The sequence below is a fragment of the Polistes fuscatus genome, unplaced genomic scaffold, assembly GCF_010416935.1.
Source record: "Polistes fuscatus isolate 324 unplaced genomic scaffold, CU_Pfus_HIC Scaffold10, whole genome shotgun sequence".
Lineage (NCBI taxonomy): Eukaryota > Metazoa > Arthropoda > Insecta > Hymenoptera > Vespidae > Polistes > Polistes fuscatus.
In genome coordinates this window covers 5,866,278-5,938,366 of record NW_025112998.1, presented here as the reverse complement: position 1 = coordinate 5,938,366, position 72,089 = coordinate 5,866,278, and positions in this window count along the sequence as shown.

Genomic DNA, 72,089 nt, shown 5'->3' with positions numbered 1-72,089 from the left:
GTGTATCTAGCTATATATGTAAATGTAATATACAAAATTATTATTATTATTATTAATAATAATATTATAATTATTATTATTATTAATAATATATATTTTAATATTATATATATATTAATAATATATATTTTAATATTATGTATATATTATTTATATATATTATATAATAATATTATATATATATATATAATAATATTTATTAATAATAATAATAATAATAATAATAATAATAATAATAATAATAATGAATAATGAATAATGAATAATGAATAATCTTAATGAACTTTTAGATTCGGGTTAAAAGCATTACGGTTATGATTTAAAAATGTCTCTTTATTACCACCAGAAGAAGATAGAGAATATTTATTGTTATTACAATGCCTCAAGTATTTAATAATATATATGGTAGGAATATGAACGTACTCTCTAGACCTCAGAGCAATAGAAAATATCCGAGGACAGAAAAATGTGTATAAATTTTCTAACGGAGAGAAAGAGAGAGAATCGTCCGTCTCTCTCTCTCTCTCTCTCTCTTGCTCTCTCTCGATTTAGCGTAAAATAAAAATGCTGAGTGGTGCAAACTTCGTCATATTTTTATAATGGAAGAGAACAAAAAAAAAGAAGAAAGAGAGAGAGAGAGAGAGAGAGAAATATGCATACATAAAAACGTATGAGAACGTGCTAAGAGACGTTCCAGAATATCTTCCGTATGCATTTAGATGGCACACGTGTGTAAATAACTGCGTATACTACAGAAGATCCAAATTACATTTACTTTTTCACGATCTCATGAAATTTGTACGACGATTATTAAATTTTACTTTAATAATTGTGTAATTCAAAATTATTAAAAGAACTATATCGTTGTATTGTTGACGATTAATTAATCATCCGAACGGAAGTAAAAAAAAAATAAAAAAAGGAAGGAAAAATCTTGACGAACGAACATATCATAGCGGTTTTCATGGCGGAAAGAAGAAAGAAGGCCATTTAAATAGAACGGAAAAAGGATTATCAAGATTTACGTAGAGTTTGGGTATCCGTGGAAAACCGCTAAAGAAGAAGAAAAAAAAAGAAAAAATCCCTCCCCTCTCGTCCCCCTGGTGATTGGAAGCACTCTGTTTCTAGCACGTCAACTAAATCCCACTCGGTCGGCAGTGTTATCGTCGTACGTTCGTCTTCCTGAAAGGAAGAATCCCTTTTTCCCTTACCCTAAAACTCACTCTCTCTCTCTCTCTCTCATTCGCTAGTTACGTCCTCGCACACACTCTCTTCTTCCTCGTGTAAAAGAAGGAAAGCTTGGTTTTCGGTTAAAAAGGATTTCGAGGCCGTTCATTGCCAACGAGACAGGATGAAATAGATTAAATCGAAAAGTAAATCCATATATATATATATCATACTATATTATATTATATACTATTATAATATATATTATATTATATAAATATATATACTTTACCCTATACGATAATCCCATATTCTTCGATATTCAACGAGATTCCAGTTTTATATCTCACTCGATGATATCGTGAAAACTTAAGTTAGTCAATTTCTCATTTACTTGATAGCACATTATTGTTTTTCCGTATTAAAGGAAAAGAAACAAAAAAAAGGACAACAAAAAATCACGAGATTATATCAACGACAACGACGACTATCGTGACGTGCTTTTGCTGGGGTGGCTGGAGGACGAGAGGGGGGGGAGGAAGAGGAAAGAAAAAAAAGGAAAGAAAGAAAAATAGATAGATGGATGGATGGATGGATGGATAGATGGATAGATGGGATAGATAGGAATAGATTCGAAATAATCGATCTTACTTTCTGGAGGAAAAACGATGGCCTATCAAATTTCTTTCGCTTCTATCTTATTTAAACCGAAGGCAGGATGAGAAAGAAGAGAGAAAGAGACTAGAAACTGGAGCGGTGACTATCGTCACGCAACGTGCTTCGAAAATAAGGGAGAGAGAGAGAAAGAGAGAGAGAGAGAGAAAAAGGAAAAGGGAAAAAGACCCGAGGGGGGGAAAGAGAGATAAAACGATCGTTTTTCGGTTCGTCGAGTGGAGAGAAGCTCCGATCTTCTGCGGTAGACACTGGAGGGTGCTTTCGATTAAGCGGGTAATTAGCCACGGGAGATGGATGGATATCTCACTCACCCCTTCTTCTTCTTCTTCTTCTCCCATCCCCTCAAAACCAGCATCCCTGAATCGACCAAGATGCCGACCAGATTTCTCTTTAAACGCAAAACCCACGCGTTTCCTGTCATAATTTATAAATATATTTCTTTTTCCAACTTCCCCCTCCCCCAGCCCCTCCACTTTCCCTGTCTATCTTTCTTTTTTTCTCTCTCTTTTTTTCTCTCTCGGCTTCCTCTTAATCTACTGTGTAAAATTCGTTCGTAACTCCGTTACGAAATTTTTTCTAACAAAAACAAAAAAGACATTAACAGTGGAACCTACCATTTACGATTAAATGATCGTATCCTGTAATTTGTAAAACAAATTGTTGTAAGAATATTTTTAATATTTATATATAATTTTATTTATTAGAATTTAATATATTCATATAAAAAAGAATAACAGATCTAACAAATTAATGCAAGTCTATGATTTAGACAAAATTATCAAAACTATCTAATTACCGCGTCCAGTAATTTGTAATAATATATATTTAATAATAATTTAATTTATTTTTTATTATATTTTAATAAGTAATTTGTAAGAAAATGCGATTAATTTATTTCTAAATAAAAGAAAATATTTGGTTTACTATCCAATAAGCTAAAATCTCTTTCTGTGTTAAGATATATATGTTTTTGAAGTTATATTTCTTTTAGCGCATTTAGTAAAGGGTATAATTGAGAGCTGCGCGCGCACACTATTACGGAAATGCAACATGATGAAGTTAGCCAAAGATAAATAAGGTGTAAATTTATTTGACTAAGTTCACTCGTAGAAGACTCAGAGACTGTGAACGTGGAAGGGGTATACTCAACGCGCATGCGCAAATCAATCAGCTGTATACAAACGCAAAGTACTCGGCATAATATGTTTTTATATTTTATTAATTGTCAATAATTATTTATGTACAAAGAGATATATATTATTGATTAATTTTTCTCCTATTATGCAGTAAACAAATTTATCAGTGACTAAACTTGTGTAAAATAATTTCAAAAACTCTAAAAGTCTTTTTAAATATTTGAGGTTAATTTTGTGTAAGTATTATTTTAAGGTATACATATTTTTATTAATTCAATAAAACTTGTTAAATCTAATAATATTGTATAAATCTCTTCATTTTATATTATTGATCATTTTTCATTATTTAAATTAGAAGGTGAATTTATTGTTTTATTACAATATTTGTGAATATTTTGATTTTGTTAATTAAATTTAACCAATATTAACATGGATTAATTAATTTTCAATATATTCGACTTGTGTATATAGCAATAAAAATATTTATCTTTTTTTTTTAGTTATGTAAAAATAATTTAATTACGTATAAACAAATATCATTTTGATTTGATTATTTTATTTAATTATATTTAATATTTAATATTCTTTCTCTTCACACACACACACATACACACAATTATTTTACCGTCTTTTTTACTTATACAGATTTACGAGGGATAAAATTTTGTTTGTATCGTCATACCAAAAAAGTTTCTAACGCGATTTTTTTTTCAAATAATAAATTAATAGAAGTAAGTATACAAGAAATCTCGATTGGTTATTTTGTTTATTTTTTTTTGAACGTAGATTACAAAAATCTCACAGTTTGATCAATTACATTTCAGACACCTCGTAGATATTTTTCATATTTCGCGCAGAAAAGGTGTATCGAATGAATTTATTTGGACTTGGACGTTTGTTGTTTTAACGTATGTATAAAACGCGTATCCGTGTAAATACGTTCGATAAATAATCGTTAAGGGGGAAAATTCGATGATTAACGTTGCTACGAGAACCCACGCACGCGTTAATACCTTAAACGCCCTAGCTTTAATTTACAAAGGGCCGATGATTACGCTCGTTATACTCTCGTTGTAATTCGTTGATTCAACACAAACCGTTTCTAATTAACGATTATCAAACGAAATCTCGGATTGTTTTCTTATTTCCTGAGAACAAAAAAAAAACAAAAAAGGAGGAGGAGGAGGAGGAAGAAAAAAGGAAGGAAGGAAAATGAATGATTATATGGACCGTTTATTTTGAAAGTGGTGTAAGTCCATTTAAAAAAAAAATCAGATTTCACGTAATTTATTAATATAGTGTAAACTTTTTCTTTATAACTTGTTAGTATTTAATTTCTTAAAAAATGCGAATACTTTGTCTAATTTAAAATTTGCCGGTAAAAGAAATTGCGTAAACATTGATTATGAAAGTGGTGTAAGTCCAATTTTCATGGAAAAGAAAGAAGAAAAAAGAATTTCCTGTATACACCACAGGATTATTAGGATATTATAAAACAATGTACTCAACATAATAAATTCATTTTACATGAAATTTCGTTTCAACAAAGAACCTACAGAACGCCATCAAAAAACAGGTAACAAGAAACACCAATAAAGAAAAGATAAATTGGTTGCAAATATGTTGGATTAGGTTTTGCAAAAGTGCATCATATATTATTTTATATAAAATATGTATAGAAGATACATAATTTAAAACTTTAAATTTATTACCTACATATCATCAACTGTGCATCATGAATATTTCATAACACTACCACATTTAGAACATAAATAAATACTACTAATATCTTATGTTAAATTCAACAATATAATTAACGTTCAAAATAAAAAATACTATTTCAATTTTATTTCCTGTTATCATTTGTAAACAAAAATTGGATTAATGTGAAATATATTTGAAAGGGATATTTGATTTTTCAAAATTGAAATTAAACCATTTGAACAATTGACTAATTTTGAAAATGGTGTAAATCCATTTGCAACTCGTAAATATAAATTATTTTCGTTAAATTAGTCTAAAAGAAATGTATATAATCAAATTACATATCGATTAATTAATAGAAACATTGCCAGATTTGACATAATTAATAAATATTTTTCAATCGACCAATATGCAAACCTTTTATTTTCTCGAATTTTCAAGAAAATGTACTCGAACCACTTTCAAAATAAACGGTCCATATTTTTTGTCCTACCTTTTCGGTAAACTTGGTTGAAAGAAAAAGGATAGCTAGGATTAAGGATGAAAGGTAAAGACTAAGATGAATATGTGTCGATCGAACGAAACGAGTTTTGTCTCCTAAAACGTAATCTTAAACTTCGCATCGTTATTCGTCGAAATAAACGATTCTTACGACATCCATTTCAAACCGAGCTGCTCTTCTCCATTTCTTCCATCTCTCTCTCTCTCTCTCTCTATCTATCTTTCTCTCTCTATCTATCTTTCTCTCTCTTTCTCTCTTTATCTTTATCTTATGGGATTTTCCATTGTGAAAACGTCAATGGCAAGACCAGCACGCAATAATTTATGCTTACGATCGTAACGATCGTAAAAGTATTTGCTTTCCCTATTGAAAACCTACGATCGAGAAAATGTGTCGAATAAAAAAAAAAAAGAGAGAGAGAGAGAGAGAAATAAAAAGAAGAGAAAAAAAAGAAAAAGACACGGTTCGCCATTTGATGGAATGATAAAACATTTATTTCCTTTTTCTTTTTTTAAAAAAAAGGTATATTACAATTATCTAGATTATTCTTCCTCGGTACTAATAGTTTTTAACGATCTCTAGTATTCTTCTATTCGGAATAAAAGGCGTTCAAATTTGTCTTTCGTGCTGTTAGAGACAAACGAGGGATATAACAAAGGATAAAGATTATTATAAGTCACTTTAACGAGATCGAGATCGAGTTTCGATATTAAACTCTATTTTTCCCTCTCTCTCTCTCTCTCCTTCTCTCTTTCTCTCTTTATATACGATGAAAGATAAACTGAGGAGAAAAGGGTGCTTCTTCACAAGTATCTATCCCCACGTTCCTTGTCTTTGTCTTTTATACCCGCGAAAAGACATTATATATTTTATTTTTTAAGGTCAACGAGCTTCAAGAGTCGTTCGTTAAGAATCCAAATCTACGAAAGCTTCAAGTACTACGAAATTCAAATAATAATAATAATAATAATAATAATAATAAAAATGACAACGGAATGGTGCATAACGATTTATATTTAACAACTCAATATGCACTAACAAGTTTTCGATTAGATTCGTCGTCGAATGATAATCGTTGAATTTTTGTATTTTAGAAAATCAAATGAAACGAAAGATCAATGAATAATTAATCTTTGTCAATATATACTAATATTAAAAATACAAAAAATTACAAATTAAAGACAAAAATTAATGAAATAAAAAAAATATAAATATATTTATAATATATATTTTTTTATTATAATATTTTTATTTTAATAATATAATATATATATCAATATGCACTAACAAGTTTTCGATTAGATTCGTCGTCGAATGATAATCGTTGAATTTTTGTATTTTAGAAAATCAAATGAAACGAAAGATCAATGAATAATTAATCTTTGTCAATATATATATGTATTAATATTAAAAATACAAAAATTACAAATTAAAAACAAAAGTAATGAAATTAAAACAAATAAATATATTTATAATATATATTTCTTTATTATAATATTTTTATTTGAATAATATAATATATATATTTGTAATTGCTTGATAAATAAAATTTTTAACCAGCATCAGCGATATAGATGAGAAATTTTTTTTTTTATTCAAAATAAAATACTCACCAAATTTCACATAACATATATATATGAGTCGGTAGCAACTTAAGGGTTAAAAATTTCGTAGAAAAATGACAAAAAAATAAAATTTCAAATCAGTCCCTCGAACCCTTATCTATCTTTTATCTTGTACCTTTTCTTTTTTGTTTATTTTTTTGTAAACACAATTAAAACCTTGGATACGTTTTTAGACGTAGATGATAAATTTTTTCATCATAACTTTAATTGAGTCATTTTCACGATAACTGTACAGTTTTTCTTTTCATTTTTCGTTTATTAACTACGTTCCTTTCCTTTCCTTTCCCTTTCTTTTCTTTTCTTTCCGTTTTGAAGCTGGCTCAACCACGTCTTTCAAAGATCTTCCCTTTTATCCTTATAAAGCTTTGACGATGTTCGATTAAACAACTAAAGAGAGATAAAGATAAAGATAGAGAAAGAGAGAGAGAGAATGAGAGAAGATGGCGTTAAAACCAAAGTTTCGAACCATGGGATTAGAAAGTAATGCTTTACGAGCGATCAACCGTTTCTAACCTAACTTTTTTTTTCTATTTCTCTACCTATCTCTCTCTTTATCGCGAATAAAACTTTAAATTTGACTAACGATCTTCATAACGTAAAGTAGAAGGATTTACGAAAAGATTGAAATGAACGTTACGTTATTTTAAATATACTTTCTTTTTCTTCATAATACTATTTCATTTAGATTCTTATCGAACAACGTTTTCACGATCCAATCATTGTTTAATATACAAATCTCGTTTGAAAACAAAAAATAAAAAAGAGAAATAAAAGATTAACCCTTTGAGTGTTATTATGACGTATACGTGTTTGTCAATATAAATGCAAATAATGTGAGATCATTGCTTTTTTTTGTATATTGATTATTATAATTATTTTTTATTATCTTTTATTTTATTTTATTTTATTTTACGGGATAAACTATTAGCACGAAATTTACAAAGAGAGGTCAGGTAAAAAACAAAAAGAAAAATATAAAGATAGTTACAGAAAAAATAATAATAAATATTAATGATAATAATCATTAATTCATTAATCATAATTAATTCAATTATTAATCATTATATCATTATACAATATAATAACAGTTATTGGTAGTTTTAAACCGAATATGTAATAATTTCTTTTTGTTTTATTAAATAAATTAGTTCATTAGAGAACCAAGATTATGTATATCATATTAACAAAAACTTTAATTATTAACAGAAAGTTAATAACGGAACAGTCAAGTGTGACCCACCGGTGGGTCACCCCGGCGTGAACGTGTTAAACGTGATTAGTAAAGTCAATTAACGATAATAATAAATTATTCCATCTTTACTAAACACTTCAACTGATAATATTCACCACTCGAAGGATTAACGAAAAAAAAAAACAAAAAACATAACAATGAAACATTTATCGACATTACAGTACTATTATAGGTGTGTACACGTTCACTCCATTATATCTTTAACAGTTCGTTTGAAAGATCGGTACGATAAATATAAAACACGTACACGTTCCATATTTTCTCTCTTGTTCGAATCGTTAAACGTTCTAATAGAGAAAGTACACTAGGAGTCGGTTGAAACATTAACAATCGCATAGTGGCTTGTTTGTTGGAACACGCGAAGAAGATGGGTATCGGTTAGTTTGTGAAATCGTGAAAATATTTCTTACTCACTCTCTCTCTCTCTCACACTCTTTCTCTTTCTTTCTTTCTCATTCCGTTAGGGAATCTCACTCTAATATTTTTCTGAGCTAAGCTTACAAAAATATATATATATATATAATGGACCATTCACGGAATGTTCTCGTACTCAACATCGTAAGGGGGATCTTTTCTAGATGGTTTTCTCTCTCTATCTCTCTCTTTCTCACGATGAAGATGCAAAAGGGCGCTATAATCGTTAACAACGCGTCCTGAATACAAGGAGGAGTATTTAAAAGCTTCCGACGACGCAGACGACGACAACGACGACGACGACGACGTCGCCCTTACCGTTATAATTCCGTGCACGGTAGACAATTCCCTAATGAAAATCTGCATACAATTGCGGCGATTTGGAAACGCGCTTGAAAATTATGAAAATTGTCATTAAGAATGGTGATTTCTCTACATGAATAGCAGAAAAGGACTACTACTATTACTACTACTACTACTATTACTATTACTAACCACAATTATGCTAATACTAACACAGAACGGACTATACTTTCGAATGTATTAACGAACTGCCTTTAGACGACCCCTTGCTTTTCCACCCCACCCCCTCCTTTCCATTCTCCACTCCTTTTCTCTTCTCTTCTCTTCTCTTCTCTCTCTCTCTCTTTCTGTTTTTCTATTCCCCCCCTCTACCTCGTCTCAACTCCACCCCCACCACCGTTCTTCTCTCTCTCAGGAAAATAAAATATTTTCCATTTCTCGGTACCGTACCGTACTTGAATGCGCCTATGCAAATTATTTTCATCCCTTTTTGCAAGGAACGACTCTAAAAGAGTACGCGACTAAGGGAAAACGGACTGGAAGAGAAAGAGAAAGAAGATCGAGAAGTCCGCAATTTCTTTGTCCTTTTTTGCAAAAAAAAAAAGAAAAGAGTAAGAGAAAACTATAGAAAGGAGAGAAGAGAAGAGAGAAGAAGAAGAAGAAGAAAAAAAAAGGAAAAATAAAATAGCATAGGCACGGTTGGATGCTTTAACAGCAAGTAATTCCCACGCGTACTCGTACAAACGTGTTTTTGTGATAAGAAGGACGGGTAAGGGGGTAAGGGAGGGATGCAAACGTTAAGAAGAAGAATTCTTATTTCTTTTATTATACATTTACGAAAATTCAATTTTTTGGGTAAAGATGATATATCAAATATTCAAATAGAAATTATCATTAATATTAAATTTACGGACTGAACAAATTTGACTCACTAAAAATTTGATTACTATATATATATATTTATATTTTTTTTTTTTTTTTTTTTTTTTTATATATATATATAAAATTTAAATATTATTTTGGAGTTATACTTCTTTTAGCGCGTTTGGGAAAATGTAATGGGAGTGATTTTTTTCCGAGCGTCTGTAAAAACGACACCATGAAGTTTGTCGGCATTTATGACGCGCGGCAAAACGATTTCAAGTTTACGGCATGAAGTTGTCTTCTCTTCTTCTTTCCATTTTTTCTCAAGCGGATCACCCATCCAAGTACTAAGCGTACTCAGCGCTGCTTTACTTAAATGATCGAGCGGGAACCAATGCTATCACAGCGCCATGGCCGTTGACGCATAAATAATTCGATATATCTCCCTTATATTTAGTAGTAACTGATATCTATATTTTGATATTTTTGTTTTTTTTTTGTTTTGTATTCTTTCTTATATATGTAATATATCGATCGATTGAAAATATGTTTCCTTTATTTTTTTTTTTCAAAGTTATTTTTGAGGTTATTGAGGTTATATTTGTTTTGGTACACAAAAGAAGTCTAACTTCTTAAGTGCGTACATAAGTGTGTACACAAGTACACACACCAGTTTTTTTTTTAAATAAATGTTGATTTTTAATGATTTTTAATAAAAAAATATATACGTAAATATTAAATAATTCTTCCCTCTAACAACTTGTTCATTCAAACAATATTTGAAAGTAATTCAAAAATTGCGAACGAAATATCCGTAAATCTAGTGTTAAAGAATAATTATTTTTTATTGAAATACACGGTCAAAGGTGTATGAAATTTGTTAACGAAAACGTAGACAATTTAAATTATTTATTAATTTTAATATTAAATTATTTATTTATTAGAAAAAAAAGAATTCCCGTGAGATTAATTTCGTTTATAATTTATAATTAATCATAAAGAATTATGAATTAGAGAAACGAATAGAAATATAAATAGAGAATTTTAGGAAAAAAGATCTTTAATCGTGGTGGTACTTAGATGATATTTGTAAAGTAAGACATCATCATTTTCCATCTACTCTAAAGATTTCCTCCTTTTCTTGCATAGAAATGTAAAACGCGAGTTATGCTAGTCCTTGGGTACTAATTGCTCTCAGCTGCCGAGGTATTTCTCTGGTAGCACCTACACACACACACTCACATACTCACATACTTACATACACGTATAGACACGCATACAACATTCGTCAATCCAATACTGTCGTCTGTGTAGTATACGTTGAAGTACAACATTATAGGTATAATTTTGTAGCAAGATCGCACACATACACACAAACACACACACGCACAAACACACACACACACACACACACATACAGAGATAGAGAGACTCTAAAGTCATCCTCTTCTGCTTATCCACGTTCAAAGGGGTGGTTCTAGTATGAGTTAGTATTCGCTTTTGCCACGAGTATTAATTCCCTTTATGGGCTGAACGCACAACGTCGCCTATTCGGCCTAAGAGATAGATATTATCAAAAGCCCTTCACCCCCTCTCTTTATCTCACTCTAAGTCTTTGATAATGTACTTACAAATATAATTGGATTTTTTGATACTTCTTATGATTATCAAGGATATCATTAAGAAAATGTTTGATCTAGGAATGAAAAAGTGGAAACGTTTGAAATTTATTTTCTATATAAATCCCATGAATTATAGAATTGAAAAAATATTATAATTCATAAAAATTTATATTGAGTCGGGTAAAAGAAGATTTATGTTTTTCCTTTTCAGTAAATGATTTTTAAAAATGCACAACTCTGGTAATATTAGTCGTATTTATTATAATTGGGTACTAGAGAAAAGGAAATAAAAGAAACTTTTTGTTCAAACCTGATTGAAATACGTTATATATTATGTTAATTATTTAATCCACGCAACAGTAACTTCTAAGACATCCATGATTTATAGAATTGAAAAAATATTATAATTCATAAAAATTTATATTGCATTGGGTAAAAGAAGATTTATTTTTTTCCTTTTCAGTAAATGATTTTTAAAAATGCACAACTCTGGTAATATTAATCGTATTTATTATAATTGGGTACTAGAGAAAAGGAAATAAAAGAAACTTTTTGTTCAAACTCGATTGAAATACTTTATATATATATGAGCCGTTAATTTTGAAAGTGGCCTAACTCCATTTTTCATTTTTTTCCGGTTACCCACGGTAACATGTACAGCTTCAAATTATCTATCAATAAAGCATTTAAGATTTTTTATATTCCGAGTAAATACGGTAGTTCTGGACACATAAGTTTTCAGAGTTAGTTGAATCACTGAACCGTTTATTTTGAAAGTGGCCTAACTCCATTAGGAGTAGAAATTTTGGTGTGGTAGAAATGGCATTAAAAAAAAATAATTTACTGTTTGTCCTCCGAGATTATTACAATATTATCAAAAAGTGTCGGAAAGGTAATAACTTTATTGTACATGAAATGAGACAAGAAGATTTTGTATGAACAAAATTATTAGAAGACGCAATTTTTGAAAGGGTAAAGAATTCTAACGGAGAACCAATAAACTGGTTAAAAATATGTTGGATGCGTTTTGTCAAAAATGAATAAGATTTTCTATAAGACATCAATGAATGAGAACGAAAATTTGAAAGTCCTGAATTTAATACCACGTCAGAGTAGACCAAGAAAGTTCGAAAATATTGTATTGACACCATGTATAAAATATAAGACAAATTACAACCGCAAAATTCAAGGACATAATTGACTTATTACGATATATACCACCGAAACATCATGATTTCTTTAAATCCCTTTCACATACACAAAATGTTGATAAGTAGAAAATTGTTTTGTAATTTATGTTTGTAAAAAATATTTTGAATCGCATAATTTATGTTTTTAAAGTGTTATAAAGATATGTAAATGAAATAAGTATTGTTTTTTGCAATTTGAAGCACCTTAAATTATGTTGAATGGACTTCGATTCCTTCAAATTTTATAACGAATCTGGTTGTTAATTTTGAAAGTGGCCTAACTCCATTCTTGGTAAGAAAACGCATATTATTCACTTAATAATTGCCATTATTTTAATAGGAACTGTAAATTGAACACCTTTAGATACACTTAAGCAACATAACTCATTGTTATTTTTTACGTATATTTTAATTGCATTGAAACGCAAACCTTTAAATATTTCAATTTAAGATTATATGGAGTTAGGCCACTTTCAAAATAAACGGCTCATATAATTAATTCTTATATGTTATGTTAATTATTAAATCCACGCAACAGTAACTTCTTAAACATCCTATGATTTATAGAATTGAAAAAATATTATAATTCATAATAAAATTTATATTGAATTGGGTAAAAGAAGATTTATTTTTCTCCTTTTCAGTAAATGATTTTTAAAAATGCACAACTCTGGTAATAATAACCGTATTTATTATAATAGGGTACTAGAGAAAAGAAAATAAAAGAAACTTTTTGTTCAAACCCGATTGAAATACTATATATATATATATATATATATATATAATTAATTCTCATATGTTATGTTAATTATTTAAATCCACGCAACAGTAACTTCTTAAACATCCCATGATTGATAGAATTGAAAAAATATTATAATTCATAATAAAATTTATATTGAATCGGGTAAAAGAAGATTTATTTTTCTCCTTTTCAGTAAATGATTTTTAAAAATGTACAACTCTGGTAATATTAACCGTATTTATTACAATTGGGTACTAGAGAAAAGGAAATAAAAGAAACTTTTTGTTCAAACCCGATTGAAATACTTTATATATATATATATATATTCATCCTATATATGCTAATTATTTAATCCACGCAACAGTAAGTTTTGTCAAAGTCGAGTTAAAAGTATTCCCGTAGAGTAAAGAAGAAGAAGAAGAAATAGTTTTGTTCCCCTCTCTTTCGCCTTAAGTTACTTTGGAAAAAGTTTAAACTGAAAAACGAATGTTGAAGATGCCAATCGTGGAAAGAAATGCGACATTTTGTTACAAAATCACGATCTTAACTCAGAAAATTTAATTAAGAAGTTTTTCGCTTTTCTGCGAACTGGATACAGTACTAGCGTTAGTCACTCTTTATGAGAAATGTTTCGATAGACCTTCGAGCTTCAAGAAAAAGAGAGAAAGAGAAAAAGGGAAAGAGAGAGAGAGAGAGAAAGAGAGTGAGAGAGAAGAAATGAAGAAAAAAGTGAACGAATCGAATCGAAACGAATCGAAATACGTAAAGATGAGTTTCCCTAATTTTCTTCTCCCCTTTTTCGTCGTGCTAAGATTTCTCGTGCAAAAGAATAAAAATAAAATAAAATAAAATAAAAAAGGAAAAAAAAAACATACACACACGCACAGAAAATGAAAAACAGACGAAACACGATTCTTCTATTCGTTTAGGGTAAAGGGAGGAGGAAGGGAGGGGGTAAGGGAGAAAAAAAAAAGTTGTCCTTTGGAAAGAATTCGTCAATTTTGTTCGCTAGATCGGCATCGTAGAAACTACTTAAAGGATAGTTCAAAGAAACTTCTCGAGTCTACCGATTTCCGATTGGCAGAAACGTAAGATTTCGTTCGAACTCGACAAGCTGCTACTGCTGCTTCTACTTCTGCTCGATTTCTTACGATGAAGAAATAAAAATGAAGAAAAAGAAGAAAGAAAAGGAATGAAGAAACCAAATAGAAATAAAAAGTATAAAGTAAAGGGGAAAGAAAGAGATCACAGAGGAATATTAAATGAAATGATTAAAGTTCTACTATCCTACGAAATCAATTGCGTGTAAAACAAGGAAATATCATTAATTCTATTTAAAATTAAATAAAAAATATATTATATAATAATAATTAAAAAAAAAAAAAGAATAAAAATAAAGTTTTTATATTAAAATAAGTTTTAATGCAACTTCGTCGAAAGAGTTTGTATCGTTGATAAAAATGTGAATAATAATAATAATAATAATAATAATAATATTAATTAAAATAAGGATATTAAATCCGAGATGTAAGTTAAAGTTAAAAGAAAAAAAAAAGAAAAAAATTTGAAAATGTGAAGAGTGGTACATAGATATAATAATAATTAAAAAACAAAAAAATAAAAACAAATTTTAATAAACCGTCGAAAGAGTATATGTCGTTGATAAAAATGATAATAATAATAATAATAATAATAATTCGATGCTTAAAAGAATATTAAATCTAGGATGAAAATTAAAGTTAAAAGGAAAAGAAAAAGAAAAAAATTTGGAAATGTGAAGATTGGTACATAGATATAATAATAATTAAAAAACAAAAATTAAACAAGTTTTAATATAACTTCGTCGAAAGAGTATATGTCGTTGATAAAAATGTTAATAATAATAATAATAATAATAACAATAATAATAATAATAATAATAATAATAATAATAAAAATAATTCGACGCGCGTATAATAATATTAAATCCAAGATGTAAGTTACAGTTTAAAAAAAAAAAATAAAAAAAAAGTAAAAGAAAAATAGGTAGGCGGGGGGTGGAATACGTAGTACGATTTGTAAAAGCTCGTTACATTGACGCGAACGTTCACTTCGAAAACTTAATGTTCCGTTGACACGAGAAATCGCATTAAACGTCACAAGCTTATAACGAGATAACTAATTATACGAACATTTATCACGGTTTAACGGAGAGAACATTTTCGTTCGTTTTTTTCATTTCCTTTTCTTTTATCTTTTTTTTTTTAATGCTCTTATCGTAACGCGTATTGTTATCAATTACACACACACACACACACAAACTATGGACTCGAAAGTTATCAATCGTTAAATAAATTTCGAAAAAAAAAAAAGAAAATAAACAGAGGAATATTAATATAATCAGACTAATAACTAAATTCTTGCTATTTTTGTTTTTATTTTAACATTCCGCGCATGTTAAATGTTTTAAATCATTTGAAAGAGGATGTTTTCTTCTATCGGAATATCTATATTTTTTTTTTGTTCGAGTTAATTTACAATATCGATTATATTAGTTGTTAATTTTGTATTGAAAAATAAACTTTTAAAAAATTTCAAAAAAAAAAAAAAAATATAAAAAATAACAAGAACTTAGTTGCCAACTCTAATATTTTACGATAGATTGTTTCAAAATGAATCTATTATATTAGAATTGAATATAAATCAGCGAGTAAATCGAAACTATTTGCTGACAGGGTAATAATAAATGTATCCAAATATCGTTTAATTTAATTTTTTTTTTTTATTTTTGAATTAATTTTTTTAAGCAACGTTTAATTGGCGTTTTTTTTTAATTTTTCATTCATAATGTAAATTAAACCAACGTTGACACCGATGATGAAGACGATTCGTCAATATTTAATAATTTACAAATACAAATTGTTATTCGTAAATTTTACTTCAAATATTTGGACCCATCTCTCTCTCTCTCTCTCTCTCTCTCTTTTTCTATTCCATCCACTATATTTACGTTTCGATAATAAAATAAATAAAATGTTATTTAAAAAAAGAAAAAACAAAGAAATCTATGCACTCCTATCGACGAGCTATCAGTATATCAACGAAAACAAACAAATTCGTCTATTATTCGTAAATGTTTTTCGAAATAACAAGTTTTACTAGAAACGAATACGATACAAACAATAAAAATTGAGATACCTGTCGAGATGTAAAACGATTCGACGATGCAACGAATTTTGCAACATTTCTTCGAGATTTTATATTCCTTTTGCAAACTGACTATGAATCTATGCACACACACACACACACACACACACACACACACACACAGACACAAAAGAAAGTAAAAAGGTTGCAGAAAAAGAATTTTGAGAAGAAAACTTTGTCGATATCGTTGCAAATTTATTAACAATCGACGCATTATATTTCGATAGAAGGGTGAACTAGGAATTGGATAAAAAAAAGTCAAAAAAAAAAGAAAAAAAAAACAAAAAAGGTGGTCAAAGGGGTGTGTATTGTTCTTCAATCGATTGATAAACTCTCCCGTTATCGTTTTATCGTTCTACCTTTCGTATATGAAACACTGAACTCAAAACAATTTGTTTCCCGCACTCCCACCACCCCTCACCCTCCTCCCAGTCCCCACACCAATTCGTAGAAACATTCGTCGCGAAACGTTTTCTTCTTCGATACACTGCACTTTAATAGTTTTACTTGAATCGATTCGATCGCATTCGATTCGAGAAAGAATCGAAATAAACTCGAGTTTCTCGGATCCTGGACAAGTCGTCTCTAACGGTAAATCGGATACGATTTATATCTTCCTTGCGTTACCAATACGTTCTTCTTGCGTTACCAATACGTTTTCTCTTTGCTAAACTTTATTTTTCTGTCATCCCCGAAAAAGTGGACACAGAAAAATTCTCGTTCGTACTGGAGAGAGTGAGTGTTTACAGAGTGTTTTGTATTTTTGTTCTTTCTTTCTTTCTTTTTTTTCTTTTTTTCTTTTTTTTTTCGTTATTTTACCCTCCTTCTACTTCTCATACGAACGATGAAAAATAATTGTGTAAATAAAAAAAAAAAATAATAGCGATAATAAATGATGAAACAATCATTGTTGTTTTAACGTTACCAGATGATCGGGGAATGTGTTCTTTGAAAATACGCACGCAGATGTTAACGTAACGTTTCCGTGTTGTTTTTTCTTATGCTTCTTACCTGAAACAATAAAATGAAATCTTAATTAATAACTTGTCTCGTTATATCGCATTTAAAGATTATTTTGAAAAAAAAAATACAAAAGAATCTCCTTTTTTTGGGAATAGAAAATAAAATATTGATTATTATGAAATAAGTAGTAACACGTATAAATGTAAAAATGAATTTTATATACTCGATTCATGTTGAAGGATTGTTTGAAAGGAATGTTTGGAGAAGGTATGTCAAAATGTTTGGAAGCGAATGAAAATTTGGGATAATGCTTTTTATTTAACGTTTATATCTAAAGTAAAAATTTGTAATAGAATCGTTTAAAGGTTATTGCTATTTAAAATAAATTCTTATTTTAGATTTGATCTTATGACGATTTTGTCACGTTAAAAATTAAACACATAAATAATATAAGATCAAATGTGTATCAAATGTTTTAAATTTTTATTTATATTGAACTTGAATTCATTTAAACCGATTTTGCAACAGTTTTATTGACATTCACTAAATAGTTATTGAGAAGAAAAACATGATAAAATACTAATATTTAAGAATTATTAATATTTCTCGATCTTCAGAATATCTAAAACCGTCGTTTATGGTCATCTTGACAATTCGTAATCCGAATAAAACTTATTTTAACGTCTAGAATATATTACGTGCCTTAAAAATATACATTTAATAATATAATCAAGAGATAATTTACAGATTAAAAGTAAAATCTTCTTGCAGATTATAATTTGCATTCGTTTACACTAATCAGTGCATAGATGCCGACTATAGTCGGCACTCGTAACGAAAGGAACTTATTATGATGTCCAAGTACATTACGTATCTTAAAAATATATTTAATAAATAATAGATTAGTATATATATTAATATATTATTAGGTATAGATTAATCCAATAAGCGTTAATATAATCAAGAAATAATTCTTGCAAATTATAGTTTGCACTCGTATATACAAGTCATTGCATAGATGCCGACTATAGTCGGCACTCGTAACGAAAGGATATAAAAAAGAAAAGAAAAGACAAAAAAAACAAACGTAACAAACAAACATGAAAGCTCATATAAACGCAGCACACATTCCTTATCGGAACGTTACCGAAAACCATCCCCGTATTGTCGTCCTGACCATTCGTAATCCGAATAAAACTTATTTTAACGTCTATAATATTACGTGTTTAAAAAATATTTCATACATTTAATAATAATAATCAAGAGATAATCTACAGATTAAAAGTAAAATCTTCTTGCAAATTATAATTTGCATTCGTTTACACTAATCAGTGCATAGATGCCGACTATAGCCGGCACCTGTAACGAAATGATGTCCAAAGTATATTACGTATCTTAAAAATATACATTTAATAAATAATATATTAATATATATTATTAGGTAATAGATTAATCCAATAAGCGTTAATGTAATAAGGAAATTACAAGTAAAAAGTATTATTGAAAATTATTAATATTTCGATCTTCAGAATACCGAAAACCGTCGTAATAAAAAAATATAAAAAATAAAAGAAAAGACAAAAAAAACAAACAAACATGAAAGCTCATATAAACGCAGTACACATTCCTTATCGGAACGTTACTGAAAACTATCCCAGTATGATCGTCCTAACCATTAGTAATCCGAATAAAACTTATTTTAACGTCTATAATATATTACGTGACTTAAAAATATACATTTAATAATATAATCAAGAGATAATCTACAGATTAAAAGTAAAATCTTCTTGCAAATTATAGTTTGCACATGTATATACAAATCATTGCAGAGATGCCGACTATAGCCGGCACTCGTAACGAAAGGATATAAAAAAGAAAAGAAAAGACAAAAAAACAAACGAAACAAACAAACAAACATGAAAGCTCATATAAACGCAGTACACATTCCTTATCGGAACGTTACCGAAAACCATCCCCGTATTGTCGTCCTGACCATTCGTAATCCGAATAAATGACGTTAATGGCGTCTGTCGGACATTAGCGAGACGAGGCTTGATATCAGCGTGGTGATCCATCGATTTATCGGTAAACAGAAATAGGAAGACAGAGAAGGAAATGGTGCATAAGGGAGGAGTAGGGGAAAGAGAAAGAGAGATTTTAGAGGGAATGAGAAGAGAAGAGTAGAGGAGTGGAAGGGGGTAGTTTGGGGTAGTTTGGGGGTAGTGTAGAAATGGATGGAGAGATGCCGATCATGTGGCGAACGCGAATGCATGCGGAACGTACTGCTTGGTGACATTCATGAGAAGGATTACGACAACGGCTGGCCGCATATTGGATTATTCTCAGTGAACTATACGCAAACAGGATTGTACACTCGATAACAAGGATCAGCGTACGTGTGTAACGGATGATTAAGGGAACGTTGAATTCTAATGCGTAGATGGTTACTGAGTTTCTCTATCTCTATCTCTCACTCTCTTATGCACGTGTTACCATATACAACGATATCTGATTGTTCCTTGTTACATATCTATATGCAACTTTAGTGTATCCTTCGGGAACGGTCAAAGGACGTACCCTCCTCCTCTTCCTGTTCCTCCTCTCTTCTCATCCCTTAGGATGCTCTCTCACAGGAGTATAGCTTTAGGATAAATTCGTAATCGTGTGTTATTACGTTTCGCTTAAAATGTTTCGTACATCGTTCGTTTAAATGCCTCGTTATCTTTTATTCTCATTTCTTATCCTTCAAAGATATTTTTTTTATTTTTCAGTTAAATTTTACGTCCCAAGGCTGTTTTCTTTTACCTACTACGTTCAATATTTTTCTCGCCGATGACTTATATCAAGTAAACCGATAGAATTTTATTGAGATATATGATAGAAAAATTATATGATAGAATTAATCGCTTATTAAATCTAGCGATTTTAGTTATTCGCTCTATTGCTAATAATTAAAAATTATTTATTTGGTTTTATTTATCTTGTCCAAAAAATAAAACTATTAAAATAGATGTCTTAGGAAATTTGGACGGGTTAGAAATTCTTTTTGAACGTTATTTTGATCTTTTTTGTACGTTTCGTCCCTTTTCATTGGGACTTCATCAGCAACTGAAATTTTTATTATGACTTATTGATATACATTATATAAACAAAAAATTAAAAAGAAAATTGTTTGATTAGAAAAATTATTAGAAAAATTATTTGATAATTGAATAGAAAAATAGAGATATTAAAATAAGGATTAAAAGAGAGGGGAGGAAAATTGTAAATTTTAAGCACCAAACACGTTACATCAATGTAAAATCGAAATGCCATCGTAGAGAGAAAGAAAGAGAGAGAGAGAGAGAGAGTGAGAAGGAGTAAGAGGGGGGAATTGGAAAGGAAGGGAGGGAGGGGGAAGAATGAGGTCAATCGACACGGTTTCGGAACGCTAAATTATACCGATTTCCTCTTTGGCGCAGAAAAAAATCCAACCTACGGAATTAGCGCGGAATTCGATTCGAAGTCGTTTATTTGGGTGGGGTGGGGTGGGGGTAGTTGCGAGTAGAGGGTTCAAAGATAAACAAGAGAAAACAACAAAAACTCGTTCTCGTAATCTTCCTTGCTTTTTGATGCATAAACGAGAAATAAGAGAGTGTGGAGAAAGAAAATTCAAAAAAAAGAAAAATATGTAAAATAGTGAGTTGAAAAAGAAAATTTAAAGGGGATTAGGGGGAATATAATTTGGATTTTTATAATATATCAAAACTTATCACACTTTATCTATGGCTACTTTAATTGTATTAATTAATTGTATTAATATTTTTAATAATTTAATAATTTTTAATTGTATTAATATTAATATAAAATATAATTATTAAATATTTTTAATAATTTAATAATAATTTAATTGTATTAATATTATAAAATGTCTTAAATATTAATATTTTATTTAAACAATCCTATATATGTCGTCTATCAAACATTGTCTAAATTATCTGTAATAATCTTTTATTTTTTCTTGACTTCTTTTATAAATTCTGTATTAATAGGTTTTCCATCCCGTAGAATAAAATAAAATAAAATAAAATAAAGTAAAGAATCAAAAAACTTATTGACCAATCTAATAATAAATTTTCTACAAGTAATTATAAATATCTATATCTACGATACATTAACGTTAAACCAATCACCAACAATTCATGTAAACTTGTTTTTAAAATTTCGTATTAAAACTATCGGATTTCTCTCTATTGATATAAAATAATACAATTTACTTCGTAAAAATCAGAGAAGAAGAAAAAGTGCGATTAGCAAAATTTGATTTTCTGATCGAGAGTAGAAAGAGAAGAGGGGAAACGTGTATGAATCGTTGGAGGAAAAGGAAACGTTTTTCTTTTTCTTCTTTGGTTTTTTGATATCGTTAGAATCGAATTAAAATAGGGCCCACTAGAAAAGAATGCAACGTACAAAGAAACTAACATTAGTCTCGAATGATACTGAAGAAAAATCTCTTTTGGAGATAGAATCACTAGTAATGGATAAAGTAAAAAACAAAATGAAGGAAAGAGAGAGAGAGAGAGAGGGAGAGAGGGTGGGAGGAATAAAAAAAAAACCTCCCGCGTTCCATTCCGCACAGATAGGCGAACAATGCCACGAACTGTCGCTCGTTAAAGCTTTAAAAGCACTTTTGTCTACAGTGGAACGTTAAAGAGCTTGCACGATGGCCTCAAAAATGAGTCTCCTTTTCCCGTATGTCGTCGTCATTCCGAAAGCAAAACGCTGCTTTTCCAACCCCCATCCCCTGATTTCTCTCTCTTATTTTCTCTCCCTCTCTCTCTCTCTCTTTCTTTCTTTCTTTTTCTCATCGTTTTTCACTAACTTGCCAATTTATAGGCTACGAGTGAATACGAGATATAGTTCATTCTCAACAAAAATGCTTTTGAGAACTCGACGAGGAACGAACGATAGAGAATTTTGTATGAATTTTTGTTGATACGAAAAATAAAATTTAAAAAAAGGGGGAACAAAGAGAAACAGAGAGAGAGAGAGAAAACACGAGCCAGAAACCCGTGACGTTCGTTTTTCCCTTGAATAATTACGAAAAACTAGGAACAGGGGTAGGGATGGGGGTGAAGGGGGGGTTGGGTTGGGTAGGGGCATAGGGAGGAACCTATCGACGTAAAAGCCAGTTTTCACGTAACGCGTTCGTTTTTATCCATCCGGCCCATTTTTCTCTCTCTTTCTTTCTCTCTCTTTCTCTCTCTCTCTCTCACTCTATTTTTTTTCTGTCTATCTCTTGTGTACTGACCCATTCGATTTGACTACGAGCAAAAGACCGTAACGCGAACAATTTTCACCTAGGTACAACGAACCGTGTCGTGTCGTGTCGTGTCGTTTCGTGTCGTGTCGTTTAGTGTCGCATCGAACAAATCAAATCGAATCTTATCGAATCGTATCGAATCGAATTGAAGCAAACCAGAGCATAGAATATTATCTATTAGGGTGAACCAAAAGTTCGTGAATTTTTTAAGTTAATATTTCTAAAGTAAATTTTAAAAAAACAATTTCATTATGCAATTTCAAAGTAAAGTATCAACACAATAAACACACGAACTTTTGGTTTATTCTAATATATATATGTTACTGACAATATGTATGAAATATGAGAATTATTACATACTTTTCGTAAGCATTGTATATAATACCTAGGCATTCTATAGAATGACAAATGCTATTCAGGCAAAGTATGGAAAAAGGTCCTAATAAGACTATTATATAAATGACGTGCATTCCTCAAAAATACAAATGTTATTCTGAAAAAATAAATATTAAATATATAATATATATAATAATAATAATAATAATAATAATAATAATAATAAATAAATAAATAAATAAATAAATATATATAATAATACAAATGTTATTCTGAAAAAATAATGAGATACATGATATTCGAAACGAATTGGAGATATATTTAATACTTTGTCAGTTTTTCATTCGACATTCTATAGAATGCCTAGGAAATGTGTGAAATATGAATACATTTCATACATTGATGGCTAGTTATAATGCCTAGGCATTCTATAGAATGCCGTATCTCAAACTTTGCTGGTAACATATGTATATATAACGAGAGAGAGAGAGAGAGAAAGAGAGAGGGGGGGGACCTCAAGGTAAGAGATATATACAAGGTAATCGGTTAGTAATTACTCCTACCTAGTTTCAAGATCGAGTCTATAATTGCATATCGATTATATGAACTTACTTCCCGATTTTACTATGGATTATCGGTTTCAAGGAAAGCGGGGACGGGGACGGAAAGGGGAATTGGGGACTATACGATCTTTAATTATAAATTATATTCCGTGCAAAAAGGAGAAAGTAAAATGATATTAAACGAAGGATGAATATTAAATGTAACGTTAAACCATCAGAGACGACGACAATAGAGTATGTCGTTGTAATTCTTTAATTTAAATATTATAATTACGATAAGCGTAAAGCTGAAAGAAAAAGGAATTTAAAAAAAAAATATATATATAGAATATATACATTAATGTTGTTTCGAATAAAGTTTCTTTAAAATAAAATTTTTTCTTTTTTGCATACAAAAAAGAACTTCAATTTTAATTTTTGTGAATAAAATAGTCTACTTTAATTATAAAATAGATATATATCCAACTTCCGGTAAACAGATGTTAAATAAACGAACGATTTGTTATTTTTTTGTTTTGTTTAAATTTAATCAAGACTTGCCGTATATATATACAGAATCAAATTATTTGATTTTCTTAAGAAAATTTGTCGACAAAAATTGATTGAACATTAATCGACGTTAAGAATGTTAATTAAACAAATGATTTGTTATTTTTTTTTGTTTAAATTTGATCAAGACTTGCCGTATATATACAGAATCAAATTATTTGATTTTCTTAAGAAAATTTGTTGACAAAAATTGATTGAACATTAATTAACGTTAAAAATGTTAAATAAACAAACAATTTGTTACTTTTTTTTGTTTAAATTTGATCAAGACTTGCCGTATATATATACAGAATCAAATTATTTGATTTTCTCAAAGAAAATTTATCGAAAAAAATTGATTGAATTAATTAAATCGACGTTAAAAAAAATAATATCTCGAGACCGAAAAGATATTGTCAAATTTATGTGCTAATGAAAAAGTCAAAGATAAGTAATATCATCATCGTTAAATCATTTTCTAACGAATAAAAAAAGAACAAAAGAAAAAAACCAGAAAAATAAGAGGACCAGACACAATCGGTGGCTTTTCATTGTCGTTATGTCAGTCAGTCATAAAGTAAAAGGAACACCAAGTCAAACACAGAATTTCATCTGGAGAGAGATGAAGTATATATACTTTTAAATATATATTTTTCATCGTCGTTAAATCGATTGTCACAAGTCGAGGTCAAACCGATTGATCCTTGTCGTCGATTGAAGAACAAATCCAATGAACCGAAAACGGATAACACCCTCTCGTAATTGGAAACTTTTTCTCGCTGATCGTTCCGACTTTCCCCGTTCAACGTTCTCGAACTAACTGTATCTAATACCAAAAGGTTACCTTACGTTTAACGCGTGTTTCATCTATTTGAAAAAAGAAACGTAGGCGAGATATTAAAAGAAGAAAAAAAGGAAGAAAGAAAAAGAAAAGAAAAAAAAACAAGAGCAGAGGATTTGTTAGAAATTTATTCAATTAGCAGTAATTAATTATTTGAAGTTAAAAAACATTTGGACTAATTAATTATCCTACCATTAACTGAATATGAAAAAGAAGAAGAAAAAAAAACAAGTACAACGTGAATGATTATTATTATACTACTACCTAATAGAAAAGAAAATTATATATAATTTTTATATATAATAATAATATATTATATATAATTATTTATATATAATAAATACTTCTTTGGCGTACCAAAACGAATATAACCTCAATAACCTCAAAAATAACTTCAAAAGAAAACTTCAAAGAAAAAAATAACTTAAAAAATTATGTATGCACGTAAGAAGTTATACTTCTTTTGTGTACCAAAACAAATATAACCTCAATAACCTCAAAAATAACTTTGAAAAAAAAAAGAAAGGAAACATATTTTCAATCTATCGATATATTACATATATAAGAAAGAATACAAAACAAAAAAAACAAAAATATCAAAATATAGATATCAGTCCATAGTTAATATAAGAGAGATATATCGAATTACTTTATGCGTCAACAGCCATGGCACGGTGGTAGTATTAGTTCCCGCTCGATCATTTAAGTAAAGCAGCGCTGAGTACGATTAGTATTTGAATGGGTGACCCGCTTGAGAAAAAAAGGGGAAGAGGAAGAGAAGACAACTTCATGCCGTATACTTGAAATCGCTTTGCCGCGCATCGTAAATACCGACAAACTTCGTGGTGTCGTTCGGAAAAAAATCACTCCCATCACATTTTTCCAAACGCGCCGAAAGAAGTATAACTTCAATAATAATAATAATAATAATCTATTAATATATATATATATATATATATATATATAATAATAATAATAATAATCTAACCCCAGAATTTTTTACTATGTCATTTGTTATTCATATTTTTAAATTTAATCCAACGCAAACCTTGCCTATCAATATTTCGAATCGAACATAAATGGACTTACGCCACTTTCAAAATAAACGGCTCACATATTAAACACGTTAGTTGAATAAATCCTTGTAGCCTTGGCAAAGAATCTGATTCAGATAAATAAGATAAAAGATAAAACGGGAAAGGAAGGTAAGTAAAGAGTTTAGTCATGCCTCGATTCAGATATCCAATCTTTCCTCCTTCTGTTTTGAGGAAAATACTCGTTTTAGGAGTGACAAACGGGAGTTCTGGGTCTACACACCGGTTGAATTAGTTTCGAAGTTGGTTTCGATTTAGATGGTGGTGGTGGTGGTCGTCGGTTGCTTGCATTCGTCATCGTCGAATGCTTAGCACGCTCGTTCTCGACTTTATTCACTTAACCGTATATATCACAGTTATCCTTATTCGTTTGGTGAAAAAGGAGGATGTGGAGGTTGAGGGAGGTGGAGAAGGAGGGAAGGGAGGTAACTCTCAAACTAGCTTGTTTCATAAACGACCGGTTAGGTCGAGTGTTCCAAGAGACTTTTACCTCCGGGGTCTTTCTTTCACGAGGAAAGAGAGAACACGCTTCTAATTCTTGAAATCGTTATGAATAACGTTTTTTTTTTTTTTTCATTAACGTTTAAAAACGAAATACGTTCATTCAAAAGTATTATCGACAACCTTGGATTCTATCGAAACGAAAAGGAATATTATTCTTTTTTTCTTTTACGATTAATTACGTTTGAATTTATCTCGAAATCTGTACTCTTAAAATTAACCGATATAATATTTTATCTTGAAAACAAATTAATAATAAGTATAATATTGAATTGACAATTTAAATTCCTGCCGGTTTTCTTTTTTTTTATGTTTTTTGATATTTTCAATAAATATTAACAACTAATTAATCAATAATGTGTTGTCTCTTGTTAACATTTAAAAAATATATATTTCGATGCTTATTCCATTAAATTTCAATTTAAAATTCTATTTAATCGATTTCATTTTAGAAATTAATTTATTCTATTTAATTTGAACACAAGAAGAACACCCCCACTCCTCTCCTTTCACTCCCCCTATGGAAGCATACCAATTATCCAAAAATGGGTAATAAGGTGACTAACGTGTTAAAAAGGTTTATAAGATTATAAATAATATAATTAATTAGAAATTATTCGTTACGTAAAGTATTATTTTAAATAACAATAATTAAACGAATATATCGAACTCAGAACAAAATACAAAAAGAAAACCGCAGTACATTCCAACCAACTAGCCATAGAAATGTACACTATTCGCATTAAAAAAATACTAAAAAGGAAACTTATATACATAACAATTGCAAAAGACAACGATAATCCTTAAGATATTAAATTACGACCCCCGCATGTTATTTAAACTGAGAAATAAAAAAAGAAATTTACATAATGTCCACGGACAAATTATAAAACAGAAAATAAATATAATAAAAATATAATATAGTAATAATAAATATAGTAATATATAATATTACTATAATATTAAAGTAGTAATAAATATAGTAACTTATATTGAACTAGATTCGTCTTTTTTTTCTCGAAGACTACTTTTTCCCCATTATAACCAAAATCCGAGTAATCCACATGTTATTTAAACTGAGAAATAAAAAAAGAAATTTACATAATGTCCACAGACAAATTATAAAACAGAAAATAAATATAATAAAAATATAATATAGTAATAATAAATATAGTAATATATAATATTACTATAATATTAAAGTAGTAATGAATATAGTAACTTATATTGAACTAGATTCGTCTTTTTTTTCTCGAAGACTACTTTTTCTCCATTATAACCAAAATCCGAGTAATCCTGTTTCTATGTTTACTACTACTACTACTACTACTACTACTACTAGTACTACGACTCGACTTTCCATAAAAAAAACCTACACTTTAGTTTCAAAATCTCGAACCTTAAATGGTGGACCCCCTCCCCCATTCCCCCACGGCCGAGTTACTTGTCGAACGACGACGACGACGACGAGAACAGAAATCACTTCTGTCTGTTTTTGCTCAGATGGGTGGTATAGTCCCGGTTCTTTTTAAAACGCAGCCAACATCGTTTCGCTTTGCTAAGTTTCCTTCTCCACTCCCTCCTCCCCACCCCTCTTTCTCTCTTCCCTTTTCTTCTTCTTCTTCTTCTTCTTCTTCTTTTTCCTGCTACTTTTCCTCCTCCTCCTCCCCCTCCTATATAAATTGGCTTACCCACTAGGACGTAACTAACGACGAAGTTTCTAAAGATTTTTCTGCTTTTAAACGTCATCGTTTCGTGCTCGTTTTCCCTATCGAATATCAAAAAGAACTTCGATTTTATCATTCTACTTTAGATTTTATTTTCTTATCATTTTTTCCAAACGTCTCTCGTAAGAAGATGAAATAACCCCATTCGTCTTTTCTTTTAACTTTAAATCTTTTTAGACAGATTTTTTTTTCTTCTTTTTTTTTTACATCGGATATATATAAAATGTAATATATAACAGTTTAGAAAATAATCGGAATAAGTTGGATGATGCAGTAATAATAGTTGGAAATTGACCTGATAAATCAGTGAACGATAACGCGACTACTAGTCGAATAGTATTTTGCAATTAAAATACATACATTGTTGTCTCTCTCTCTCTCTCTTTCTGTCTCTTTCTATCACATAGATACATACACATACATATTATAGTTTAGCTCATCACGTAAGGATGGAGTTAATAATATCTTTCGATATTGCGGTTATAATTTAACAATGCGAATTACACAAATTGTGCATTATCGTTCGTATAATTATCATAAATTGTATTCCGTTGATAATAACATTGAAAAGGTAGTTAAAGCAAAAAGATAGAGAGAGAGAGAGAGAGAGAGAACAAAAAATATTTGCATCAAAAAGAAAAGAAATGAATGAACTATTATAAACGATGAGGTGTGCCAGTATTTTTTTTTTTAATAAATCCAACCGTACGAAAAAGTTTTATCGAACAACCTTAATGTTATTTAGAACTTGTAAGATATTTTTACTAATATTAATTAATATTAAATAATAGATAATAATAATAGAAGTAAGAATAATTAGAAAAGTATTGGAAATAGAAAAAAAAAATGGATGAATTGTTATAAACGACGAGATGTGCTAGTATTTTTTTTTTTAAATAAATCCAACTGTACAAAAAACTTTTATCGAGCAACCTTAATGTTATTTAGTACTTGTAAGATATTTTTACTAATATTAATTAATATTAAATAATAGATAATAATAATAGAAGTAAAAATAATTAGAAAAGTATCAGAAATAGAAAAAAAATGGATGAATTGTTATAAACGATGAGGTGTGCCAGTATTTTTTTTTCTTTTTTTCTTTTTTTTTATAATAAATCCAACTGTACGAAAAAGTTTTATCGAACAACCTTAATGTTATTTAGTACTTGTAAGATATTCTTACTAATATTAATTAATATTAAATAATAGATAATAATAATAGAAGTAAAAATAATTAGAAAAGTATCAGAAATAGAAAAAAAATGGATGAATTGTTATAAACGATGAGGTGTGCCAGTATTTTTTTTTTCTTTTTTTCTTTTTTTTTTTAAATAAATCCAACTGTACGAAAAAGTTTTATCGAACAACCTTAATGTTATTTAGTACTTGTAAGATATTCTTACTAATATTAATTAATATTAAATAATAAATAATAATAGCAATAAGCAAGATATTATAACAGGACGAAGTCCTAAAGAAAAGAAGAAGAAGAAGAAGAAGAAGATAATAATAGAAGAAAGTATAATTAGAAAAGTATTGGGAATCCTTCAATCAAGAAAATCAGGAACGTGTTAAGACTATTTCTATCATTCTACGAACTAAATCCTTGAATAGAATTCTTTGAACAGTAGAAATAGAGAGAAAGAGAGAGAGAGGGAGAGAGTTCGTTAAGCACGAGACACTAATCGTCGATTTTATCGTTCGTACATAATTCTATTTTCAACGTTCATTAGAATTCTTCATACGCTTCATTAACCGAACTCGAATTAAAGAGAGCCTTACCGTCTGTGTCCCCCTTTTTTATTCTACTTTTTCTTATTATTTCACCCAACCAACCAACCAACCAGCCAACCAACCAACCAACCAACCAACCTTCCTTCCTTCCTTCCTGTCTTTATACTTTCAAATCGATAGACGCGCGCGCGCGAACTCAGAATTCCACCCTCCACCCCCTTAGATCGAAAGCTTGATAAGAATCCCACTGGATTACCCCTCGGCTAAAAGGGAAAGATTCAGTGATACTGAAAATCCTGGAAATAACTGTTTAATATGATCAATAATAATTATTTCAATTATTTTAAACTCGTTTGGTTATTGAATGTGACGTCGAGACAATAGCCAAAGTTCAAAGGTTTATTCTTACATTTCCTTAAAAAACATTCGTGCTTTATTCGATTAAAAATAATTTAAGACATATTCATATATAAATAGCATATAAAAATATATATTTATATTTTTTAATATTACATTTAATAATATATATAAATATATTTATATTTACTTATATGATATTTTATTTTATTTATATGATTTATATTTTATTTATATATATATATATATAAATTCATTTCCGGTTGATTACGAAAATAAAATCTTTTTAACGAGTCTAGTTTCAAAGGTTATTAATATAGGAAATTAATAAAAATGATAGATAAAAAATTTGATAACAAAACTATTACAAATAATCAACAACTATTTTGTTTCTTTTCTTATTTCTGTATATATATATATATACATCCTATCTTTTTAACAGTAAAGCTACCGACCACCACTACTACCACCACCACCACCCACCATTACCACCACCACCAGGCAAGGCCAGTAAACTAATCTTGACAGAAGCCGCAAGCAAGTCTGATCTTCCGGTAGGTTACAGTACCTACGATACGGTGCGAACCTTGCTTCACCTTAAACGAGCCCTCGAGTTAGCTATCTCGCGTTGAGCAACCACCTGAGATCTCCTCTCCACTGGCAACGAGTATCGTACTTTCAACCCCTCGACTCTCTCTATTCCCCTTTCTACCACCCCTAACCCCTAACCCCAAACCCCCAATAGTTACCCATTCTTCCTTCCTTTCTCTTGGGACTCGAAAAGGTTTAACCAAGGAAGATGCTTTCGGTTAACCGCTTCTATCCTTTATTCTTATTCTCTTGCGGATAGACACACGAAATTATCCGAAATTCTTTAAGTAACTTTTACTTACGAACTAGAACACACACTTGTGTGTTGGATTTTATTATTTATTCTTTTTTTTTTCTGCTTGTTCTTCAACTTTTAAAATACGACTAAAAAAAAAGAAATAATTAAACGCACATTCATAAGGATATATTAATTATTATTAAAATATATAACTTTTATATATTCACATCGACGAAATGAGGTTGATATTAAACGTACACTACTAATATTATACGGACAGGTTGTAAATTTTCTAATTAAAATTCTGCGTTCGATGTTACGGCTCTTTTCATAATTTAAATTTTACGATAATAAAGTATACCGGTTACGGTACAAACAAGATATACGTTAAACGAATTTCAAGTTGTAAAATGTTTAAATATATTCTTACGAGTGTAATGAGAAAAATTTGATTATAACAATTCGAGAGTCACGTTTATAATTATTATCGAATAAATAATTTTGTTCCACACCTTTGCCACTTCCGCCGTCCCCCTTCTATTTCTGGCTCATCTTTCGAGTTTCTCTTCTCGATTAATCGTATTAGAAAATTCTTAAGCATATTATTCGACGTCGGTTGAATTTACGATCGATCGATCTCGAATGGACGACCGTAAGACGCGTTAGAGTTTCCGTTTCAATAGGATAACAAATCGATGTTCGAAACAATTAGAGGAATTTCGTTGATAACGATGTATGAGCTATTTGGCCTCCCAGAAGCAAGCACGTTTGTTATGGACTCGATCTAATCAGGATGAGCTTTTGTACGATATGGTATGCACAATCTATCCTAGAGATTTCCTACTTTGACGACGAGTTTAACAATCTTCCAAGGATTAAGTGTATATAGTTACATATATATACATAGTTATATATCTATATATATATATGTTATCGTGAATATACTGAAATTGTAGAATGTCAAGATTTACATAATCGCTTGGTGTTTGTCCAAAATATTAATGTATAAGAATAAAACCAAATATTCGGTCTTTCCCCGACATATTTCGTACGCGTTGACCATGCCGAGTCATTCTATTTCGTACAACACCTTCACATACTAGATTCAAAACTTTTCAAGCCACTTTTACGTATTAAACACATAGTACATTTCTATTTTATGTAAGTATTATTTTCATTACTAACGTGTAAGTATGAACAAATCTTGAAGCAAGCTTGAAAAAATCATGACACCAATTGGCAACTCTCTGTATAATAGGCTCTGAATTTTTCAGCCCTCCACATGCTAGAATTAGGATTTTTCATCATTTCTACAGTGCATTTCTTTAATAAATAAGTAATACTTCTGTTTATTTCATATAAGTAAAAAAAATTATAGACCAACCTTTTTTAAAAATCATCGTGTGAAACTCAACCCTCATACTATTGGAATAGTTAGAAAAAATATATAATTTTCATCATATCTTTGTACTTTTAAAAGTTTCCTGACACTAAGAGGATAGTCATAAAACATCCAATGGATTAGTAACACCCAATAACGGCTTAAGAACAACGTACTACGTTTTTTGATTAGCTTTTTTTTTTATAAATTAAATCTTATCTATTTTAAAAATCAGATGCACATTAAGGAAATATAAAAAGAAACCTTCTGTATAAGATTGAAATTAATAAAATATATTAAAATTAAATTAAATTAAATAATTAGTTCAAATTATCTTTATCGTGTAAATGCAATTTCTAAACCAAAAATCCAAACATGTGAACAGAAAAAAAAATACAAAATAGTGCAACAAGAAGGTAAGTTTTCTCTTGTTACCAAACTATAAGCATAAATACATTTTTGTAAAGTACCATAACAAAAAAAGTCCAATTTCGTGCTACCTCCTATGACGTCATATTCTCCTGTTACAAAATTGAATTTTCGACAAAAGTTGGAAAATTTTCTCGAAAATAAGAATTTGTAACAGGATCACATGATCTACGAGAAAGTGATGCGCGCGATTCTTTCTTTATGTTTTTTAAATCGTACTTTCTAGTTTTTTAAATATCTTCATTTTTTGGAAAAAAAAATAAATAAATATTTATAATAGAAGAATAAGATATACCCCCTCCTATTTCGTGACCACTCTCCCTCCGTACATATGTCATGTACAAATAATACCAGGGGTGGGTGGCTAGCAACTCGTAGTCACCCTCATCATCAGAACGTCATCCTGTTTAAAAATTTATTTTCAAAACCTGCAAAAATTCTCTCTGCAAAAATTATTGAAAAAAAAAAATAATATTTATTTTCGAGACCGGGAGGAATCGATCGCACGATCCACCGTTTTCAAAGCAGCTGCTCTTTCCCTTAAGCTATCACGGATTCTTAACATGATGGTTTACGAAAATATATTTATGCTTGTAGTTTGGTAACAAGAGAAAACTTACTTTCATGTTGCACTATTCTATATTTTGTTTTCTGTTCATGTTTGGATGTTTGGTTTATAAACTGCTTTTACATAATAGAAATAATTTTTACTAATTATTTGATTTAATTGAAGTATATTGTATTAATTTCAATCTCTTAAAAAAGGTTTCTTTTTATATTTCTTTAATGTGGATCTGATTTTTAAAATAAATAAGATTTAATTTATAAAAAATAAATGAAAGAATATAATACGTTTTTCTTAAGCCGCTGTTGTGTGTTAATAATCGATTAAATGACTTATGATTAATTTCCTAGTGTCAGGAAACTTTTGAAAGTACTCAGATATTATAGAAATTGAATATTTTTCCAAGTTATTCCAATAGTATGAGGTTTAGCTGTAACATCAATATATAATATACATGGAATACATAAAAGTATTTTATATTTATAAAAGAAGAACAGTTTTCCTACCTATAAGAGGGCTGAAAAGTTCTGAATCTAGCATGTAAAAGCATTGTACGAAACAATGTGACCTGTCATGGTCAACACATACCAAATAGGACCGAATATTTGGGTTTATTCTTGTATATTAATATTTCTAACAAACACCAATTTGACCATGTGAACCTTGACATTCTCCAATTTAAATCTTCCACACTTACATATACATATATATAAACTTTTAATTCTTTAACCTGTAAACTTTTGTAGGAGTATATCAAAAAGGTATACATTAAATTGTCTAATAAAGAAACTAAACAAAATTAACTACAACTAAAAATCTTTCTTGTGATACTTTAAATCATTCAAAAAGTATATTGCGGTATTTTTCTTTTGTTTTTTTTTTAATAAATTTATCACGCACAATATTTTATATTTTCAATTATTTCATTAGATTGCACGTAACTTATTCCAGTCTATCACTTTAATTGATAATTCAGTCACATTGCATTAAATACAAAATTATTGTGCATATAAAATGGAGTAAAAAAATAATCAAAATACTTTTGGGATGATCCAATACATGCACAAATAAATGAGACAAATCTTCTACCCAAATTCGTAAACTTTCATATATAGATTTTATGGTTTCGTATTTAACCATATGTATTGATAATAAATTAGTAAAAATAAAAGATTTTCTTAATAAACAATAATCAAAACAGGTTTATGCATTTGGAAAATTTGATCGATGATGGGATAAGGATACGAATGAAATTTTCCATGAACAGTGTAGTCAACTCGATTTACTATTGAAGAAGAACTTTCTAAAGGAACTATTGATAGCGTCTTAGAATCGTAAAGAAACTTTTCAGCGGGTTCAAGTTCAAAAGTTCAACTTCCGAGAATGGAGTATCCCCACAGCTGCCGAGTACATTCATCTTGGAATTAAGCAGATCGATGAACTTCAAATACGAATTCAAACGGTTCGTTTCACTTTCGAGGAATCTACGATGTTTAAAAAGATTTCTTTTCGATAGAGAACCACCACCACCACCACCACCACCACCACCGTTCTTATTTTCTTTCTTTTACTTTTATTTGATCTACTTTTACTTGTTTAAATTCGTTCCCATTTAAAAGAAATCGTTTTCTATTCGCACGGGAAATGAAGAATAAGAGGAGAAAAAAGAAAAAGAAAAAAAAAAAAAAAGAAAATAAAACGTAAGAAAGAATCTTTTCTCGTATTCATATTTAAATCTTTATCAGTACGACGTGTTTAAAAGTTGTTTAGCGAATTAAAACAAAAATGTTGCAGATACTTGCAAAATACGTCCGTTAACGTTGTTTTCGATGACAAATCTAAATATCCGGGACGGTTTCGTAACTGGACGTGAATAAAAGAATACAAAACAAAAAATAAAAAATAAAAAATAAAGGAAAGGCTGAAAAAAAAACACATATATATACACATATATGTATAACTGGTATTACACCACCACCATCGTACGTGTAATCGTCGAATTTGCATATTCTCGAAATACAAAATTTCGGGAAGAAAAAGAATAAAAAAGATAAACAAAAAAAATAAATAAAAAGGAAGAGTTAGCAGGAAATAAAACAATAAACTCAGTTTGCGTCCGGAATATACCGTAGGAGTCGCTAAACCGTATTTCGTATTATATCAAAGCTAATTAAGCTAAACGAGACTAAATTAAGTATCGTACCGACGATTCCCAAGAGAAATTAACTTTTGAATCGTAATCCCGGGGTAGCAAAGATAGTTACGAGAAATAACTACGATTTATCAAGAATAATGGAAATCGTGATCTTTTATGTATTACAAAGTAACCCCGCCTACCTGCCCCCACTCGTGATATCATTCTTAAATCTACGTAATAGCAAATATTACAACACGCTTAACTTAATAATTAGTTAAAGGAATATTCATTTTCTTATATAAAAAAAAAAAAAAAACAAATCCGTATCATCAAATGGTTTTATTCATCAAAGGACACAGCGATTAGATGAAAACTGTGACACGAGTTATGGTCAAATTGTACGATTATTTATTCCTATAAATAATTATTTATTAATAATTAATTAAGAATATTAATTTTCTTATATAAAGAAGAGAAAAAAAAACAAAAATCTGTATTTTACATGGTTTAATTTATTAAAGAACAACGCGATTTAGATGAAAACTATGACACGAGTTATGGTCAAATTTGTACGAAGTGAAAAAAAATAATAATTTAGGAACAGGAAGAGAGATAAAAAGAAAGAAAAAAAACGATAGAACAAAATGAAGTAAAGAACCGAGAAACAGAATTGCGGAATAATCAGTTTTTAAATCCGATAATCGTCGTACATATCCCACGTGGAAAATCCTGGCAAACACATCGGTTTTGGATTTGTACTCTTAACGTATTCTAATCCAAGAAAATTAGTTCTCAGTCAAATTTAAACGCTCGTAATACGCAGCAAGGTAAATTTATTCGACGAAGTGGATTCAGCATGCCAACCACCCACCCCCCGGCCAAATGCCACAGCACGATGCACATTCGTTCAAAATTCGACAAAATGTGCACAAACTTTAAAAAAAAAAAAAACAGAAATAAAACTTTTAACTTATGGAATATGTTTAACGGACCCTGTAGCATATTTATCGATCATTTCTTATGAATAAATGATTATGCATATACTTGTAAATTAATAGTTTGAAATGCGAAGCATCGGAGAAAACGTTGCATTTGCAACGAGTTGCAGTGTCCAGAAAATTATAGTCTCTTTAAATGTCCATAGTGAAGTTAATATTTTTCTGATTTCAACATATAAATAATTGAATATTTTTGCCTGACAATAAAGACGATTGAATTGAATTGTTAAAAATTTACGTAAATAACAAATGTAATTGTTATTAGAAAGTAAATTGCAACGCGTATATCGTCGATGCGATATTAAAAATATTAAAAAAAAAAATTAATAAAAAAAAGTATATGATAAGTACCAGTAAGGGCATGCTAATTGGTTTTAAATTGTTCTATAAGCTTTTATCTAACGAAATATCGAAAAATTAATTCCCCTTTTGTTCCAGTTCGATTTTTATCCTAGATTTTGTACGGTAATGTACAACAATCGTATTTGTAATTTTATTCTTAATTTTTTAACATTAATGTTATTTTACATAATATATAATGTATATATATATATATATGATTTATCAAATACTCGTAAATATAAAAATTGTATTGTTTGAACGATTGAATTAATTTTGAATAACACAATATATAATATATTTATATGATTTATCAAATACTTGTAAATAAACGTATTGTTTCGTTTAAACGATTCAATCAATTTTTAATCAAACAATTCCTCATTTTCTGTTCGCCATTCTGTTAAAAAAAAAACAGAAATAATAATAATAATAATAATAATAATAATAATAATAATAATAATAATAATAACGATATCAAATTCAAGTACCAATTTTCACAAAAATTAAACTACAATCTTCTTACTTATCCTACGTTTTCGTGATTTCGGCCTATAATGCTCTTTTCTCTCGACAAAAAGAAGAAAACAAAGGGGACGAATAAATGGATAGAAAGGGTGGGAATATAGGAGGGGATGATAAGGAGGGTGAAGAAGGGTGAAGGAGGTGCTGGACCACACAGCAAATCGTGCTCCCCACTGACTGTCCTTAACACGATATCATTGCTTAATTAAGATGCAAACTACTTTCAAAGTTTGCCACGACCAAACTGCAGGTAATTTCGCTCCCTCGCTTTCGTATTTCCGCCCTCTTTACACCCCCGCCCCCTCTGCCCCTTACCCACACCTCTCCCCATCCCTCGTCTCGTTTTGTTTCGTCTACTTGCCCCCTTTTCTTCCTTCTAATAAAACATTCCCATGAGATTGCAGCAGAAAGCATCATAGAAAAGAAACAACCAATGGTGCTTGCTTACATGCGTCTTTTCGGTTTCTTACGAAATTCGTCGAAAATTATTTTTTTATATTTTTTTAATCGAATAACGTTTATCAACCGTTTTAGTGTTGAATACTTTTAAATGAAGTATTTATTAGAGATAGAATAGTTTATTATTAGTGTGGTTGGTTTCCGTTGATTGATTTTACTATAACCCTAGTGTAATAATTATATATTATTATATATTAATAATTAATAATATATAATAATGTATAATAATAAAATATAAATAATAATATATAATAATATATATATTATATATATTTAATAAATAAATTTTGTTGTTGTTTATATATATAATCAATACACAAAACAACAATCATACACTATTTGCATTTATATTAACAAACGCATATATGCGTCCATAGCAATCAAAGGGTTAATGTAATTGCATAATCGTAATTGCATATTTCTTTGTTTTTTTTTTCTTATTATTATCCTATTTATTTTTTTATAAATCGATATAACTAACGAAATGGTTAAGGTAAACTTAAAAATCATACTAATAATAATAATATTCAATGAAATGGAAAAGAATAGTTCGTAAAAAGTCGATCAAAGTTGAATTTTGCTTTCCTTCTTTTATCTTTCACTTCTTCTCTCTTTTTCTTCTTTTCTATTTTCTTTATTTCTTCTTTTCTTTCCTTCTTTCTTGACAAGATCGAAAGACTCGTGGAATTTTCCAGAGATCAACGTCGATGCTAGAGGAACGAGCTCGTTTAGGTTTGTTCTTCAAAGATCGCGAGGAACGTTAACGCTTCGAGAGGAACTCACTCGTGGAATTCTACAATGGTACGTGACTCGTCATTTCACCCCAGCAACTCTCGACCATCCCCCTACCCCAATAAACGAATAATACTACAGTTTGTGCGATTCTACCATGCTATGATATTTGTTCAAGCATATTTAAGATTAAAAAACTACACCGGTGAATAATTATTAAGAAAAGTGCATTTAAAACGCACTACGCAAGATTTTTCTTTACACCCCCGCCCAACCCTTCTGCAGATTTAGGATCATTTAAAAAAAAAAATTTAATCTTCAGATTTGTAATATCTTTTTTTTTTGTTTTTTTTTTTAATTAATCTTTTGACTTGTCAAATGATTTTCTTTAAAACTATTGGTTTTCTCTCTCTTTCTCTTTTTTCTCTTACCAATTCGTTTTTTTTTTCGTAAAAGAAAAATAATCTCAACAAAAACCGACATATATCTATGTATAACCGAAAATTATTGAATTTTGAGTAATTCGTATAAGAAAATTTGCTTATACGAATAGTATTGATGTATTATTTTTCAGTAATAATTATTCATTAAACTCGACTAATCAATCAAAAATTAAAAATATTATTGAGACATATGTGCCCATAATTATCAAAGTGGTCTAATGTAAGTTAAAATTAAAAAAAAAAAACTGGTGTGTGTACTTATGTACGCACGTAAGAAGTTATACTTCTTTGCCGTACCAAAACGAACATAACCTCAATAACCTCAAAAATAACTTCAAAAAATAACTTAATAAAAAAAAAATTTATTATTATTATTATTATTATTATTATTATTATTATTTAAAAAAAAAACTGGTGTGTGTACTTATGTACGCACGTAAGAAGTTATACTTCTTTGCCGTACCAAAACGAACATAACCTCAATAACCTCAAAAATAACTTCAAAAAATAACTTAACAAAAAAAAATTTATTATTATTATTATTATTATTATTATTATTATTATTATTTAAAAAAAAACTGGTGTGTGTACTTATGTACGCACGTAAGAAGTTATACTTCTTTGCCATATCAAAACGAATATAACCTCAATAACCTCAAAAATAACATAAAAAAAAAAAATAATTATTATTATATAAGTATAAGAAAGAATAAAAAAAGAAAAAGAAAATATCAATATATAGATATCAGTCCACACTAAATATAAGAGAGATATATCGAATTACTTGACGCGTCAACAGCCATGGCGCGGTTACAGCATTAGTTCTCGCTCGATCATTTAAGTAAAGCAGCGCTGAGTACGATTAGTATTTGGATGGGTGACCCGCTTGAGAAGAAAGGGGGAAGAAGAAGAGAAGACAACTTCATGCCGTATATTTGAAATCGCTTTGCCGCGCGTCGTAAATACCGACAAACTTCATGGTGTCGTTTTTTCCAGACGCTCGGAACAAAATCACTCCCCATTACATTTTCCCCAACGCGCCAAAAGAAGTATAACTTCAAAAAACATTTATTAGTTATTTCACACCATATTATTTTAAATTAATAAATTCAATGTAATTTTCATATGATATTATCAAAAATGAACCGTTAGATAGTGTTTGTTTTTTCAATAATATATAGAATTCATTTATTGTTCGAATGTAATCCTTTAAATATCTCGAAACAAGAAATATATGACTTATAAACCACTTTCATAATTATTATTATGGGCACATATATATTATATGCAGATCATTTCAAAAGAATATGACGAACGTAAACGTGTGTTTGATTACCGAATATGTATGTACGTTATTTGTAATACTCTCATGCAATGGAAACTTTAACGATGAATTTTAATTGGTTACAAATTAAACTTCGAAGAAAAATCGATGACACTTTCGTAAAGAAATTTGTGCTCTCGGTTTGTATTTAAATCGCAAATAAGACAATCTTGGAAATCGGTGAAACTGAAGCTTAAATATTTGATATTAGATATTAAAATATTCGAAGGCTTGTAAAAATTACAAAAAAAAAAAGGAATAAATAAAAAACAAACAAAAAGGAATACATCTCGGAATAATTTTTCGTAGAAATAATTTGCAAAAAGTTGTTTGAAATTATTGAAAAATTCATTTAAGCGAAAAAATTTTCGTTCGTTTTCGATATTTTCCAGAGAAAATTTTGATTACGTGTCAAAGGAACGTGGTCAAACGAATCCGACATAGGATATTTTTATTTGCAAAACATATTGTATATGCACAGTACACGACGAATCACGTATTTCCGTAAAACACGGCGATATTTGTTTGTTTTTTGTTTTTTTTTATTCAAATAACGTATACATCACGTAAGTCGAATTCAACTTCAGTTCGTTTTCATGCACGTAAACCGACGTATTATACGAGATTTTTCTTTTTCTTTTTTTTACAAATTCTTTATTTATTTAGTTATTTATTTACTTTAACCGTTTCTTTTTTTTCTTTCTTTTTCTAGTTTTCCATTCTATTTTTTTATTTTTTTCACAATTCCCAACGTGAAAGGAAGCCGAGCATAAGGTGGTACGTTAGCGTAAAGCGAATTTTATATTGCAATCGGGGTTGCAACAATAATGTACAGTGACCGTACGAAAAGCAATTATGTAAAGTACAATCTATCTGATGTACCTATTGAGAATAATTAACAGTTTTACTTTTTATATTATTTAAATAAATACTATTTAATCTCTCTAAGAATTTTCCTTACTTTCAATATTAAAAGAATAATGAATTTTGAATTTTACATAATGTTGCATTTATATTGAAAATCTTACACGTTTTTGAATCTCAATTTTAACAGTTTAACCAATAATTGATAGTTTATTTTGTTGATAATATCATATTATTTAAATTAATAATAATTATCTTTAACAATTTTCCTTACTTTCAATATTAAAAGAATAATGAATTTTGAATTTTACATAATGTTGCATTGATATTGAAAATCTTACACGTTTTTGAATCTCAATTTTAACAGTTTAGCCAATAATTGATAGTTTATTTTTTTGTTAATATCATATTTTAGATTAATACTAATTATCTCTAACAATATTCCTTACTTTCAATATTAAAACAATAACAAATTTGGAATTTTATATAATATTGCATTGATATTGAAAATCTTACACGTTTTTGAATCTCAATTTTAACAGTTTAACGAATAATTGATAGTTTATTTTTTGTTAATATCATATTATTTAGATTACTACTAATTATCTTTAACAATATTCCTTACTTTCAATATTAAAACAATAATGAATTTTGAATTTTAAATAATATTGCATTGATATTGAAAATCTGACACGTTTTTGAATCCCAATTTTAACAGTTTAACCAATAATTGATAGTTTATTTTTTTGTTAATATTATATTATTTAGATTAATACTAATTATCTTTAACAATATTCCTTATTTTCAATATTAAAACAATAATGAATTTTGGATTCTAAATAATATTGCATTGATATTGAAAATCTAACACGTTTTTGAATCTAAATTTTAACAGTTTAACCAATAATTAATAGTTTATGTTTTTATTAATATCATATTATTTAAGTTAATGCTATTCAATCTCTAACAATTTTCTTATTTCTACCTTTTATACAAATTTAATTAAAAATATAAAAACTATAATGAATTATTAATTCTAAAAAACATTGCATTGCTATTGAAAATCTCACACCATCTTAAATCCTAAATATTTGTTACTTTTCTAATTCGACTTATTTTAATTGATATAACTCGTATACTATTATATTCTATTTCGATCAAATTCAAAATAAAAACACGTATACGTGTTAATACGAACACCGAAATAATAAAAATAATATACAATAGGTAAAAATAAAAATACTTATGTATAAAATAAATCATGAAAGAAGTTTAGGAAATGTAATTTATAATCTATAAACTAGGGATAGGTAAAAGTTCACTTTTCACAAGAAACTGGATTGACATAATGGTGCCGTATAAGCTTTACGTACCATTTCCGTGTCCCAAATCTAGAAAATCTTCTATAAATAACCAGGGCGCGCGCGTTTTCAAACGAGTCGAACTTGTTACTAAAACCGGATTGGATAGATGGATAAATTGATAGATGGATGGATTGATAGATGATTGATACCAATGGTTTTCGCGTTATCAAAGTGCAATCTGAATGGCTGAGGGTTAGGTTGAAGATAAGGGCTAAGGGTGAGGGTTAGTATGAGGGCTTATGGAGGAAAACATTAAGATTTGCGAGATAACACGTACGTTATATATATAAATTCGAAATAGATTTCAATTTAACTACGTTATCCATGATAATAATCTCGGATCGATCTATAAATCAACGAATTAATGAAAATTATTAACCCTTATCCGTCGTTAACTTTTTATAAGTGATTCTTAATAGATTGTAACCGATTTACAATGAAATATACGAACAAATTTGCAATATTTTAATATTAACATTATTAAAATTTAATAATTTTAATAACATTATTGTTGAAATTAATTATCTTTTTTATAAGGATTATTACAAATATATATAAGATTATTAATTATTCAATTATTAATAATCAATAATTGAAATATATGCATTTTAATAACATTATTGTTAAAATTATTTATTTTTTTTTATAAGGAATATTACAAATACATGAGATTATTAATTATTAATTAATTATTTATTAATATGTTACGCCTTGTCACCTCCCACGTGACTTACGACCAATAAGAATTAATAAAATACATCGATTGTTAATAAATAATAATAAACTATGCATAAGCCACATACTTTTTAAGAATGAATCGAGGAAAAGTGGAATGGAAAAGAAAACAAACCTATTGTGGGTGGAAGATTTAAAAAAAAAAAAGGAAAAGAAAAAAAAGAAGAAAACAACAACAAACTGTCATTGTTTATTTCTTCTTTCTCTTACCTCCTTTTTTTTTTATTTCTTTTGTGTTGACTCAATTGTTTCCCGCTTTGTCTCTTGAACGGAGGGTTGGGTGGGGTGTGAGGGAGTAGTAGGAGGAGGAGGAGGAGGAGGGGGAAAAAAGAAAACGGTATTGTTAATGTCGTTCACGCGGTACGCGTTATTCTGAACTAACTATGGAACAAAAAATATAGTAAATATAGTAGTAGTGTGTTTATCAAAAGAAGAATGAAAGAGCATATACAATATGCGTGTGTCTGTGTGTATGTATGCGTACGTGTGCACAAATCGACAGTTTTTATCAAGAAAGTAGTAAATCTTGAGAAAGATAAGTTAAATGGTAACACTAACTTTAAAATAACATTTTAAACTATTATACTTTCCCTTGTGTGTATTATCATAATCCACATATTTGTATCTTGTATCAAAACAATAATATTAATTCAATATTTCCAAATGGTTAAAGAACAAATAAATATAACGTAACGTATCTTCCTATTATCTTATCTCTGTCTATAATTATTTCCTACGATTAAACGATGTTGCATTAAAACTCACAATCAGATTAACGTTGAGCCAAGAATTCTTTCATGACTCATTTTCTACAAAAAAAGAAACATGAACAGAAAAAGAGAGAGAGAGATAGTGAAAAGGAAAGTAAGTAAAAAGATCAAATGATCAATAATCCCAGGAAACGTAACCAACACCTGTTCGTCTCAAAGAGAAAGATACACACACACACACACATATACACAGACAGAAAGAGTTAAAGAGTGTAGGTGTTAGAATAAGGCGTCAGTGACCGAGTGTTCTAACGCGGTTACGTTAAATTAGAACGGTTAATCTAGTGCGTACGGTCGCGAAGCATGAGAGGTGAAGTTAGGTAGGTATACTGACCTCAATTGAAATTGTACATGTAAGAGACAGACAATGAGAGGATAGACAGAGACAGATAGAGAATTCGAATCGAGGAGATGGATACCGAAATAGCAAAGGACCGTGCAAATAGAGACAAACAGAAGGCACAGACCCCTACCCTACCCTACCCTACCCCCACCCCAACCCTACCCCCTATATCAGAGTGTTCACGTTTGCCAAGTGAAAGCGATTCGCGCTTGTGTAATTCGCGGCTCGTTCCTGCTTGCTTGCTTGCCTGCTTGCTTGCCTACTTGCTTGCTTGCTTGCTTACTTGCTTACTTGCTTGGTTGGTTAGTTGGTTGGTTGGTTGGTTGGTTGGTTGGTTGGTTGCTCTGAGAACGTGAGCTCAACACATACCATGCTAAGATACTGCTGGACAACGCGTGAATTCAATGACACACTGGCTTATCAGACCCATTTTAGATATATATATGTATATATGTGTGTGTATATTTGTTGTATATATACTACAATGTATCCTTATCCGTAACACATATATGAGAATATACGTATATGTATGCAGATTAATACACAAGTTATATGTATCCACGATACGGACAAACAATATGAGATTTAGGTGATGATAATAGTTTAACGTATTACAAAGGATTTTGGCTTACGTCCACTCTTGAAATTCAGGGTACCATAGATAACGCTATGGTTGCTTTTGATATCTACTACTAGGTAATGTCAGATGAGATTTCTTGTGAGTTAAGATTGCGCACGAACGATTTTCAACGTGCAAGGTCGACGATTTGGAATTCGTACGTGACCCTCGTGCGAGGAATAACCACCACCAACCACGACTACTACTATCACTACACCATGACGAGGAGTCTCCGATCTTCTGTCTACTGAAATCTCACCGATCGGTTTCATCCTTTTCGAATGAAGATTATGGATCCTTTTTATTTTCCTTTTTTTTGTTCTTTCTTTCTTTCTTTCTTTTTCTTCCTTTTCCTACTTCCCTCGTACTACTCTCGAATCGGTTATCTTACCATTTTTCATTCCTACGTTCTTTTCATACGAAATTATTGAGCTTGGTCAATAAATTCGGTGAAAAAAAAAGGGGTCTTTTTTTTTAGAAATAAGAAAAATCTCTGGAAGGATTTATTTCGGTTCGATCTCTGATAATTAATTATTGTGTTTTGTACACGATTTACAAATTTAACGTTAAACCTAATTCATTTGTAATTTGTACAAGTAAATTTGGTGAAAACGCATAAAATGTATTTATGATGATACGTTATTCATTTTGAAATAAAAGAAAATATTATTCGCTATATTCAATTGGTTAAAATTTTATATATCACGATAGGAATAGGTATACATTGATTATTATCGATAAGTTTATAGTTAAAAATAAATTAATCAAATTATTTCGTATATTTCAAAACGTAATTCTGCATCTTGTTTTTTCTCTAACAAAATTTCCAAAGTTTAGAACGGGACCACCGTTGAGAGAGAGAGAGAGAGAGAATAAAAAAGAAAACAAATAGATCGAATTAATGTTTACACTTTTAATATAATATAATATCATATAAACGAACACAAATTAACACCAATTCAAACGAATTAATATTGAAATCGATTTCTAAAATTTCATTATAATCGTATCGTAAAAATCTAGTCAAATATTCGCCAACAAAGATTCCTAAGAAAAGTATATTATCAGAATCGTTGCGATAGTCATCTTATCGTTAGTTAGTTACTTAGTTAAATAGGTATAAGTATGTATAATAGTTAAGTACTTACTTTGACTACCTTTTCCAAACGTAATGCTAACGATTGCACTTTAATTGGCATTCTCATTCTCATTTACCTTGATCATTAAGAGAATAGCTCTTTATTCTGCACCACCCCCTCCTTAACACCCACACCCATATCCCCCGAGGGTTTCCGAATTCGTTAGAATCTTACTTCGATTCTTAAACATTGAAATCGATCCCCGTAGCTTGTGCAGGTTTAACTACAATGAACGACGATAATAATAATCAACGTGAAATACAAAGTAAACAGTTGGAAGAAACGATTTAGAAACGAAATCGAAGAAAATCATTTCGAAAGAAAAATTCTTATCCTCAATCCCTTTTTTTTCTCATTCCCACTTCACCCCTCCCTTCCTTTGATAAGTATTCTAATCTTACGATTTTTCGTAAGATAATAAAGTAACAACAGATACGAATGAAAAATTATTTCGATTGTTAGAAGTATTGAAATATGAATACATAAATAAATATCATGATCTCTCGATATCAACAATCGGTTACAAAAAACCATAACGCATTTCCAACTTTTCGTCGCAATTCGCAATTAACGCTAACAAACGTGCTGTTGTCGATATTGTCAAATTATAAATTTAGTTATTAATTATATCACTGTCTATATTAATGTAGAATTCGTGAAAAAAATTGGGCCGTTGACTGACCGGGACTCGAACCCGGATCTTTCTGGGGACTTCTTTTCGGGAGACTGTTCTTTAACCATTGAGCTATCCAGGGCCTACCGTCCAATCTCTTCACGAATGCCTATTTAAGTGTTTGGCTTGGAGGCACTCGCATCTCATATTAACGAATATATTTCATTATAAATTTTAGTTATTAATTATTATATCACAGTCTATATTAATGTATATATTTCATTATAAATTTTAGTTATTCATTATTATATCACAGTCTATATTAATTTATAGTTAATAACTAATGTTTATTCTTCATAACCCAATCCAACGAGAAAATGAAAAGATAAAAAGAGAGAAAAAAAGAAAGAGGAAGGAGTAAAGAAGGAGGGGGGGTGACACAAAAGGTGACAAAGCGTAATCATCGGACGTGACAAATTCAAAAAAAAAAAAAAAACAGGAAGAAAGGAAAAAATTGTCGCAAAATTAAAGATACCGTAAATCCTGAAGAAAATTGAGACTCGAAAGCGTAATTGCCTTTTGGTTCGGTGGGTGGGTGGTTCCGTTGGTGGTGGGGGGTGGCAAATTCCGTGAAATAATCCTTCGAAATTGATAATGTCATTCGAGGTAGCGGTGATGGTAGGGAGGAAGGGGGGTGGGGGGGTTGATTCAGAAAGAAAGAGAAAGAAGATACGGACACTTCCCCCCCACTTCCTGCCCCCTTCCTCACAAATTATCATTGCGAAATAACGTCGTAGGTATTCTTTCCTTATTGCGAGGAAAAAAAAAAGAAGAAGAATAAGAAGAATAAGAAGAAAGTCGCAGAAGTAATAAGCTTCTCCGACGTCTTGCGTCGTATTCCGATCCTCTAGTCGTTTATTAAACAGCACTGCGAAATTATAGTGATTCTCTTAGTCGTGGGGTAAGAAGAAATGAAGGGGGAGGGGTGGGGAGGGATCGGGGCAGAAGGAGGGAAAGAGGAGGAAAAGGAGTGGGAATAATCTCTTGAGACATTTCTCGGAGGAAAAAAAAGAAATAAAAACGTGTGTTCCTATTCGTCGAAGAAAAGTATTCGACGTAAGAGAGAGAGAGAAAAAAAGAAGAAAAAAAATACGATTCTTCGATTAGAGAGATTCTAAAGAAAGGTTCAAAGAAAAATTGGAAGTAACGAAACGGATCCCAGACCCTACCCCTCCCCCCCCACCAAGATATTTGATCGAAATTATTATATATAATGAACAAACAATTTTTATTATATTATTTTATATTTTTTTGTTCAAAATTAAATGTTTATTATATTTATATTTAATAAACAATATAAAAACCGGTACAACCATTGCAATAATTATTTACTCGTTATATTATAAGCGTGTTTAATTTATTATTATTATTATTATTATTATTATTATTATTATTATCATTTTTTTTTACTTCTTTCCTTTTTTTTTATTTTTTCATTCGTATTCTTCTCGTCTCTAATTTGTTACGATGACAAATTTAGAAAGAAAGAAAGAAAGAGAAAAAGATAGATAAAAAAAAAAAAATCGTAGATTCGACGACATTGGAAAATTTATCGGTTAATTTTCACGGTACACAAGTCATTCCCAGTTTTGCAAATTGGTTATTTTCCTTTCACCCGATCGATTGTGACCACCCCTAAATCCCTTCCCCCACCCAATCCTAGCCTCAGCAGCTCTTTCCTTCGTCACCTGTACCATCCCTTAACTTATTTCGATACACATTTTCCAAAGATAACACATATACTTATGGTTATGAAAGTGTATATGTATATGTCGAACAAACGAAGATTAATATTTAAAGGGATTCAAACAATATATATATATGTGTGTCTAGAGACGTTTAAAGTTCTCTATTTCTCTATCTCTGTGTGTCTCTTTTTCCTGTGTGGTGGTGGTGGTGGTAGTGGTGGTGGTGTTGGTGGTGTTGGTACGCCATTTGACCCACTCGAGAAGCCGTTTCGCGAAACGTGCACAAGCAGTAATAAGAATTCCCCGGGACCTATCCGGGACCGCCAAAGTTTTCGCAATCCATTTACGTGACCTCGAGAATCGAGAGCTTCGTAGTAGCTAACGGTAGGAACCCGTTCGATAATTCACCGGCCGCCTTTCCGCTTCGGTGATCCTCCTATTCGTCGTTTTCGTAGTCGTTGTCGTAGTCGTAGTCGTAGTTGTATTTGTAGTTGTAGTGCTGGTGGTGGTGGTGGCTTTCCAAAGTGCATCGAAAGCACCGACAACCAACGGTTACTGGGTGATAGAAAAGAAGAGGATGTTCTTTGATACACACGCTACCGACTAAACTTGACCACATTTATTCTCGTTCTACTCTTTTTTCTTTTTTTTTTTTTTTTTTTTTCTTTACTCAAGTAAAGTAATTTTTAATTTGAGTAATCATAAGATTTTTTATTTATTCGATCAATATTTTGAAACAATAAATGACTAATACAGGAAACCCTTCTATGATGTGGTATATGGGTTCTTAAAAAATGCTGTGTTGTGTGATACTATGATTTAATTATTACTTCGCGTCATTATTTTAACAATTAACAGACGTAAATTTACGTTTTTGCTTGAATTTTTACGCTTCTTACACGCTGCGTTAGTTTTTCATTTTATGCACTTTGTATTATTTTTTCTTGGTACTATAAGTTATCGTATTATCTTCCTATTGATTAGGAAATCAACTATTTCTATTATTTGAAATAACGTTGAGTTAATAAAACTACAACGCTTTAAAAACCGTACATGCATGTTTATTTAATTCTCCTAAATATGCCCGGAATCTGTTAAAAAATCGTGTTATTCACAGTGCTGTAAAAGTACAGTATGTTTTACAAAGTTTTGTCGCAATTTTCTTATCGTGTTATAGAATACTGTGTTGTAGAAGAGCTACCTGTGTACAAAATAAAAATATTATACAAGTAATCATCCTATAATATATGAAATCCTATAATTATCCTATATGAATCCTATAATTATATGAAACCCAGAGTTCATTATTACTTCGCGTCATTATTTTAAGGTTATTTTAGTTTTGTAAAAGTACAATGTGATACAATGTTATATTTGGTGTGTATCCGAAATATTAATGTATAAAAATAAACCGAAATATTCGATCTTTCATCGATGTATTTGATACGTGTTGACAAGCGACCACGTGAATCTTGACAGTCTCCAATTTCGTTCTTTCATCATATTTTAATAAACGAGACGTTTATTTGGAAAATGACCTAAGTCCATTTATATTTAAGAGTTTACGTTACAATCAAATTAAAAATATACTTATAAACATATATCAATGTATCATTATTACTTAAGTGTATTTAATCCTATTAAAATAATAATTATTAATAAGTAAATAATACGTGTCTTCTTGGCAAGAATGGATTTAAGTCATTTTCAAAATGAACGATTAGATCTGTCATCAAATTTGGAACAATCCAAATTCTTTTGATATAATTTCAAATGCTTCAAATATGAAACAAAAATATTCACAGTTTTGTCATGAAAATTGACAAATAATGGATTCAAAGTAAATTAATAACCGATGAGAAAATTTATATGTCCTTAAATTATAGTATACTATCCGAATAGTATACACTTAACCTCAAAATATTTTTTATGACAGCTAACTTCATGTTGTAAACGTTACTACAATTAACAACGAACAACTGACAAATGAACTTAGGCCACTTTCAAAATAAACGGCTCGTATAATAGATCGTTAAATAAAAAAAAAAAAAAATAATAAAAAAATAAACAAACAAATCAAGCAAGTAACTTTCGACCTAATTTTTGTCGAGCTATGTAATATTTCAAACAAATGCTCGACCATATTGATATTTTATTACAACTACAAGAGACCCCATTTATTAAACAAATAACTAAAAATATATTTAAGTAATGATCCAACACAAAAAATAGCAGGTAATTAATAATAATAACGACCGAACTAAACAAGTTGATGAAAAATAGGAAAATCTCTCGTTTTAAACGTAAAACATCTGGCCTTCTTCTCTTTTCTTTTCTAGTATGCTTACAACATTACGTAAACTTGAATAAAAAAAAATATATTATCTTCAAATAACAGAGAGATAATATAATAAAAAGAAGAGGGGAAAGAAGAAAAAGAAAAAAAAAAGGGAAAAATTAATTAAGAAGTAATAACGTTGTTCAAAAGAAATCCGATAATCGTTTGCATTAAAAAACAGAAAAAGAAAAACCCAATTGACCATGCTAATTAATTTTCTTTTCTTTTTACAATCAAAGGAGCTTCTTTACCATTATAAAATTAAAACGTCTTCATAATATTATTAATATAAAAAGTATTACAATTTTCGTTTGACGATTCACCGATACATGGTTACGAACTATTCACAATCATGGGTAAAAGCAGGGATTTCGGTTACCAGAGATGGATAGAGTGATAGACAAAGAGGTAATGAAGTAGAGAGAGTGTATATGTGTATGTGTATATGTGTATGTATGTGTGTGAGAGAGTAAGAGAGTGATAGGACGTCCTTCTTGATGCTGAAATTAAGTGACGCTTCTACACCTACAGTCACGTAGATGCATCTACGCGAGTGTGTGTGTGTATGTGTATATATATGTGTACACGTCTTCTTCCTAGGTCGATGAGGAAGAATGAGAGAGTGAGAGAGTGAGAGAGAGAGAGAGAGAGAGAGAGAGAGAGAGAGAGAGAGAGAGAGCTTGTTGTAATCTAAGACAAGAGGATGTGACAGCAAGACCCATCCCTATATTGGCCCTATACGATACATCCGGAAACGCCAACGCTCGTGAGATCGAGTCTCTCTACTTCCTCCTGACACGTAACGAAGAACGGACCATGAAGATGAATCGATAGATGGATGGATAGATGGATGGATGGATGGATGGGTGGATGGGTGAGTCGATGGATGGATACATTTTCTGATCTGAAATAAATAATTGTATCTATTACTACAACTTTAGTAAGGATTTTAATTAAACGAAAGGTATAGTATTGAAAATGTTAGGTAGAAACGTAACAGCAAGATATTCAATGTAAATGTTTTTCAATTATCCAAAATAATGGATGGATGTATGTTCTGATTTGAAATAAATATTTCTATCTATTACTAAAGAACTTCTGTAAAGATTTTAATTAAACGAAAGGTATAGTATTGAAAATGTTAGGTAGAAACGTAACAGCAGGATATTCAAAGTAAATTGTTTCAATTATCCAAAATAATGGATGGATGTATGTTCTGATTTGAAATAAATATTTCTATCTATTACTACAAATTTTGTAACGATTTTAATTAAACGAAAAATGCAATATTAACAATGTTATGTAGAAACAGCAAGATATTCAAAGTAAATTTTTGTCAATTATCCAAAATAATGGATGGATGGATGTTCTGATTTGAAATAAATATTTCTATCTATTACTACAACTTTTGTAAAGATTTTAATTAAACGAAACGTATAATATTGAAAATGTTAGGTAAAACGTAAAGGCAAAATATTCAAAGTAAATTGTTTTCAATTATCCAAATAATGGATTGATGTATATTCTGATTTGAAATAAATATTTCTATCTATTACTAAAATTTTGTACGATTTTAATTAAACGAAAAATGCAATATTACAATTTATGTAGCAGCAAGATTTCAAAGTAAATTTTTTCAATATCCAAAATAATGGATGGATATGTTCTGATTTGAAATAAATATTTCTATGTATTACTACAACTTTTGTAAAGATTTTAATTAAACGAAACGTATAATATTGAAAATGTTAGGTAAAAACATAAATGCAAAATATTCGAAATAAATTTTTGTCACTTATCCAAAATAATTGATTGTAAAAATATTTGAGAATGTATCATTGAATTTAATTTCTTACACAGTAAATTTTTGTCAATTATCCAAAATAACTGAAGAAATTTAAGAACGAATTTTATTGAATTTAATTTTTTCATGTAAGAAAATATTTTGAAGATATTTTTCTTTTATTCATAGTGGAATATATAATCAATTCTCAGCGAGAATTTTTCTGACTTGATACATTAACATGAACATGATACATTACAATGAAAAGTGTAAACATATATCACTCTATTAGCATAACAAAATTATTGATTAGCCAAATTTTATTTCTAAATCAGAAGGATAGAACATTTTTAGTCAACGTACTAAATTAGAATTTTCAAGCAAATTATTTGCTAGAGTGTTCGGAAGTGTGTGTTAAACGAATGTTTTAGCGTTCATTGTTAATTTGCAATTTCTTCTTTTATTGTAGGAATTCTTAAATCTTTATGAATTCTTTCATTAATTACGTACCATGGGGTAGAAGAGAAAATATTTGGTTTTTTATTTTTTTTTTTTTTGAGATATTCAACGATAAAAATTTATGTAATTTTCTATTGAAGCTTAAGTATTTAAATTGGATATCCAGTATGATCATAAACTTAAGGAAAATTTCTAAGTGGAAATGAACAAAACTAACGACCAAATAAACAAATGGACCCAACCTTCTATTGGTCATTTCTATACCTGAAGCTTGCATCACAAACAAGCGAAGGTGTTGTAAATACTTTTCATTCTTTTCTTATCCAAAACCGGTGATTTGAAAATGAAAAAACAAATATATAGTTATGTAACCTTACAACTAATATATTATAAAGGTAGCTTTTTAAAAATAAGTTTAATAATTCCGCAAGCAAGGAGTATGATATTTTTTTAAAAGAAAGTTTTCCTTTATGCAAAAAAGGTACAACAACAGCGCGAAAGCTTGCAAAGAAAAAGGTTTAAAAAAAAAAGAAAAAAAAAACCAAGAAATCTCGTAGCCGATCTTTTTGCGTCTAATAAATATTAAATTTTTTCTGAACGATAGTTTAAGTATTCAAATAATTATTATATCATTTTTTGTAATTCATTTCGTTATACATACTTTTAATATAAGTAATTTTATAATTAAATAAATAAATAAATAAATAATAATATTTATTATTAAAATTATTTTTATATATTATATAAAATAATATATTTTATAATTATTTTATTATTATTATATAATATTATATTATTATATATTTATTTTTATAATTATTAATAAAATAATAAATAAAATATTATATATATAAATTACTTTATAATTATTAACGATAATATATTTAAATATTTTTGTTACGAAATGTTTATTTCAACGAATAAATATAATAATATCAAATTTGTATCCGTAATGAAAAATTAACGTAAATTGAGGATATCATCTTATTAGTATTATAATTTCGCGTAAAATGAAAATAAATGTGTTATTTTTCGTGGAATAAATCCGTGGTACAACGATTCGGTAAACTTTTGGCCTAGATTAAATGCAGCAATGACGACGACGACGACGACGACGACGACAACCGGATGGATCAAAAGTAGCGATAGTAAACTTGCGCCAAAATGCATATAAGAGTCATCACTTCCCCCTTTTTCTCACTCCTCCCACCTACCTACGTTTACCTCTAACGCCTCCACGGACATTAATTTCGTTTAGCGACACGATTTTACCGAAAGTCTTCCAACTTTGTTTTTTTCTCACGTTAATGCGTCATTGTTAGCACAATGTATATAAAATATAAAAAACTGGTGTGTTGTACGTATGTACGCACGTAAGAAGTATACTTCTGCGTACCAAACAAACATAACCTCAATAATCTCAAAATAACTTTTAAAAAAAAAAAGAAAGGAAACATATTTTCAATCGATCGATATATTACTATATAGAAGAATACAAAACAAAACAAAAACTGTGTGTGTACTATAAGAAAGAATACACAAACAAAACAAAAAACTGGTGTGTGTACTTATGTACGCACGTAAGAAGTTATACTTCTTTGCCGTACCAAAACGAACATAACCTCAATAACCTCAAAAATAACTTCAAAAAAAAACTTTAAAGAAAAAAAATAACTTAAAAAAGAAAATATTATTTATATATATAAGAAAGAATAAAAAAAAGAAAAAGAAAATATCAAAATATAGATAGCAGTCCACACTAAAATAAGAGAGATATATCGAATTACTTGACGCGTCAACAGTCCATGCGCGGTTACAGCATTAGTTCCCGCTTCGATCATTTAAGTAAAGCAGCGCTGAGTACGATTAGTACTTGGATGGGTGACCCGCTTGAGAAAAAATGGGGAAGAAGTTCATGCCGTAAATTTGAAATCGTTTTGCCGCGCGTCATAAATACCGACAACTTCATGGTGTCGTTTTTACAGACGCTCGGAACAAAATCACTCCCCAGTACTTTTCCCAAACGCGCCAAAAGAAGTATAACTTCAAAAATTTTACACAATATTATACTCAAATCTTGTTGTCAAATCGTTAAAACGTTTTACAATATATTTATGAAACATTCTGTATAGAAAAAGAAAAAAAGAAAGAAAATGAATAAAAAAAATATTCATACGTGGAATATGTTTTTCGTTCCTTCGTCGAAAATATCTAGAATTATACAGGATTAGTATATATATATCTATCGAAAAAAAAAAGGTTTATGCAAATTTACGTTAGATATGATTTTATTTCCACGAATCTTACGCTTATACGTGTTACACGTGTTACATAATTTTTCTAGAAACCATACAAAGTGGTCATTTTCAGTTTCGATTCATGCTTTCAAACGACGTCTCTTATCGTAGATCTTCTACTTCGTTCAAAAAAGAAAAAAATAAAAAAAAATAATACCAAATTACTGGTTCGAATTTGCCGACAACTTGAGATAAGAAAAGTCATTAGTGAAAATAATTCGAAACAAGTGGTCAGTAAAAAAGTTAACGTAAATTATAGTAAGATATACAATAATAATCAGTAATCAAAACTAGCCAACATTAATTTATACGAATTGATCAGTCTTATATTTAACTTAACGTTTAAAATTACTCATGAAAATTATGTCAAACGTTTGTTATTCGAAAAAAAAAAAAGTCAAAAAACAACAAAAACGCTACGTGTAGAAAAAAAAGAAAAAACAAATTATATATTCAACAAAATAATATATTACATTCGTAGAAATAAAATTAGAACATTTATTCTCCCCGTAAGATAATCGAGTACTATTATTATTATTATTATTATACACAATTAGTATAATAGTAGTATCTCATAGGCATAAGTAAACAATATATGTAACAATAGGAGAATTAACTCGATATGATACGAATACTACGTTGTACGTACGTACACGTACGTATACACATAAGTAATTACGAGTTACGTATTGAAGGTATAGGTTTGCATTATCGATCGAGAAGGACATTCCTCACAATGGATCCTATTCGTATCTCAAATTCATCGTCAATCTAGTTTGGCTAATTTGAGGATCGTTTATTTAGTAGATAGAACATGTGTATTTAACATTGTGCGAACAAATTAGGGTATCAAATGACCACAAATAGAGTACTCTCGATTCAACGTGCGAAATGTTGATCTCTCTCTCTCTCTCTCTCTCTCTCTATCTCTCTCTCTCTTTCTCTCTTTCTCTCACAGACACACACTCTCTCTCTCTCTCCTCATACGAATTCATTTGCGAGCAAGTAACACCGACATTGCAATTATAGGTAGAAGAGAAATCGACGAATATGATCGCATCAGGTAAACGTCGTAGTTTGTACGCTGATATCTCAACGTTAACGCAAACCAAGGTGATGATGGTGGTGGTGGTGGTGGTGATGGTGGTGGTGGTAATGGTGGTGGTGGTGGTGGTGATGGTGGTGGTGGTAATGGTGGTGGTGGTGGTGGTATAAGCATTTGATTGGTTCTATATAGTTACAGGTAACCCTCGAAGAACACGGTACTTATAGAACACAAGTTCGGAGAACATAAAGTACCTTTACCCGAATTACACGGTTTTAAGCTGCACGATTTTCGACTAATTCTTTCGAAAAAGAATAAAATACATACATATATTATTATTATTATAAAAATACATACATATATTATTTCGTTTAAAATTATTTACGAATATGTCATTTGTTTTTCTTTTTCTTTTGATTTTGCATTTTATTTTGATAATAAAAAAATTTAAGATAAAACGTTTCTTTTTTTTATTCAAAACTAATTAAAAAATTAATTCGAAAAAATTATGTAATACAAGATTTATTAGAAGTTTTTACCAATATGAATTCAAAGAGTACAAATTTTTAGTTTTATATTTTACAACAAAAAATAGTTTAAACGTAACCTTTTTTTTTCTTTATTTTCACAATTGAAACGGAATCCCGTTTTTCGTAGTTTCGAACAAAACGGTTTCAAAGTAAACGGAACCAATTAATCGTGTTCTTCGGGGATTACCTGTAGTTAACCCTTATTGGTCGTCAGCTTTTGTTTATGTGATTCTCATTAAATTGTTTAAATTGTTTAATATCTTTATAATTAATTATATATTAAAAATTGATTATAAAAAAGGACAATGCTATACAACAGAAGATGTCAATTGCTTTCGTTACGGATGAACTGACAAAGAAATCTTGCCTTCACAGAATTTTTCGCATTTCGCAGAAAGCGAATTTTCACATATTTCGTCTTGTCATCTATCACGTGACTTACAACCGCACTGTCAAAATACCATTGCCACGTGAGAGGTGACTAACGACCGATAAGGTTTAATAATAACAGTAGTAGTAGTAGTAGTAGTAGTAGTAATAGTAGTGTGGGATTGAGAGGTATTTGAGAAATATAAATATGAATGTGTATAATGGTGTGAGTGTGAGAATGATTGAAAGGAATGAAAGAATGCATCGGTCGAGGATAAAGAAAGGGACCGTTGCGTTAGATAAGGATATTAGTTTAGGTTTAGGGTTACACATTATACCTTATTATTTATTAATAAATAAATACTACCATTATAAATATAAATCTTACAGTAGTAATAGTAATAGTAGTAGTAGTAGTAGTAGTAGTAATAGTACTAATAGTAGTAATAGTAGTAATAGTAGTAGTAGTAATGTAGTAGTAGTAGTAGTAGTAGTAGTAGTAGTAGTAATAGTATAGTGGTAATAGTAGTAGTAGTAGTATACGATAAATATACATATTCCTGTAATTTCCGTTCGCGTGATTAAGAAAAACGAGGAATGATCGAAAGAGTCTCGGGGACGGTGAGGGGATAGGGGGAGGGGGAGGAGGTCTAATTCAGTATTTGGGTAACGTTATACACACTTTGGGCATAAAGTATGGTAGTGGTGGTGGACAATTAAATCGAGCAAAGAATTACGTACAATTCGCGGAGGAGGATTGGGGTGAGGGGGAGGGGTAGAGGTGAAGGGAGGTGGTGGTGCGCCAATAACTCGATCGTTAACGATAATTAAGCAAAATCTCGGACACGCTTGCTCGCTAGAGCTCGTTCGGATTACTTTTTCGTGATTTTCGTTCGAACGATAGGATCAAATTAGTCGCGTTATTTGCACTTGCTGCCAACCATACCTACCTACCTACCTATCTATCTACCTACCAACCACCCGTTGAGCTCACGTTGATTGCTCGATTGAGCCGTTTTACGCGCAATTTTAACGAATCTCTCTGCGCGTTTTACAATATTTTTTATTTTGTTTTGTTTTATTTTGTTTCTTCCTCCTACCTCCTCCTTCCCACGCCCTCTTTTATTTTTTTTTTTTTTTTTTTTTTTCGATGATGATGATATATATTTGTGAATTTATTCGAATCAGAGAAAATTGGGTAACCCGTTGAGAATTGATCAAACCGATGGTTGTTGTTGTTGTTTTTGTTGTTGTTGTTGTTGTTGAAATGTTTTTTTCGTTAATTAAAAATGACCCAGGAATCGTGAATAGTTCGGTATTGTTTAAAAAAAAAAACTAAAGGTAAAATTTTTCAATCAATATCTTCGAAATATATCGACATTTTTAAATATAACATGTATATATTACATAAATATAACATTATTATATATTTATATATTATATATTTTTCTATCTCGTATAAATACATAAAAAGAAAAGCACAAAATATCGTTCGAGGTAAGGATTTAAAGTAAAGTAGCATTTTGAAGAAAAAAAAAGTAAAAGAAAGAGGAAAAATAAAAAATAAAAAGAAGAAAGAAAAAAAAATATATATGCACCATCGCTTTTAACGATGATAAATTACGCATAAAAGGAAAATTTTGGCTCGTTTCCTTGGTAGCGCCACGAAATTACATCTGCATCGCGACTATAGTGAAAAGATGAGAGGGAAATGTAAGAGAAGCAGAAGCAAAAGCAGAAGGAGCAGGAGAAGCAGAAGGGGAAGGATGAGAAGGAGGAAAAGGAACAGGGCGGGGGGAAGAAAAGGGGTGGAGACAGGGGGTGGTCCTGTAGAAAAGAGAGACCGTTGCACCAGAACACCGACTCGGCGTCGATGATAAGTACGTAGGAAGAAAATTCAACATGGTGATAAATTATGCGTAAAATCCGAGTTTATTATGCAAACGCGATAAAACCGCTGCTGCTGCAGTTGCTGCTTCTGCTTTTGCTTTTGCTTTTGCTTTTGCTTCTACTGGTCCTGCTGCTGATGATGCTGATGCTGATGCTGATGCTGATGCTGCCGTTGAAAAGGCCGGTGCTTTCGAACGCCATAAAAAATTTATTACGTACCATCGACTTTACTACTATGCAATATATATTTCATTAAGAAAGATTTGGAAACGTCAACACCGATCTAAAAATCTGTTTACTTTGGAACGACATATCTCGTATGGTGCACCATAACGTGGTCCTTGATTTCTGTTAAAAGTTTAACTGTTTTGTTTTCTAAAATCACCCTAACCACAACCATACTTTGAACACACACAAAAAATCTGTTTACTTTGGAACGACATATCTCGTATGGTGCACCATAACGTGATCCTTGATTTCTGTTAAAAGTTTAACTGTTTTGTTTTCTAAGATCACTCTAACCACAACCACACTTAGAACACACATCATTTAAGCATATTTTAAATATTGATCGAAACTTTTTAAGGATTGTACTCACGGTTTTTAATTTTTATGGGTTTTTTTTACTTACACGAGATTAAAAATACTTTCCTTGGTTCTACCCTCACCCTTCCCACCCTCCCCTCGTGCTTTAGAAATAGCCAATTGAAGCACATTTTATAGATTAATCGGGTAATGCATACAATTTTCGTAATAATTTTATTTTATTTTATTCTACGGGATAAATCACATTTATTAGAGAATTTATAAAAGAAATCAGGTAAAAAGTAAAGATAGTTAAAAAAAATTTACAGATTAATAATTATCTGTAACTATTTTTATTTTTATCTGATCTCTTTTATCAATTTTGTATTAATTGATTTATCCCGTAAAATAAAATAAAATAAAAATAAAATAATTTAGACGATGTTTTTTTATAGATGATATAATAGAATTGATTAAAAAATAAATTCATATACCGTTGAAGATAATTCACATTTTTTGTTAGACATTCTATTAATACAATTAAAGTAACCATAAGAAATATGATGAGTTTCGATATATAGCAAATCATTGTATACATTGTATCATAGTAACACAATAAAAAACATCAATAAAAAAAAAAAATCATTATAGATAAAACAAACGAATAGAGAAAGTTAAGAAATGCGAAAAGATAAAGAAGAAGAAGAAATAAAAAAAAAAAAGGATAAAAGAAAAAAGTTCCGGAGAAGGGTAAAACGGTGAAGGTCGGGTTGAATAAATGGTGGGCGTTTTATTATTATTATTATTTTTGTCTTCTTCTTTTCCTCGTTCCTTTTTCCTTACCACCGCCGTTTCGTTCGGTCCTGCATTTTATATACTAAGCGCGAAAAATAATGAAGTCTAATAACGTTTGTTTGCAGCGCAGCTGCTCGAAAAAAGTTTGTACTTCGCTGGGAAAATCGGAGAAAATCCCGTATATGCCCGGCGGCTCACTCAGTAGTCTCGAGGATAATCTTGACCTCGTGTTTACCCACCATCCTTAAGCTTTGTATATGTATGTGTGTGTGTGTGTGTGTAAGGAATGTTTGTGCATCCCTACACGTATACAATGATGTATGTGTCTCTATGTGTGTGTGTATTTGTTTGAAACACTCGCATGCATCCGTCCCCCTCGTGTCGTCGGAAAAATCGTTCGCGAGTCTCGACCTAGTTTATTTGAAAAATGCGCGAACCAGTATAAAAGTTCGAATACCACTCTCACTTCATATCGTTGAATCCGTGGCTGGACCGAAAGAGCATATAACTGATGGAGAAGTTTAGGATAAGGATAAGATGAACCCTTCAACGATTTTTAATGATTTTCAACCAATGAAAACGTCCAGGAATTTTTTCACTAATTCTTATACTACGAAGTATTTAAACGATGATTAATGAAATCATTATTTTCTAAATCTTTCATTAATGAAAATATATGGGTCGGATTACTGGTTAATGATAAGCAAAATTATTTTTCAAACAAATTTGTATTCAACCAATGAAAACGTTCAGAAATTTCTGACTAATTCTTATTTTTCCATTCTACGATGTATTTAACCCTTTGAATGCTGATTACTTTTAGCTGAAGTGTTTTTTACGGACAGAATTATTATTAGTTCGGTTGTTTATGTTGATTAATATTATTTTAATCAAATCTAATAATAAATTATATTTTATAATTAAAGTTTTTGATTTCTTATATAATTTTCATGTGACAAAACTCAGAACAATAATCAATACGCAAAACAACATTACATTATTTTAGATTATTATTGACAAACACATATATGTGTCGATAGACCACGCTAGCAACTTTTACCAAACACAATATGCGTCCATAACAGTCAAAAGATTAAATGAAATAACGTACACCGATATTATGCCAATGATATCAGTGTAGGATTCGTGAAAAAATTGGGCCGTTGGACCGACTGGACCGGGACTCGAACCCGGACTTCCGCTTTCCAAACGACTGCTCTTTAACCATTGAGCTATCCAGGGCCCACCGTCAAATCTCCTCACGAATGCCTATTTAAGTGTTTGGCTTGGAGGCACTTGCATCCCACATCAGTATTTTCCGACTCTTTCGTTAATAAAAATATATAGGTCCGATTACGGGTTACTGATAAATAAAATTTTTTTTCAGACAAATTTATATTCCTATCAAAAGAGTCTAATTGAAGAAGAAGTTGAATATAAGTATAAGATGAACCTTTCAACGATTTTCAACGTTTTCAACTAAAGAAATCGTTCAAGAATTTATGACTACTTCTTATTCGTCTATACTACGAAGTATTTAAACGAAGTTACGTATAATGTAATCATTATTTTCTAAACCTTTCGTTAATAAAAATATATAAGTCGGATTACGGGTTTATAATAAACAAAATTATTTTTCAAACAAATTTGTATTCAACCAATGAAAACGTTTAGAAATTTCTGACTAATTCTTATTTTTCTATACTACGATGCATTTAACCCTTTGAATGCTGATTACTTTTAGCTGAAGTGTTTTTTACAGACAGAATTATTATTAGTTCGGTTGTTTATGTTGATTAATATTATTTTAATCAAATCTAATAATAAATTATATTTAATAATTCAAGTTTTTGATTTCTTATATAATTTTCATGTGACAAAACTCAGAACAATAATCAATACGCAAAAAAACATTACATTATTTTAGATTATTATTGACAAACACGTATATGTATCAATAGACCACGCTAGTAACTTTTACCAAACACATATATGCGTCCATAACAGTCAAAGGACTAAATTAAATAACGTACATTGATATTATGCCAATGAAATCATTATTTTCTGACTCTTTCGTTAATAAAATTCTATGGGTCACATTATGGGTTAATGATAAATAAAATTATTATACTTTTCAATCATATTTATGTAATATATTCGAATTGTAACGAAGATCTAATAAAGATTAGCCAATAAGTTCGTGTAAATTTTCCTAAATAAAAACAAAAACAAAAAAAAGAAAGCATTCAATAAGGTACTTGCACGAATTTACTCGCCGAGATATAAAATTAAAAACGATAAGAAGGATTTGGTATTAATGGTTGCCTTACGAGTAATACAAATAAAAATGGATACAAGTTTTTTTAATTCGAAACGAGAAGAGAGATATAAACAATTGATTTATATTTATACCAATAATAATAAAGTTTATTATAAAGATAATAATTATTAATTATAATTATTATTATAAAATTTATTAAAATTAATAAATTTATTATTAAAATAATTATTATTATAAAGGTAATAAAGTTTATTTTTTTTTGTTCGATTTACAAATATTTAAAAGTGTATACTCGTGTCCCGATAATTGATTTGCATTGAATTTCATAATAATCGATTTTCGTATAAAGCAAGGTTTATATTGTTCTTTCGAAGAACTTTTGTACTTGTGACTACCGGGTCGTAGAAAACGTGAGATCGTAAGGAATAAATTCTTTAGACGAGTCAATATCGAAAGACAAATTTCACGGTTGGAATATCGAAACGGTGAAACGTGAATGGAAAGGAAAATCAACTTGCGAACGAAGACGCGTATATATAAATACATCAGCACACACAACCACACACAACCACCACACACCATCACCCCAACTAAAATCGACCGATACGAAATTCGACGAGTAATACGTTCGTCGTTTTCGAAAACGGTTTTGTGTTAAACGCCATTGTTAATCCCTTCGTTGTTGGTTTCATTTTAAACAACACAAATACACCATTAACTCGTTAGAAATCCACTAAACGATTAACTCACTCCTACAATTGCAATTCGTTTTAAGCGTACACATATATACGCACAGTTAATTCGCGGTTTAACGCGAATCTCATCGGTTTATTATAATGAAAATTAAAAAACTCAAAACAAATTTTTAACGCGATTAATAATAAATCAAAAATACAATTCAACGTTAAAAAGGTACCGTTGTTGGTCTTTTTTTTGTTTTGTTTTTTATTGATACACAGATTATTATAAAATATATCAGGTATGATTAAACAAATCGAACGAATCGAAAATGTACGAATTTTAACGATGATGAATAAATGACGAGAAATGATGATCCAATAAATAAATAAAAAAAAAAAAAATAGAAGAAGAAACATTTCTTTTTTTAACGAGAGAAAAGGATTGCTGGCACGCTCGTTTCTTGAACATAACGAGACGACATGTATCGAAAATAAAAGAAAACCAGAAAACCTTTTTCCAACCTTCTTTCCTCGAACTCCACCTACCCACTCACTCACACACACACACAGAATACATACGCACATACATGCACAAAATATATACACACATATCGGTACATTCAAGATCAAAATTGTTCTTGTAGTTTGCGATTTTGCTGCGAAAAGTTACGCCTACTGTATCCTGCGAGAAAGAAAAATAAAACGAAAAAGGAATAAAAAGGTGGAAAAAATGAGAGAAACGATATTTCCGATGGGAAAATAGGAGAAGTGTGTCAAAGGTGTGAAACAAATCTGGATGGGAAATGCCTAAATAAAGAGGTAACTGTTAACAACCGGTGAGTTCGAAGGGCTAGCAGCTAGTAGCACATCTACCAACGTGGTAAATGAATAAAACTCCAATCTTCTCCAATCTGATTCCCTTACCGTGGGTCGAGAGGGTTTCAACGAAAAAAAAAAAAGGGGGATGAAAAAGACGGGAACGTGTGTTAACTAAATGAATAAAAATACTAAAGGAGAAAACAAGAGAGAGAGAGAGAGAGAGAGAGTGAGAGAGTAGAAAATCGAATTAAGTAAAAAAGGTAAAATAAATTTCGACTTAACGAACCCTATTCTTAAATAAAAGAAAATCGAAATATAAATCAAATCAAATCGAAGGAACGAGAAAATATTTATTACATTCTAATGCTTTGCATCACAATGAACGGTTGCAAATAAACATTAATTAATAATTAACCGATACTTAATTATATAAATCTATCCTGAACTAAAATGAACTATTTTTGTCTCTAGCGACCCACATACTATTCGTTCGCTCACAAATTTCTGTATTTACGACGACACACCTATATAGTATCGTATCGCGTTATTTTAGAAGAAAAGAAAGAAAAAAGAAACAGTACAAACTTATTGGCCAATCTAATAATAAATTTTCTAAAAGTAATTTCAAATATTTTAACACTAAACTTATTTATCATCGACACTTCGTATACACCTATTCTTATTAATTTATTATTTATTAAAAAAAAAATATATATATATATATATATAATGTAATATATCTCAAAATAAAATAAGATTTTAATTAATTTAATTTAACAATATATTTTCTTTTAATTAAAAATGAATAATTTACATTACATTTTATATGTTTCCGTCACATTTTTTTTTTTACAAATTACAAGAAACGATCATTTGATAGTTCAAATAGTTTTGACTAAATCTTAACGAATTATATCTGTTATTACGAGAATCGCATTTTAATATTATATCTTAGATCTATTATACATTTTTATATCAATAATATATCAAATTAAACAAATATTACAAATAATTCTTCCAACGATTTCTTCTTTCCATCCCATTTGTTTAACAAATTAAAAGATACACCTAATTCGATATCACACATGATAGGTTTAACGTTATTTATTAATAAAAAATTGTATTGTTAGATTACATGTTTAAACATATATATAACGGTGTTAGGACAACGATAAATGTTAAGTTTTAATTTATTTATAAGAATGTCTTCGAAAGTGTATAAAAACTCATAAACAAAAAGGATCGAGTTGTTGATGAAGATTGGAAACAAGATCAAAATAACGTTCAAAAAGATTTTTTATTTCGTCCAATTTTCCTACGACACCTATTTTAATAATTTTATTTTCTGGACAAGATACAAACCAATTAAATTATTTATTAAATTGCATACTTTACCCTGTCCTTTAAAAAGAAAAAAAAAACTGGTGTGTGTACTTATGTACGCACGTAAGAAGTTATACTTCTTTGCCATACCAAAACGAATATAACCTCAATAACCTCAAAATAACTTCAAACAAAAACTTCAAAGAAAAAAAATAACTTAAAAAAAAAACTGGTGTGTGTACTTATGTACGCACGTAAGAAGTTATACTTCTTTGCCATACCAAAACGAATATAACCTCAATAACCTCAAAAATAACTTCAAAAAACAACTTCAAAGAAAAAAAAACTTAAAAAAAAAAAATAATTATTATTATATATATATATGTAAGAAAGAATAAAAAAAAGAAAAAGAAAATCAAAATATAGATATCAGTCCACACTAAATATAAGAGAGATATATCGAATTACTTCACGCGTCAACAGCCATGGCGCGGTTACAGCATTAGTTCTCGCTTCGATCATTTAAGTAAAGCAGCGCTGAGTACGATTGGTATTTGGATGGGTGACCCGCTTGAGAAAAAAAGGGGAAGAGAAGAGAAGACAACTTCATGTCGTATACTTGAAATCGCTTTGCCGCGCGTCGTAAATACCGACAAACTTCATGGTGTCGTTTTACCAGACGCTCGGAACAAAATCACTCCCCATTACATTTTCCCCAACGCGCCAAAAGAAGTATAACTTCAAAAAAAAAGAAAAAAGGCAAAAAAACCCACTCCTATTTCTTTCATTATTTCCAAGCTAACATAGTAAACTATTAACAAGAAAAAAAGAAAAAAAGAGAAAAGAAAAGTAAAGTGTGAAAATAAAAAAATAAAAAAGAACAAAAAATATGCATTGTCCCATTTCGTAGTACCACATATACTGATCGATATTTTATCGTCTTTATCGTCTCTCTCTCTCACACACACTAACATAAGTCTAACTCTCTCGTACACGTGTAGTAAAGAAACATGCACACTTTGTCGTGGGGTTTGTTGGTAAAAGAACGCAACGTAAACCGAAGGAGAAACGTCGCGAACCATCTGCAACGAGTAGAAGACTCGACGAGAAGTGCAATATGCACTTTCCAAAGTCTCTCCCACGCCCACGGTCGATCCCTAATCCGACCTAACTTTTTACCTTATATACGTATACACCTTCCTTACATGCTCTTCACTTCACAGACATACATACACACGCATACACACATACAAACACCATACACGTCGCGTCGTAGTTTCGTTTCTTAGAGATTTTCTACTTACGAGTTAACTATACGAACAGTGTTCGAAAGAGAGAGAAAGAAAGAAAGGGGGAAGAGGAAGGGGAGGGGTTGAGAGGGGTGTGGAAAAGTAAAGGAACGTTTTACTAAAAGTACAAAGTTGTTTCTATCCTTGTCGTACCTTAGAAACGAACTTTCGGTGATCTTTCCTTCTTCCGTTGTTCCCTTTTAACTGACCCTTTAAAATCCCACCAAGAATTTTCTCATCGTCCGACAAAAAAGGAAAGAGTGAGAAAGAAAAAGAGAGAAGAGGAGATAACTCAAAAGTAAACTATCTCTCTTTTTTTGCTCTCTGTCACTTTTACTTTCTTTTATTTTCTTTTCTTTTCTTTTATTTTTTTTTTCTGTATCTTTTTCATCATTTAGTACAGTCAAGAAATTACAAATCCCTTATGGCAAGGATAAACCCTTAAACATCGATGAATCTGTCTCTTTTTCTTTCGAACAAAAAGTGGAACAAGTGTTCAATCGGAAATATGAAAAATAATGATGAGAGAGAGAGAGAGCTTGGAAAATATAATACTTAGAAAGAAATAATAGGAAATATGATATTTCCAAAAGGAAATTTTATATTCTTTAACCCCGGTTGTAAGATTTTTTTTTTTTCTTAAAGGATTGAAAGAAGTTAGAAAATTACTTTTATCTTTACAGATTTTATATTATTAACAAACATGATAAAAAATAAAGAAAAAGAAAGAAAAAGAAAAAGATTTAAATGTATCAAAAATTTGTGTAACAATCTAATAAAAAATATTCTTAATACCATATTTACGGATATTTTGTTTTAATATTTTTCAAATAATTATAAACAATAGTTTGAATGAAGAATCGAATAGAGTAAAGGAATTTATATATATTTCTTTACACGGCATTAAACATATGTTTTTAATATAAATATAATATAATATTTATATTTATAATATTAATTTTAATGTTATAATGTTTATTATTATAATTTATAAAATTATATTTATAATAAAATTTTAATATAAATATAATAATATAATATTTCTATATATATATATATAATTTAATATATATATTAATTTATTATATATATAGCAAAAAAAAAAATTTGAAATGAATCAAATTGGCTCAATACGTAAATCTAATGTTAAGAGATAAAAAAGAAGAAAAATAAAATAAAATAAAATAAAATAATAAAAAAACAAAATCACACACACACATAGTCTCCAATTTCCAAATGAATATAAATCTTGTATACAATACGAAGATGAACGTTCACAGTTAAAATCTGTGTGATTCGTCGGTAAACGCAATTTCATCTCGTTTCGCCATTTATCTGGCGAACTAAACTTGTAACGCGCCCGTTTGGTATATATCCCACCCAGTCAAAGTTAAACAACGATTTTCAGGAATATGACAGGAACAATCCTTAGTGCTGGTGCAATAGGAAAAGAGGGGTAAGGGGGTGGGTGGGGAGGGGGAGGGGGGCCCCGAGAAACCCACTTGTAACTAACGTGTACAAACTAGATAAAGTACACACTCGAATGCTCGGTTATAGACGAGTAGTAAGTAACACGTTGTGGTAAAAGCGCATATACACATACATACGTCAGTTCACAATCGTTTGTTACCTTCCCCTAACTCCCCCCCCTAACACCTACCCACCCTCTTTCCCCTTAGTCTAACCCTTTAGCTTGGTTAAGATCTTTTGACAACACAGTACTACTGGGCAAAGAGGTTTTCCAGCAACAACTAAGGGTTTACATTGGCGTCTTTCAAGGACAAACGTTATTTGCAACAGCTTTAGAACAACGTTTATTTAAAATGACCAGCTGACTGACTGATTGACTGACTCACTTACTTACTTATTCTTATATCTTATTATTTAAGTATAGTTACTCACTTACTATCTTATCTTTTTTAAATTTTTTGTAACGTTTAAACACGTGTTTTGATGGGAATAAAAAAATAACTCAACGAAATATATGATACTTCGATAAAATATTTGATTAGGGTGAAGAACAAAAGTTCACGTGCGTTTTTAAATTAATATTTCAATTGTATGTGTAAAGTAATTTTATTGATTTAGACAAAACTTTGCACTGTTTGAGACGACATAATAAATTCACGAACTTTTTTATCACTCTAATATAAATAAATAAATAGGATCGGAGTAAGAAGTTAACTTTTTAACGTGTTAATAAATGAATATTGAATATGAATTAATATGAATATTTAATATTTGTATTATTCACATAATTATAATTGTTCAAATAATCAACGGAATTAAACTGGTCAAATTAATTTGCGCGACCATTTATACAACATTAATCGGTGATTCAGTAATAACTGTATTTGAAACTGGTTTAAATAATTTGTCATAAAGGAATGCAATTAAAAATAGGACCTCCAAAAAGGAAAAAAAAAAAAAAAAGAAAAGAAAAGAATTCAAATTGTCAACACAAGTCGCGGTTTATTAAATTCTACTTTAAATTAGTTTAATTAATTTTCGCGCAACGAGATTGGAGAGATAATTTATTCGTTGTTCTCTTCTTAACGAATCAGATCGTTGTATATAACAAACTTGATAAGCGTGTTAAAAGTTTCTTTTTTTTTCTTTTTTTTTTTCAATTGTTTGTCTCACGAGAGAAAATATTTTCTTGAAAAATCTTTACTCCTCTATGTGGACCCGTGTAACTTTCAATTAGCCTTACATACAAATAAATTCATATTAAATTATTTTTTAATCTAATTTTCTTCCCTAATCTATTTACATTTCATAATCTTTATTTTTCAATCAATATAAAATATTCTTCGTATTTTTTGATGATCAACTTAAGCTTGAAATATGGGAATAAATTTAATATCTATAAGAATGGTTTAATTCATTGGATTGATTCGTATTTATAGATTAATATTTGTTTATTCCAAACGATATTGATTCTTTTTATAATCATGGAAAAAAACTTGTTGATAGAGGGTTAAAATATAAATTTTCTCGATTGAATAATCGTCGTAAATGTTTCAACTGGTATACAAAAGTAAAATCATAAAACCCTATTTTTGTTTTGTAACGATCAAATATTCATTATAAACAACAACAACAACAACAATAATAACGAAAAATACAATGAGAACTTTCTCCCGATAAAAAGTTTGGGGAAACACACCGGGGGATGCTTGCTTGCTTGCTTGCTTCTCGGCACCGTTCTTCTCTGCGTATACAACAATAACGTTTTCCTGTAAGGAAAATTATGGAAACCGTTGCAGGATTTCCGATGCCGTTGGTTTACACACTAGTTTATTATTTGTACTACAATGTATACCCGTGGTTATATTCTGAATTACGTGAAAGATGCTAACTATGCTCTTTCAGTTTAATATCTGGGCACATTATAGAAACCATTTTATAAATGATATTTCGTCTCTCTTTTTCTATTATTTTTTTTTAATAAATAATTTACATTTATCTATAAATAAATAATAATAATAATAATAATGATAAGATGTGAGAAAAAATATAAGTAAAGTAATGATAAGACATTGTAAAAAACTTTGTAAGTTGTGCAATAAAAACCCTGATTATACATATAATAATAATAATAAATTAATATTAACTTAACTTAATGGAATAAAAACATTTCTGTCGATTAGATGAAATTAAAAGAAAGAAGAAACAAAAACAAAAATTACCATTTACGTTTACCATAAACAAATATTAGAAATTAAATGAAATATTATACTTTTTTTTTTTTACACACACACACACACACACACACACACATGTGAGATATTAGAAATAAATTCTAAATCTTTTATATTAAGGAAAATATAATACCTATCTAAATATTTTACATATATACGTACTATAGTTGTTCTCGAAAACGTAAGAGCCTAACACACAGTTTCGATAGGAGAGAAATTTAGGTCTGCCAGAATCGTAAAGCTACGTTTGCTGGACACAGATACAAACGCTTAATTCCACAAATCCAACGTTATATCTCTAGAAACGTTCTGTTGTCGTAGAGAAAGCTGCAACATCGTTTATGCACGTACAATAAATACCTATCTAATTCTACAAACTGTTACAAATGATATTCTTACAGTTTGTTTCATTAAATTTAACCATTAGATAATTAAATTACAAATCTTCCTAATTAACTAATAAATATTTTTTCCTAGTATAAAAATACTGTAATAATAAAAATAACAAATTAAGCGATTAAAAGTATATAACAATTGTTATCGCTGTTATTGTACTTAGAAAATTCGCACGAATGTAATCACCCTACAGGCTTGTAATTAATTTTTGATGTTCTACGTTAATTAAAAAAAAAAAAAGAAAAAGAAAAATTACATATAATATAAAAATATTATGTGAAATAAAAGCTGCAACAGCGTTTATGCACGTACAATAAATACTTATCTAATTCTACAAACTGTTACAAATGATTTTCTTACAATTTGTTTCATTAAATTTAACCATTAGATGATTAAATTACAAATCTTCATAATTAATTAATAAATATTTTTTCCTCTTATAAAAATACTGTAATTATAAAAATAACAAATTAACCGATTAAAAGTATATAACAATTGTTATCGCTGTTATTGTACTTAGAAAATTCGCATGAATTTAATCATCCCACAGGCTTGTAATTGACATTTGATGTTGTACGTTAATTAAAAAAAATAAAAAAATAAAAAAAAAAGGAAAAGAAGAATTACATGTAATATGAAAGTATTATGTGACATATAAAAGATACAATTATTTATGGTTAATGAGTTCAAAGAAGAGAAAATATAATTAAAACAAGACATTATTTGGGTCAAGTTACGTATATGTTAGTAAATGCATATTATTCGTTAAGAGTGGTACGTTAAGAGAGAAAAGAGACACGCAAGAGGACGATCACGAAAGCCTTGATTACCAGAGACTATGGCAAAGCAATTACGGCAGTTACCTGCGTCCTTTCGCGC